Source organism: Rattus norvegicus, chromosome 2 (assembly GCF_021556685.1).
Source record: "Rattus norvegicus strain SHRSP/BbbUtx chromosome 2, alternate assembly SHRSP_T2T, whole genome shotgun sequence".
In the NCBI taxonomy this organism is placed as follows: Eukaryota; Metazoa; Chordata; class Mammalia; order Rodentia; family Muridae; genus Rattus; species Rattus norvegicus.
The window spans coordinates 73,983,441-74,055,529 of record NC_141535.1 but is presented as its reverse complement, the minus strand read 5'-3'; the positions used below and the strand labels follow the sequence as shown (position 1 = coordinate 74,055,529).

The following is a 72,089-nucleotide window of genomic DNA, read 5'->3' as shown; positions in this document are numbered from 1 at the left end:
TCTATATGAATGAGTTTTTATGAGGCCACTTAGTTAATTAGCACTCTTTATTTGTGGACATATCATTGTGACAAATTTGTGGCTCTTATAGGAAATTTAGCCTTAAAGAAATAAAAGCCTTTCCAGTACAAAAAGTACATATCAAAAATTATTCTCATGACCTCAAATTTGTATGAAGAAAAAAAATGAAACTTAATTTTACATTTCTTTAAGTAAGTCCACTTTTTTGAACTTCTTCAGGAGTATTTCACTGAATAAATGAAATTCAATCCACATGCAGGACATAAATGGCTGACACTTGAGTCAAAAAATTCATTGGATTGAGATGCTGTCCTGTGCACATCCTGAATTTCAAGAGTTATTAATCTTTCCCCAGAAAATTTAGTAGCCCCTCAACATTAATGACAAGGAAAGACATGTCCTTATAATGATAAATTATCACTTTGTTCACATAGTCACATGAGATGAGAGTCACCAATATAAAAGGATTCAGAGACAAAAAAGCCTTAAGCAATATTGCTCTGTGAAAAGTTGGGTTGAAACAAGCTGAGCTATATAGCCTATGCCTGGAGTGAAACATAAAATGGAAAATGGGGGATAAAAACACACAGTCCGAAAAACGAAAGCAAACCAAAAACTCAGGGAAAATGTATTAACAAAGAATTATTTCAAAGAAACTAAATAAAGAGCTCCAAATTTTAGAATCAATTCATATATTCCATCCGTCCATCCTCTCTGGGCAGTGGCCACACAGCATCTTCAGGGAACAGCAGAGGTGTGCTTCACTGTTAAGACTATTGTGTTAAGGCTTATGAAGACCCCTTGGATTTTACCATGGCAAGGTCCATGGAAACCCCATCCAATTTATCACTGACCTGATAGCCTTCATACTTATTACCTAGATGTGTATGCTATAAGCTTTCTTTGCTTTTGCTATGTTCTTTGTAATCAGCAATGTTTAGTTTTACTTTTTAGTACTGGCAAGGTTGTGATTATGCAACCCGAAAGTCCTGGGAATGACTCAATGTTTTTCTCAAGTTTCAATGTTTTTCTTTCAAATGGTAAAGCCTTCATCCCTTACCCCTTGTCTCTATTGATTCTCCTGAGGTGACCATTAATCCTGGGTCATTTTGGACGTGTCATACTCTCCCTAGAGAAATAGTTACAGTCACAGTGAGTTAAGTCTGTGTCAGTTGTGAATAGCAGTGTGTCCTGCTTGCATAACTGTTCTAGGAAGGATATGTCTGATCAACAGAGACTTAATAGGGACCCTATCTGAGCAACAAAAACCTGAAAATAAAAAAGATATGTCTGATGAACAGAGATCTAAAAATGGTCCTTGGAAAATTGGTATTAGAGATTGATAGGTACATACCAGGAAAGTTGCCTGATACAATGAGAATATCTCTGTCTGGAATTTTTTTAAAAAGGACTATGACAGATAGTTGCTGTTTCATTACTGGACTTGTACCCCAAATTATTAATCTGTCTCTCAAGCTTGCATAACTTTTTCACATCATTTGCTACCAACTATGTATGAACGCATGTCTACACAACATTCCTGACTAAACAAAAGGGGGTGACTATTCTGTCAGGAGTAGGAAAGGAGGAAGAGAAAATATCAGGGATTTTTGTTATATTGGGTCTTTAATATGCTGATGTTAGAATTGCATTTAATGTAATAACCAATGGTGTCCTGCTCAGATGAATAGGATTGTGATTGTTAAAATATGGATGGCTAGAGCTATTCTGGACCACTTTCTTGAAAGCCAATAGGTGGTCACTGCCCTCACTTTCACTACCACCACACATTTCTTCTCAGGTTCCAGAACCCTCCAACCATGGTTGCTGGCACTATATCTCAGTTCTCCAGAGAATAGTGGTAGCAATATTTTAGAATAAAGAGAGGAATAAGTATGGCCAAAAGATTATAAAAAGGAAACACATTAAGGTATAAGTATTAAAATTCAAAACAGAACTAAGATCACAAATAGCAAACAACAACAAAAACAAAAATTGGTTGACATTTAAAGCACACCTTTAAATATTAGTGATCTCAAGGCCTCAATCGAAAGACATAGGCTAGTTCAATGAAATTGAAAGTAAATTAATTCAGGTAACTTCATTGTAATCAAGGGAACAATTAACCAAGAAAATACTACCATCCTAAAACATGTACAAGGAAACCCTATAGCATGGAATTTCACTAAAATCCTACTATTGTACTTAGGGGATCACATTAACTCCGAATCAGTAATTTTGGTTGATTCAATACTCAGTTTTTTTCCAATTGGCATGTTTGCTAGAAAAAAATAAACGTAGCATCATCAAAATAAGATATCACCATACATAAAATGGATGTAACGGATATCTAGAACAATTTCACTTATACAACCTGTTTCAAGGAAGCACTTGCTATTCACAGTACTGTTTGCCTACACTCTTAGGTCATTTTCTTTGATAGTTGGCTCCAAACACACCATTATTTTATTTAATTTAAAGTATAAATATTTTTATGTTTATACCTTACATTCAGAGTTCAAAAATATGTTGAAATATATCTAAAATAGAGAAGGCCTTTTCCTGTGCTCAGCTTAGCCTTTTCCTAGTCATGGGAATCATAACTAAGCCACAAAAGAGGCTCTCAAGTGCCCTCCTAAAATATTAGATAGTGTTCCTCATTACAAGTATTCGTTCTCTCCAAACTTCTCTGTTGTTTTAGTGTTTCCTACTTTTCCTCTGTGTAATAGACCCTTTCAAACACTTTCTTTTTTTCCCCTTTCTTATATTGGATATTTTATGTATTTACATTTCAAATGGTATCCCCTTTCCCCCCTCTCCTATCTCCCTCCCCCTGCTTCTATGAAGATGCTCCCATTTCCACCCACTCACTTCCTACCTCAACACACTGGCATTCCCCAACACTGGGGATACAGCCTTCACAGGACAAAGAGTTTCTCCTCCTATTAACGCCCGACAAGGCCATCCTCTGCTACATATCCAGCTGGAGCCATGAGTCCCTCCACGTGTACTTGTTGGTTGTTGGTTTAGTCCCTGGGAGCTCTGGGGGTCTAGTTGATTGATATTGTTTGTCTTCCTATGAGGATGCAAACCCCTTTAGCTCCTTCAGTCCTTTCTCAAACATTTTTTTTCTTTAATTGCAGCTGAATCTCAAAGGAAACAAATTATTTCCCCATGTCTTCAGGTCTATGCTTAAACAGACTTGGTTTTATTATTAAGACTTAACAGGAATCCTGTTTAGCAATCCTATACATGGACTGGCTATCTGAAGCTTTACGCTCTTTTTTTGTTTTGTTCATGATGTGTATATGAGCTCTGTCTCTCTCTTAGTAGGGAATCTCTTTATCAATGAGATAGAATGATATCACTGTTGATAACCTTCAGACTTCTTGGAAAACTCAAATAGACCTTATATGTAATACTTTAAAAAAATAAAACAAACCTTTAAATGAATGTGTATTTCCTATATTGAAACATGATAAAAATAATGATGAAAAACACATATGCATCTACATACAATGCAGACTGACAGTCAGCATATCGAAGCCAATTAAAACATGCATTTATATTTTCAACAGGAAAATACAATTCTCACCTCAAAGGGTAACTTTATGTGGAGCCAAACATAAGTGACTGTGGCCCAAGAACACAGATTTGCATAACTCCATATATTGGGGTCATTGAAATTATGTGCTACTAAAATAAAGTCATAAATAAACATAGCACTCAGATACATAGCGAAAAACTCGGGTAGAAAGGCTGCACCAAGATATACTAGTATATTATATGAGTTTCAGATAGGATTTGATGACAGTCTTAGCCTATTGCTTTCAAAAGAAAATACTGTATTAATAATTCCTAATTTAGTTACATGGATGCTAGGTCACACACTGAGGTGGTTTGAGAATGGCTGTCGTGAGGTCAGCCATCACCCAAGATACATTTTAATTGGTTAGGACATGTAGCATACAACCTCTTCAGAATCATTCAACTTCAACTTCTAGTCAGCTCTCAGACTTGTACAAGGTTCAATGAAAGATGAATTTTTACACAAACTTTTACACATTTTTTCACATACACAGTCGTATACATACATGTATACATATTTACATATCTATATATGCATATATACTTACATAAATGTAAATATAGGTCTATATACATATGTAATTTTATAACTATTGAAGCTGTGAAAAATTATCTATTTAATTCCATGCATCCTATCAAATCACTGAGGACTAATGCTGTTCTTCAATAACAACAACAAAAAAAGAAACACCACATAAACATGGGAGCTGAAAAACACTCTATTCAATGATAACTTGGTCAAGGAAGAAATAAAGAGATTAATAGTTTTTAGAATTTCATGAAAATGAAGGCACAACATATCAAAAATTATGGGACACAATGAAAGCAGTGCTAAGAGGAAATTCATAGCTCTGAGTGCCTCCAAAAGAAACTGGAGAGAGCATACACTAGTAGTTTGACTGTGCACCTGACAGCGCTAGAAGAAAATGAAGCAAATAGATGCAAGAGAAGTAGCTGCTGTCAGGAAATAATCAAACTCAGGGCTAAAATCAACCAAGTAGAAACAAAAAGAACTGTACAAAGAGTCAACATAACCAGGAACTGGTTCTTTGAGAAAATCAACATGATAGATAAACCCTTAGCTAGACTAACCAGAGGGCACAGAGACAGTATCAGAAATGAAATGGGAGACACAACAACAGAAGCTGAGCAAATTGAAGAAATTATGAGATCCTAACATGAAAGCCTATACGCAACAAAACTGGAAAATTTGGATGAAATGGAAAATTTCTACACAGATACTAGGTACCAAGTTTAAATCAGTATCAGATAAACCATATAAACAGTCCCATAACCCCTAAAGATATAGAAGCACACATTTGAAAAAACATGCTGTTCAAAACGTAAAGTGTAAGTATAAGTATTTCCTTAGAATCATTCAGTATTACAAATTCAATGAAACATGTTTTTTTTTTTTTTATTAACTTGAGTATTTCTTATATACATTTCAAGTGTTATTCCCTTTCCCGGTTTCCAGGCAAACATCCCCCTCCCCCCTCCCCTTCCTTATGGGTGTTCCCCTCCCAACCCTCCCCCCATTGCCGCCCTCCCGCCATAGTCTAGTTCACTGGGGGTTCAGTCTTAGCAGGACCCAGGGCTTCCCCTTCCACTGGTGCTCTTACTAGGATATTCATTGCTACCTATGAGGTCAGAGTCCAGGGTCAGTCCATGTATAGTCTTTAGGTAGTGGCTTAGTCCCTGGAAGCTCTGGTTGCTTGGCATTGTTGTACATATGGGGTCTCGAGATACATGTTTTGAGCATACTTAATTACCACATTTCCTTATGTTACTTTCTAATATGTATGGTATTTTTCTCTGTGTAACAATCAGTTCATCATCAATATGTTATATGACATTGTTTTCTCTTTGAGTTTTGAGATTGCAAGAAAGCAATTCTGAATAAGTGGGCTGCCAATGCTAGATCGATCTCCTTTACTTCTAATGGAAAGTTCAGATGTCAATGAATTGATAATAGCTTTGCAGTGGGAAATAGCTTCCTCTCTTCATTCTTTCAATTTGTATAACACTTCTGAAAAACAGGAGTCATGATTCATAGTTTTCATAAACTTTTTGTAGCAGAAATATATGTTAGTTTGAAGACTCAAAGATATCTTTCATTTACCCAATCTTTTCCCTATCTAGTGTCATTATCAGAGGGTTTTTTAAACTGAAAATGTTTTAAGTGCTCTGTGACTATAAAAATAAGTGTTGATAAATTAATAATCATGTACATTTATTTATTGTTAAAGCTCCTATTCTTTATGGAAAAACACAGAGTATTTGGAAAATTTATAATATGAATATATATACATATATATATATATATGATGGAATTTCAGAAATTTGAAAAGGCACATTACTAAATTTAAAAATACACCTTTAGGTTCAACATGAAACATCAAAGTTCAAAACTTTTAATAAGATATGTTTTTCGGTTATGAAAGTGAGAACAATATTCATAGGAATAACATGGCCCATCACAAATTGATTATCAATCAGCAGAAAATTTCTCAGACTCTGTGTATAAGAATGTTAAAAAAATGTGAAAAGTTAATATAATGGCTGTTTGTAATTTTAAGCTCACATCAAATAATTTTCAATATTTGGTTATATTTAATTCTACTCCTCTAATATTTAGACATACCCCTCTAATATTTATGGCATACCTCTGTAGGTAAATATTTTGCCACAATTATTTCAACATAAGAAAATAGCCTTCCACATAAATCATTAATTTTGTATATCATTTTCAAACAAATAGAAATTCCACTATGTCACTTCATAAAACCTTCAAGTGAGGTTAAATATCCCAATACTCATACACTTGTATTCTATTGCATTTAGTCAATTGTAAGATGCATCTGAAAGTATCATACATGGTGCAGGGTTGTGCCACATAAATATATGTCTCTGAGACAACAATTCCAGAGGTGACCATTTTCAAGTACAATTAAAATTTACCAAGTTTGATCTAGACAGAAAAGAAAAGAGTATGAGAAAAATCTTGATATTATTTTAAAATGGAAGAATCATAGGCAGATCATTATTAGATTGGATTCTCAATAAAAACTGATGAACTTGAGAGGATTGGAAGTGTATTGCATGGACATTTTGAACTTAAAGAAACCAGTGATAGCTGGGAGTGATTTCACACACCTTTACTTCTAACACTCAGGAGGCTAAGGCAGGTGGGACTTCTCCATTGTAGGCAAATTCATCACAACTCCATCTTGCAAATTCTTATATCATGTTTAGCTGTTGTACCACTTTTGATTACCTTATTTTAGAATGTTCTGTCAAATTAAGCCAAGAATTTATCGTAATTAAACTTATAATTACCTAAGGATATCATTATATATTATACATTTAATTCATGGTATTGACTATAATTTCCACTAAGAAACTTTCAATGTATATTTTAAATGCATTAATGAATGTAATATTATTATGACACAATAGCATCATTGTGGCAGTGAAAAAGGAAAAATACTTAAATTATGAAAAATAAAAGTGAATTAAGATCCTAATGATGACGTTTTATTACAGCATTCTTAGAATCAAAGTTTTAATTTATTTTAAAAATCAACATTTATTTAATACAATTTAAGATCACCTTGTAGAGTGTTTATAACATCATGCTAAATAAAACATCTATGGAATTCTTAGCTTCCTTAAAAAAACCCTATCATTAGTTTTTTGAGCTTCTAAACCTATATGTTTTAAATGACATCTGTTAGTTATTTTAAGATAACAGTTTACATGTCTAGAAATGCTTGTGAAGTCAGTTTCTACATATTTTAAATCCCATGTATGTTATGAGATATGTTTATTAAATGTGTAAGAGATATTTTGTTGTTACTGTTGTACTTGCCATTGTTTTGTTTTTTTTAACAGAAGAACCAATATGAAAAATAAAGATTGATATCAGTTCTCTGGAAAAAGACATTTTATAACAATGTATATTAGTTTATTTAAATTTATATATTTCATGCTCTTGCTCTGATAGGCTTTTTCAGAGACTATATTCAGGACAGAATTTTCTGATCTTTATTTCAGTACTGGCTCATTAATTTTCTTTGAATCTTTATCTTTATAAAAATACACCCATGGACAATATACATGTGTTGTGCTTTGGCCAAGTATTACCTCTGATGGTGTTTTTCTTATCCGTACCATATAAAGTAAAATTCTGCTGAATAGCTACCATGTATTGCACACTGCTGTGTATCTGCTGCATCCAGGATATGTGGTCCCTTTTATCTCCTTAGTCTTCAGCCATATGGCCTCCTTCCTCCCTTCACAGATCACTTGTTTATATCCAACAGCCCCACACATATACTTCAATTTGTTTTGGTCTCTGTATCCTTCTAGGAGAAGCTATTGTGCTATATGTGAGTTTGCTTGATTGGTGGTAGATCTCATGTGTATTTAGTTCTATTGTTCATCTCCTTCTGTTGCATAACTTGTTATGTACCATTTTAATATATATTTGAATACAAATCTTTTGTATGTTCTGTAGTTGGCCAACATCTTCTGAATTACATCTTGCTTTGTCATGTTTGTTCACACTGAAGTTTTACATTTCAACATTTTGCTTACATTTTCTGATTTATATCCAGTTGAAGCTTTACTTAGACCAAAGTTTTAAATGTCAGTTCTTCGCTTTATATCCAACTAAAAAAATCACACAAATTAAAGTCAGAAAAGCATATAACCCCTCCTAAAATGTTCATAGCTTTGTGCTATATTGAAGTTCTTTTAATAATTTTATTGTTTACATGAGCTAGATGTGGGATAAACATTTTTAATTTACTGAGTTCAAGCTGTTGTCACAATATTTCCATAATGTAAGTTTCATTTTTCAGTTAAAATTTCTTCATAAATCAATTTTTTGGGAAGTGTTGCAATAAATCAAAACAAGCTCATGGTTTAAACAACAAAAAATGGACACCATCTAATTTTAGAGCCTGGAGTCTGAAATCAGGGTGTTCTTGAGGCTGACTATTTTAAAGCACAAAGGGAATCTGATCTATCCCTCATTGATTCGCACTTCTGAAAGCAACATATTCCTGCAGATCCTGTTCTTTTAGTATCAACTGTGTACATTACTGACAATAATCAGAAAAATAAAAATAACCTAAATGTCCATGAACTGATAAATGGATATGAAAATATGGTGCACAATGGAATATCATTCATATCTAAAAATGGGATTTGCAGGGAAATAGATGGGATTGAAAATAATCAGTCTTAGTGAAGTAACCCAGGTCCAGAAAGACAAATCCCACAAGTTCTTTCTCAGTTATGAATCATGAATATAAATGTTGGATACATGACTTTGGATTCCAATCAAATCAAGGATATGAGGAAGAGTAAAAGATCATAGATTATGGAAAGTAAATATTAGGGACATGATTGCAAGGTAGAGAATGCAATAAAAGGAACAATGATTAAATATCTGTTTAAAAAGTTATACAGAGCCCAGACCCGGTGAGAGAGAGACCCAACCGCCTGGTCAGGTGGGCACTCCTGAGGCTGCAGAGCGGAAGAGACCACCAACACTGCTCACCCCTGCCCACATCCCTGGCCCAAGAGGAAACTGTATAAGGCCTCTGGGCTCCCGTGGGGGAGGGCCCAGGAGCTGCAGGACCCCTGCTAGAGACACCACGGGACCCTGAAGGAAACAGACCGGATAAACAGTTCTCTGCACCCAAATCCCGTGGGACAGAGAGCTAAACCTTCAGAGAGGCAGACAAGCCTGGGACACCAGAAGAGACTGCTCCCTGCACACACATCTCGGACGCCAGAGGAAAAAGCCAAAGACCATCTGGAACCCTGGTGCACTGAAGCTCCCGGAAGGGGCGGCACAGGTCTTCCTGGTTGCTGCCTCTGCAGAGAGCCCCTGGGCAGCACCCCACGAGCGAACCTGAGCCTCGGGACCACAGGTAAGACCAACTTTTCTGCTGCAAGAAAGCTGCCTGGTGAACTCAAGACACAGGCCCACAGGAACAGCTGAAGACCTGTAGAGAGGAAAAACTACACGCCCGAAAGCAGAACACTCTGTCCCCATAACTGACTGAAAGAGAGGAAAACAGGTCTACAGCACTCCTGACACACAGGCTTATAGGACAGTCTAGCCACTGTCAGAAATAGCAGAACAAAGTAACACTAGAGATAATCTGATGGCGAGAGGCAAGCGCAGGAACCCAAGCAACAGAAACCAAGACTACATGCCATCATCGGAGCCCAATTCTCCCACCAAAACAAACATGGAATATCCAAACACACCAGAAAAGCAAGATCTAGTTTCAAAATCATATTTGATCATGATGCTGGAGGACTTCAAGAAAGACATGAACACACTTAGGGAAGCACAGGAAAACATTAGTAAACAAGTAAAAGCCTACAGAGAGGAATCGCAAAAATCCATGAAAGAATTCCAGGAAAACACAATCAAACAGTTGAAGGAATTAAAAATGGAAATAGAAGCAATCAAGAAAGAACACTTGGAAATAACCCTGGATATAGAAAACCAAAAGAAGAGACAAGGAGCTGTAGATACAAGCTTCACCAACAGAATACAATAGATGGAAGAGAGAATCTCAGGAGCAGAAGATTCCATAGAAATCATTGACTCAACTGTCAAAGATAATGTAAAGCGGAAAAAGCTACTGGTCCAAAACATACAGGAAATCCAGGAATCAATGAGAAGATCAAACCTAAGGATAATAGGTATAGAAGAGAGTGAAGACTCCCAGCTCAAAGGACCAGTAAATATCTTCAACAAAATCATAGTAGAAAACTTCCCTAACCTAAAAAAAGAGATACCCATAGACATACAAGAAGCCTACAGAACTCCAAATAGATTGGACCAGAAAAGAAACACCTCCCGTCACATAATAGTCAAAACACCAAACGCACAAAATAAAGAAAGAATATTAAAAGCAGTAAGGGAAAAAGGTCAAGTAACATATAAAGGCAGACCTATCAGAATCACACCAGATTTCTCGCCAGAAAATATGAAGGCCAGAAGATCCTGGACTGATGTCATACAGACCCTAAGAGAACACAAATGCCAGCCCAGGTTACTGTATCCAGCAAAACTCTCAATTAACATTGATGGAGAAACCAAGATATTCCATGACAAAACCAAATTTACACAATATCTTTCTACAAATCCAGCACTACAAAGGATAATAAATGGTAAAGCCCAACATAAGGAGGCAAGCTATACCCTAGAAGAAGCAAGAAACTAATCGTCTTGGCAACAAAACAAAGAGAATGAAAGCACACAAACATAACCTCATATCCAAATATGAATATAACGGGAAGCAATAATCACTATTCCTTAATATCTCTCAATATCAATGGCCTCAACTCCCCAATAAAAAGACATAGATTAACAAACTGGATACGCAACTAGGACCCTGTATTCTGCTGCCTACAGGAAACATACCTCAGAGACAAAGACAGACACTACCTCAGAGTGAAAGGCTGGAAAACAACTTTCCAAGCAAATGGTCAGAAGAAGCAAGCTGGAGTAGCCATTCTAATATCAAATAAAATCAATTTCCAACTAAAAGTCATCAAAAAAGATAAGGAAGGACACTTCATATTCATCAAAGGAAAAATCCACCAAGATGAACTCTCAATCCTAAATATCTATGCCCCAAATACAAGGGCACCTACATACGTAAAAGAAACCTTACTAAAGCTCAAAACACACATTGCACCTCACACAATAATAGTGGGAGATTTCAACACCCCACTCTCATCAATGGACAGATCATGGAAACAGAAATTAAACAGTGATGTCGACAGACTAAGAGAAGTCATGAGCCAAATGGACTTAACGGATATTTATAGAACATTCTATCCTAAAGCAAAAGGATATACCTTCTTCTCAGCTCCTCATGGTACTTTCTCCAAAAGTGACCATATAATTGGTCAAAAAACGGGCCTCAACAGGTACAGAAAGATAGAAATAATCCCATGCGTGCTATCGGACCACCACGGCCTAAAACTGGTCTTCAATAACAATAAGGGAAGAATGCCCACATATACGTGGAAATTGAACAATGCTCTACTCAATGATAACCTGATCAAGGAAGAAATAAAGAAAGAAATTAAAAACTTTTTAGAATTTAATGAAAATGAAGGTAGAACATTCCCAAACTTATGGGACACAATGAAAGCTGTGCTAAGAGGAAAACTCATAGCGCTGAGTGCCTGCAGAAAGAAACAGGAAAGAGCATATGTCAGCAGCTTGACAGCACACCTAAAAGCTCTAGAACAAAAAGAAGCAAATACACCCAGGAGGAGTAGAAGGCAGGAAATAATCAAACTCAGAGCTGAAATCAACCAAGTAGAAACAAAAAGGACCATAGAAAGAATCAACAGAACCAAAAGTTGGTTCTTTGAGCAAATCAACAAGATAGATAAACCTTTAGCCAGACTAACGAGAGGACATAGAGAGTGCGTCCAAATTAACAAAATCAGAAATGAAAAGGGAGACATAACTACAGATTCAGAGGAAATTCAAAAAATCATCAGATCTTACTATAAAAACCTATATTCAACAAAACTTGAAAATCTTCAGGAAATGGACAATTTCCTAGACAGATACCAGGTATCGAAGTTAAATCAGGAACAGATAAACCAGTTAAACAACCCAATAACTCCTAAGGAAATAGAAGCAGTCATTAAAGGTATCCCAACCAAAAAGAGCCCAGGTCCAGACGGGTTTAGTGTAGAATTCTATCAAACCTTCATAGAAGACCTCATACCAATATTATCCAAACTATTCCACAAAATTGAAACAGATGGAGCCCTACCGAATTCCTTCTACGAAGCCACAATTACTCTTATAACTAAACCACACAAAGACACAACAAAGAAAGAGAACTTCAGACCAATTTCCCTTATGAATATCGACGCAAAAATACTCAATAAAATTCTGGCAAACCGAATTCAAGAGCACATCAAAACAATCATCCACCAGGATCAAGTAGGCTTCATCCCAGGCATGCAGGGAAGGTTTAATATACGGAAAACCATCAACGTGATACATTATATAAACAAACTGAAAGAACAGAACCACATGATTATTTCATTAGATGCTGAGAAAGCATTTGACAAAATTCAACACCCCTTCATGATAAAAGTCCTGGAAAGAATAGGAATTCAAGGCCCATACCTAAACATAGTAAAAACCATATACAGCAAACCAGTTGCTAACATTAAACTAAATGGAGAGAAACTTGAAGCAATCCCACTAAAATCAGGGACTAGACAAGGCTGCCCACTCTCTCCCTACTTATTCAATATAGTTTTTGAAGTTCTAGCCAGAGCAATCAGACAACAAAAGGAGATCAAGGGGATACAGATCAGAAAAGAAGAGGTCAAAATATCACTATTTGCAGATGACATGATAGTATATTTAAGTGATCCCAAAAGTTCCATCAGAGAACTACTAAAGCTGATAAACAACTTCAGTCAAGTGGCTGGGTATAAAATTAACTGAAATAAATCATGTGCCTTCCTCTATACAAAAGAGAAACAAGCCGAGAAAGAAATTAGGGAAACGACACCCTTCATAATAGACCCAAATAATATAAAGTACCTCGGTGTGACTTTAACCAAGCAAGTAAAAGATCTGTACAATAAGAACTTCAAGACACTGAGGAAAGAAATTGAAGAAGACCTCAGAAGATGGAAAGATCTCCCATGCTCATGGATTGGCAGGATTAATATAGTAAAAATGGCCATTTTACCAAAAGCAATCTACAGACTCAATGCAATCCCCATCAAAATACCAATCCAATTCTTCAAAGAGTTAGACAGAACAATTTGCAAATTCATCTGGAATAACAAAAAACCCAGGATAGCTAAAGCTATCCTCAACAATAAAAGGACTTCAGGGGGAATCACTATCCCTGAACTCAAGCAGTATTACAGAGCAATAGTGATAAAAACTGCATGGTATTGGTACAGAGACAGACAGATAGACCAATGGAATAGAATTGAAGACCCAGAAATGAACCCACACACCTATGGTCACTTGATCTTTGACAAAGGAGCCAAAACCATCCAATGGAAAAAAGATAGCATTTTCAGCAAATGGTGCTGGTTCAACTGGAGGGCAACATGTAGAAGAATGCAGATCGATCTATGCTTATCACCCTGTACAAAGCTTAAGTCCAAGTGGATCAAGGACCTCCACATCAAACCAGACACACTCAAACTAATAGAAGAAAAACTAGGAAAGCATCTGGAACACATGGGCACTGGAAAAAATTTCCTAAACAAAACACCAATGGCTTATGCTCTAAGATCAAGAGTCGACAAATGGGATCTCATAAAACTACAAAGCTTCTGTAAGGCAAAGGACACTGTGGTTAGGACCAAACGGCAACCAACAGATTGGGAAAAGATCTTTACCAATCCTACAACAGATAGAGGCCTTATATCCAAAATATACAAAGAACTCAAGAAGTTAGACCGCAGGGAATCAAATAACCCTATTAAAAATGGGGTTCAGAGCTAAACAAAGAATTCACAGCTGAGGAATGCCGAATGGCTGAGAAACACCTAAAGACATGTTCAATATATTTAGTCATAAGGGAAATGCAAATCAAAACAACCCTGAGATTTCACCTCACACCAGTGAGAATGGCTAAGATAAAAAACGCAGGTGACAGCAGATGCTGGCGAGGATGTGGAGAAAGAGGAACACTCCTCCATTGTTGGTGGGATTGCAGACTGGTAAAACCATTCTGGAAATCAGTCTGGAGGTTCCTCAGAAAATTGGACATTGAACTGCCTGAGGATCCAGCTATACCTCTCTTGGGCATATACCCAAAAGATGCCTCAACATATAAAAGAGACACGTGCTCCACTATGTTCATCAGAGCCTTATTTATAATAGCCAGAAACTGGAAAGAACCCAGATGCCCTTCAACAGAGGAATGGATACAGAAAATGTGGTACATCTACACAATGGAATATTACTCAGCTATCAAAAACAACGAGTTTATGAAATTCGTAGGCAAATGGTTGGAACTGGAAAATATCATCCTGAGTGAGCTAACCCAATTACAGAAAGACATACATGGTATGCACTCATTGATAAGTGGCTATTAGCCCAAATGCTTGAATTACCCTAGATCCCTAGAACAAACGAAACTCAAGACGGATGATCAAAATGTGAATGCTTCACTCCTTCTTTAAATGAGGAAAAAGAATACCCTTGGCAGGGAAGGGAGAGGCAAAGATTAAAACAGAGACTGAAGGAACACCCATTCAGAGCCTGCTCCACATTTGGCCCATACATATACAGCCACCCAATTAGACAAGATGGATGAAGCAAAGAAGTGCAGACCGACAGGAGCCGGATGTAGATCGCTCCTGAGAGACACAGCCAGAATACAGCAAATACAGCATCGAATGCCAGCAGCAAACCACTGAACTGAGAATAGGTCCCCCGCTGAAGGAATCAGAGAAAGAACTGGAAGAGCTTGAAGGGTCTCGAGACCCCAAAAGTACAACAATGTCAAGCAACCAGAGCTTCCAGGGACTAAGCCACTACCTAAAGAGTATACATGGACTGACCCTTGACTCTGACCTCATAGGTAGCAATGAATATCCTAGTAAGAGCACCAGTGGAAGGGGAAGCCCTGGGTCCTGCTAAGACTGAACCCCCAGTGAACTAGACTATGGCGGGAGGGCGGCAATGGGGGGAGGGTTGGGAGGGGAACACCCATAAGGAAGGGGAGGGGGGAGGGGGATGTTTGCCTGGAAACCGGGAAAGGGAATAACACTTGAAATGTATATAAGAAATACTCAAGTTAATAAAAAAAACAAAAAACAAAAAAATAAAGATATTTGGAAATGCAAAAAAAAAAAAAAAAAAAACCAAAAAAAAGAGTGTATGATCTGGTGGAGATTGGAGAATACAAAGAAAGTTGCCAGCTAAATCAAGAAGAAAGAAGTTCATCTAAACTCACTGACTTGGAGGCAGCTTGTAAAATGCTGGCAGAGATCTGCATCATGCTCTGAGCACATATGTTTTTTGATTTAGTGTTTTTCAAGGATTCTTGTCTGTGTGAATTGATAGGATTTTCTCCTTTTACTTTGCTCTTTATCTTCTGTTTGTTGCCTGTTTGTTTTGTCTAATTCTGATGTGACAGTTTTTCTTCTTTCTTGTTATATTTCATGTATTTCATTATTATTCTTTAGAAGTCTGTTTTATTAAGTGATGTAAAAATGGAGTAGATCTGGATAGAAGAGGAGTTGGAAAGGAACTAGAAACAGTGGAGAGGTAAAATAGTAATCAAAGTACATTAAATAAAATATGTCTATTTTCAATAATAGGAAAAAGAAAACTTTCCCAAGAAATATAGACATTTATTGTATTATATCTTAAGCATATAAAGTAGGTTGAATTTTAAAGAAGACAGGTTTGTATTATTCTAAACATATGAATGCGGAGAAATGAGAAGTCTTCCTCTAGGCTTTTGAGTTAGAGGAGTTACTGCAGAAAAAAATTATTCCATTCCTCAAAAGTTTTCATAAGAAGCAGATACGTTTGGGAATATTTAATTTTCTGTCTCAAAAGGAAAATGAACAGAACTTCACAAATGGTTTTAGGCAAAAATAATTTTGCTGCATATTAAAGACTGGTTCCAAAATAAAAAGTGGAACATCCTTTGAAACTAGAGAGATATAGTTAAGGGATCAAATTAAGAGATGTAAATTCATATAAGACTGAGATAGAAAAACAGAATTTTCATATTCCAGAAATGATGTGGCCCATTTGTTTGTGCCTTCACACCCTCATGTACTAGAATACATCAACAACAGGGCTGAATTAAACATTTATCGTAATGAAGGTCCCTAAAAGTAAAAAAAAAAGTCATCAAAATATGCAAAAGTAAACAAAATATGAGGATATCTCAGACAGAAAAATGCTGTTCAGGCTATGAGAAATAACATATTGTGAAAGCAAAGCAAATCACAGAAATCTGCACTGTTATTGATTGGAGAATGATCAATGGTGGAAATTATTGTTTTAAATTAAAAGATCAGTGAAATGCTTTACATACAATGGAGCATAATAATGTCTCACCAGTGGCTTCACATTTTATGAAACCTGAATTGTGTACTACAAGGTGCTATAAGACTTAGCTTGAAGAATGCAAAATACTAAGTTTGAACATAAATCTCTGTAAAATACTGTTTCGTATACAGAAAAGTTCACATCTCAGTTTAAATTTAAATAATACCAATTTTACAACTGTAAGAGAGCTATTATCCAATATATACAAGGAACTGAAGAAGTTAGACTCCAGAGAACCAAATAACCCTATTAAAAATGGGTAATAGAGCTAAAAGAATTCTCAGCTAAGGAATAATGAATGGCTGAGAAGCACCTAAAGAAATGTTCAACATCCTTCATAATCAGGGAAATGTAAATCAAAACAACCCAGAGATTATATCTTATACCATTGAGAATGGCTAAGATCAAAAACTCAGGTGACATCAGATGCTGGCAAGGATGTGGAGAATGAGGAACATTCATCCATTGTTGGTAGGATTACAAGCTGGTACAACCACTCTGGAAATCAGTGTGGAGGTTCTTCAAAAAAATTGGACATTCCACTACCTGAGGACCCAGCTACACTACTCCTGGGCATATACACAATAAAAGTGTTCCAGCATAAAACAAAGACACATGTTTCACCATGTTCAAAGAAGACTTATCTATAATAGACCGAAGCAGGAAAGAACCCAGATGCCCTTCAAGGGAGGAATGGATACAGAAAATGTAGTAAGTACATCTACACAATGGAGTACTACTCAGCTATCAAAAACACTGACTTCATGAAATTCATAGGTACATGGATGGAACTTTAAAGTGTTATCCTGCGTGAGGTAACCCAATCACAGTAAAACACACATGGCCTGCACTCACTGATAAGTGGATATTAGCCCAAAAGCTTATATTATCCAAGATACAATCCACAGACAACATGAATCTCAAGAAGTAGGATGACCAAATGCAGATACTTCCCTCCTTCTGTAAAAAAGAACAAAAATATTCATAGGAGGGGATACGGTGACAAAGTTTGGAGCAGAGACTGAAGGAATGCCATTCAGAGCCTGCCGCATCTGAGAACGCGGCATATACATATATATATATATATATATATATATATGTGGATATATATATATATGTGGATATATATATATATATATATATATATATATATATATACACTAGACAATATTGATGAAGCCAAGAAGTGCATGCTGACAGGAGCCTGACATAGCTGTCTCCTGAAAGGCTTAGTCAGAATTTGACAAATACAGAGGTGAGTGCTAGCAGCAAACTTTTGAACTGAGAATGGGGTCCCCATTAGAGGAGTTAGAGAAAGGTTTGAAGTAGATGAAGGGGGTTGAAACCCCATAAAAACAACAATAACAACCAACTAAAGTTCCCAGGGATTAAACCACTACCCAAAGACTATACATGGACAGACCCACGGCTCCAGCTGCATATGTAGCAGAGGATGGCCTTGTTGGGCACCAATGGAAGGAGAAACCCTTGTTTCTGCCAAGAATGGACTACCCAGTGTAGGGAAATGTCAGGGGGGAGCAAGAAATGTGGGTAGTTGGGGAAAGGGAACACTCTCAAAGAAGAATGGGAATGGGGGGATGAATAAGATAGGGGGGTTATCCTGGACAGGAAACCAGGAAAGGAGATAAAATTTGAAATGTTAATAAATTATTTCCAATAAAAAAATTCACCATCAGTTCAGTAACTTTGCAGATGCTCTACAGTCCATCACATGCTAAAAAAATAAAAAGAAAAAATAAAGAAGAGAAGTATGTTTAATATTCTGAATAGTATAAAATTAATCTGAATATTTTATTGTGCATAACAAATAGATATTTTAAAATAACTACTAAAGTATTTAAGACCATCTTTTGATGCTTAAAGAGTGCAAATTGTTCCAGCACCATGATTATCTTTACTGTATTGATTTCCTCATTTGTCAAAGATGTACGGAACATACCATTTATATATCCACACATATATAACAACAATTAACAGAAAAGAGGCCACATATTTGTAAAAGAACAAGGCATATGGCTTCCTAGGAGGGTTCAGAGGAAGAAAAGGAAAACAGGAAAAGATGTAATTACACTATGATTTTAATATTTACAATTTTTAATATTTTTAATATTATTTAAAAATGACACATTGACTATGAACATATGAGTCTTTACAAGTATACAGACACACACATACATACATACATACATACATATATATATATATATATATATACATTTTATGCTGCCTGTTCTGTTCTTTGATCTGTCTACTCTATTTCTAACACTACTTCTGTGTTGTTTATTTATAGAAAGCAGTATTTAATAACTTTCCAGTAAAAGTAACCAATTTCAGGTGATTTCACTGCTCAGTACTGTAAAAGGTTATGTCACTAATTATAGTAGTCACCATTCCTCATGAAATAAAGATTTTCTACAAAAATTTTTCATAGACATGGATACAAAAACTTTCAACATTTTAGGAAACTAAACCCACAAATTTGCACAAAAGAATATACACAGAAAATAACTGGCTTTTTTTCCTAGCACTGTGAAGCTCATTTAAATTAAACTTCATGGAATGTATCATGTCAGCAGGCTAACAATAAAATCATAGTCATGTCAACAGTAAGAGAAAGATATTTGATAAGGACAAACATATCATAATAAATATTGTCAAGCATTTATTATGTCTAGGATTAGAGTGGAATGTTCACAATTTCATGAAGAATATCTTGAGCCTAATGTATATTAACATCATCGTAATGGAAACAGAGAGGCAGAAAATGTAAGGTGATCCCCTTTATAATGAAAGGTAATGATGTGTCTCTAGCAATTTACTTTCAACATTAAACTGAAAAGCATAGTGAACCCACTGAGGAAGGAAAAGAAAAAGTGAAGATAAAGAAAAAGTGCTTTAGAAGAAATCTTCCATCAAATCTCATGTTTTTTTATAAAGAAAACTTCAAAAGAACAAAGGCTTTCTTTAAATATACAACACGTAAGTAGTGTTAGAAATAGAGTGGCCAGATCAAAGAATAGAACAAAGAACATAAAATGTAGATATGTGTGTGTGTGTATGTGTATACTTGTAAAGACTCATATGTTCGTAGTCAATGCATCATTTTAAAATAAGATTAAAATTATTAAATATTAAAAATCATAGTGTAATTACATCTTTTCCTTTTTCCCTTTTCTCGCTCTAAACCCTCCTAGGAAGCCGTATGTCTTGTTCTTTTACAAATATATGGCTTCTTTTTCTTTTAATTATTGTTATATATTCATAGGTATGTATAAATGATATGTTCAATACATCTTTGACAAATGAGGAAATCAATACAGTAAAGACAATCATGGTGCTGGAACAATTTGCACTCTTTAAGCATCAAAATATTATCTTAAATACTTTAGTGGTTATTTAAAAAATATCTATTTATTATGAAAAGAAGCATCCAATTGAAATATGAATCATGTAGCTATTTGTGGACTTTTTATTTGCTTTCATAATCCTAAACACTGCCAAAACATATATCAGAAAAAAATTATCATTGCCTATAATTAGGTGCTTAATATACTGGCTCATAAAATGTTTGTGGGCATCTAGGGCGTCAGTGAGTCAATTATATTTCTAATCTCTGTAACTGCTCCTGAAAGACTGCTGCTCAAAAAATCACTACTCTTGATTAATAGAAAAACATAATTATAACTAGAAAAGGCTATATGTTGCTCTTTTATTTCTTACCATGTGCACATTTTCCAATTTGCAGATAGTTTATTCTGCTGGGTATTTGGGACATGTGGACCACAGTTTTATAGCTGCTCCGACAGAGCAATCTTCCTAGTATCTATATATTACCCATAGCCAGGCAAGAAAGAGAGCAATTTACAGCTGGCACCACTCCTCAGCCCTCCTTCCTTCCTGCCCTGTATTCCAATGACATGATGAATCTACATGGGATGTATGGCACCAAGAGTTTCTGTTCCCTGTAGAAAGCTTTCTGAGATAAAATTATTTTATTTTTATGTCCAATTCTGTGCTTTATATAAATAGAAATCTGTCAAAGGAAACTTCACAGAGATTACATGACTCTGCACCATATTGTCTCCATCCACCCCCCAAGCTGATGGCATTTGGCTGATATTGCACCATTCAATTCTCATTTGTATTGAAATGCTCTACTGCCGACTTTGTAACAGCAAATGAGGCTTGCAAAAACCTCCATCCAGAGAGCCATGTTCTTCTGTAAATGTGATAATTGCCCCCATTTGCCTACTGATTCATTTGGCCTTCATATGGATAATTAAGAACCACAGACCTGTGGTAATGAACTAACCACATGGTATTCTGAACATTTGCAACATTCTGTTTAAAACATACCAATTAAACACATTGTGCTAAGGTTTGTTTAAATCAAAAGGTGCTCATTTTTACTCATACTTGAAAGTGTATATTACGTCCTTTATTGTTCATGCTGAAGTATTATAATTGGTCACAGTATGGCATAGAATTAATAATGCCAGTGTCTCATATTTCAGAATAATGTACTTGGAATTTTCTTCTTCTTGTTTATGTACCAAATGCAGAATTTCACATAAGCATATTTATTTTGATGTATTGCAAACGAACTTATACTTTGAAAGTGATGTTTGTTTTAGATGACTGCCTGAGGAAAAAGGAAAGAAATATTTGTTCACAACAGAAAAAATGATCAAACATTTCAACTGTGCAGGCACCGTTACTCTTCAAAAGAGATTCTAGTTGATTAGCTAGCTAAATTGATTTTGAAAAAGTTTCGCTTTTCATTTACTTTAGAATAATTCATTATAAGCAAAATTGAATTATATTGATGTTTTAAATTTGCATGAGAAACCTTTTCAGACTTCAGCCTTTGAATATCCATGGATTAATTCATTGAATTCATTCTAAAAGTTGGAATCTTCGTCATAAGAAGGTAAACGAGTTGCAGGGTAGAGAATGTTGTTGATAAGCACTCTTCTAATTCTTGATATTTCACTAAATAAAACCACTCCTTATCTCTGTGTACTTTTCTGGTATAGAGGGAAGCACAGTGCCCAGGGATGCTAATTCCCCCAAAGAGGTCTACTGTGACATGGTGGGGAATTATTATTTCAAATGAAAATTCTGGTCCTTGTGGTTATTAAAGGTTACTAAAATCTATACAACAGAAAACTTTGAATTCAAGGCTTCTAGGAAATAGTACTTGAGCCTATTTAAGGGAGAGTACAGAAATGAATGAGAAACTTAAATCATTTGGATTTATGGATTCTTTCTGATGAAGACTGTACTATAGAGCTGTTACAATTTTATTAAAATGTTGTGTTAGCAAAAAGTAAATAAGAAATGTGATTATTAATTATTATATTGTTATTATGCTGAATAAAAGACCTGTATTTGATATTCTCCATATGTATTATTCAGTAAGATAATCAAGCAGTTTATGTAGGGTATTTCAGGGTTAGTATTCTGATCCTAGGAGAATACACTTTCAAAAATATAATATAGACAACCACTGGTCTATTGAAAATCATTTATATAAAGGCTCCTCTCATGTTTCTGCTGGGAAAAGAGACAGGCATATATGTTATTTGCATAAATGTGCATATGTATTCACATCATATGCTATATCCCTATACAGGCATGTATATGAAAATACATGCATATAATTTACATATGTATGTGTATAACCACTTTCATATGTAGAGTGGATTTGTATGTATATAAACACACAAGTACATGTATATGTAATGGCATATAGAGGTATATATGTATCTACATATATACACACAAGAGTCCCTGTGAGTCAGTCTATACAAAGCATAACACTAAATGACTGTAGTTCTTTCTTTTCTCTTCTTGACAACCAGATTCCAGACAAATTGTAATGAGAAGCCTATCCCTATATATCCTAGAAGAGGCTATCTAGGTCTGGCCATTCTTAGGAATTGAAGAGATGATGAGATTTGTGGTCCACACCCTCTAGTTGTGTGCTTTTGGTAACTATCAGTGTATGTGTTGATTCCATGAAGCATCCCTGGTTTTACCTTTCAGTTAACTTAGAACATGAATGAAATGTTGAATGTTGTACTGGTAACAGCATATTGAGTTCATGGTGAGAACTGAAAAAAAATACAAAAACAAACACAAAAATCATTCCACTGAATTAGTGTTCTGTGGTATAAATACCTTTTGTTTTTCTGAGGCATATAAAGGTGAGAAAGTGTATCTCCATGTTTTTTTCTCCATCCTTCACTAATGTTCATATCAGGGCCTAATACATAAATTTCGCTTGAGTCTGTTCTTTGCCCGATCATCAACTGCATTCCATAAATTCCTGTTCCTTCTACGTATAGAATGCTAAGATTTACATATTCCTTGCTTTATTGTTACAACCATGGCAAATGACTACGTCTTTTATAACACACAAAATTATATGTCTTGGATTCAGATTCATAATATGTTTTGCTAGTAGTCATTATACCAATGAGTAGTTGTATAATTTGCTAAAATCAAACTACTTTGAATACTCCCAGAATCTTAATTCTAATCTGTATTTGTGCCAAATGTACTTAGTATTGACAGTCACCATTATTATCTTGGGAGAAATGATATATCCTATGATAACACATGATAAGTATCATGTGAGCCATCAGAACTTGTGAATTTGCCAGAGTTCACGTTATCTTAGACAAATGCTTACCTAGAATTATTTTCAGACTTGTGTCCTTTTAGCACATTGCTTACTGTAATCATTTTTAATAATCTTCTCAACACTCATACAAATCATGCTTGAAATATTTGAAATTAGTAAAGGAAGTGTTACATAGAGGGCACAGGAATTCTCAAACATCAGAAATATGCTAAATATGCTAATATGTTTCCAGGGAAAATAAGAAAGCCAAACTTTCGGGAAAATGTGTATCTAATCTATCATTATCAATATCTATTTTTATCTATACTCTATCATCCATCTATCTATGTATCTATCCTATATTATCTATCCCCCATTTCCCACTTCCTCCTCCCTCCCTCCCGTGCATGCTATGCCTTGTTCTCTCAAAAAAAAAAAAAGAAAGAAAGAAAAAGAAAAAGAAAAAAAGAAAAAAAGATGCTATCAGATGCGCAACATAGAGTAATACATATATGAAGATTTGGGATATTTTCCTAATTTTTAGGCAAAATTGATTAAGATCTTGAAGTGAATTAGAATTGCCTTATTAACTACCTCTTATAGCACCATGTGACAGTATACCAATGCCCATTATGATTCTTTAATGATGTAACTTATAGTCAGTGATGATCAGACTCCTGTAAGAGTAGCATGTGGTTTAAAATTTGATTACTAACATTTCACTAGTAATGCAGGAGTTATTAGTAACAGAACTCAAAGATGTAGCATTTTTGGCTCACATTTTTATTTAATTTTCTACTTTTAATGGAAAATGCCATGTAATGCTTCCTTCACTGACACTGGTATTTCTTCTGGAAGAAATCTTCCTGGCTGGCTGAATCTTACTCCTTTATATAATATATGAGATCATGTTATCTTTCCCCCCATTTCTATTGCCATCATGCAAAGTTTTAATGTGCTCTGCAGTTGTACTTTGCTATTGGACTAATAGGTTTAGATGCTTTTGGCCACCATCTTTGAATATCATTGCTATTTCCACACCTGATTTTAAGATAAATCTTAAACTATTAAAATAAAAAATTTTAAACTTCTCTACGAATATTTTTTAATAATTTCAGATTCATTGGAAGAGATCATACCTGCATAGTCAAGAACATGCCTCACATATATCTACATGCTTACCTATCCATATTCAGAAAAATAATAATTTAATTCATAATTTAATTAATATAATTGCACATTTATTTTCTACTCAAGGTATGCAATTAAGCACTTTTGTTGTCACATGTCTACATTTCTTTATCCTTCAAATACAAACGATTTTGATCAGTAGAACATAGTTTAAGAAATGCTAAAATTTTACCTCAAATTTCAAAAAGCATTATTCGTGCACTGAAAACAGAAAAGTGGCTCACGATGAAGATTATACAGCCCAAAGGTCCTGAGAATGGGTGACAGGATTTTCCTGAGACTTGAGCTCCGCGTTTACTCATCAGGACCCTCTTAAGATCACATGTAAAAGGAAAGAACAAAGAAAGAAAGAAAACCCATTCCCTTAATGTCTTAATATTTGAAAGGTAAATACATAAAAGATCCAATAATAAATAAATGAATATAAAAATGGAAAGGAAAAAAATGAATTGTGTATACAGAAACACCTAGTGTTTTGTACAGTTCTTCTAAATTTTTGGCTGAAATATTAAACAAATAAACTAAAAAAAAGACATATTCTAACTCACAAGTCTTGTGATTTTTGTTTTTATATTTCTATGTCAAATCTGGAAATTTTAAAAATAATTTTTATAATTACTTCTTCCACTAGAATACATTTTTCCAATACTGCATTTCTTCTTTTTTTTCTGGGGTTTGGTAGGAATGATACTTTATTTTAAATGAAATTATTTGTAGTAAACAGACAATGACAGTAACATCTTCAGATATTCCCAAATTTTCATTTCTTCTGGCTAGCTTGGGTTACTTTTGGAGAAGGTAGAGAGAAACCGCAATACTGTATTACTAATCTTATTCCAAGTTTCAACTACTCTAAAAACAATCTGTATTTCTGTTTAGACATGGAGATATTTCACAAAAAAATTTACAGTTGAGCTTTATTAAGAATTCCATTAATAACAGTTTAAGAAATCATGCAAAAGTTCTGGGCCGATGTTGGCTTACCCTCATAACCAGGTGAAGCAGAAGGACCACTCACCAGTTAGAAGCCAGCCTGATTTACATATTGATTTCCAGGACCATGAAGTCAGACCTTGTCTTAGTAAACAGGGAGAGAGGGAATCTCATAATAAGTGAGTGGCTATAAACTAAATGAAAAAAAAATGGAAGAAAAAGAATAGAGATTGAGAAATGGTTTAGCATTTAAAAGTACTTGGTTGCACTTCCAGACAGCTTTAGTTTAAGTCCTAGCACCTACATGGTGATTAAAAACTATCTATAATTCAAGTACCAGGGGTTCCAATTTCATTTTGGGGTCTTTTTGGGTATGTTTGCATGTGGATAGAAGAGCGTTTCTAATGTTGTTATTTTTCATCATATTGCCTGTTTTGGCAAATAACATTTTTAGATGTCAGGGAGGTGCAAATTTATAATCACCATTGTAATTTCCAACAATACAATATTTAGAAAATTTGATTATATTCTTTTTTTAGGTAAATGATGTCTAAATGTACATGATAAATAAAACACTTATTTATTTTAATGGAAATTAACAATACAGACAGTATCTTTTAGCTAACTTTATATATATATATATATATATATATATATATATATATATATATAGAGAGAGAGAGAGAGAGAGAGAGATGAGAGATGAGAGATGGTGAGCCGGAGAGAGGGCTCAGCAGTTAAAAGCACTGACTACTGTTTCAGAAGTCCTGAGTTCAATTTCTAGCAACCACATGGTGGCTTACAAACATCTGAAATGGGATCCAATGCCATCTTCTGATGAGTCTGAAGAAACGGTATATTTCAGTATATGTACTCATATACATGAATAAATAAATCTTTAAAAAGGAAAAGTGAAAACACATGGCTGAACAATCTCTATCATGGATCAAGAGGTCATCAGGATTCTAGGGGCCACAGGACTGCAATGATAAATTCTGTTTGTGACTTTAATTATTGTACAGCTAATTATCCTAATTGTAGAAAATAGGGAAAAAATTGGCTTTCACTGTTTGAGGGTAATTTCCTTCTTTCTAAGGCAGGAAGGGAAGACAAGGATGAGGGGAAGGAAAAGTTGGAAAAGTTAGTTAGCCTATACAGATTTCGGGAGGAACCTTCAACTCTACTGAAATCTAGATGTTTGGTTTATTAATTTTTTAGAGAATATGCAAAAACATTAAACCAAAAAGCACTAAATGTCAAGACCAAGGCTGAAAACTGAGTTGTGCTGACTGCTTGAAATAGTAAGAAAATTATCTAATGTATAAGAATGCCCCTGTTAGCTGGGTAACGTGGCCGAGCAGTCTAAGGCGCTGAATTAAGAATGCCCCTGTCATTATAAGCAATGGCAAACCACTTACAGTGTTAGAATTGCTTAACAGAAAACAGAAGTAAGATAGCAAGGCTATGTGCTGGCATGTGGCAAGGCACCAGGTTAGCATTACTGTTTCAGAATCCTGAATCATTCCATCTTCCTACAGTCTTTAACAGTATTTTGGGACTAAAACATTTATTATTTGATATTTTTATTTACTTTTCAATTGTTATTCCCTTTCCCTGTTTCCCATCCTTAAGTCCCCTATACCATCACCCTCTCCTTCTTCTATAAGGGTGTTCCCCCTGCCCAACCACCGCCCTTTCTGCCCCCCATTCCCTTACACTGGGGGGGGTCCAGCCTTGGCAGTCCAGGGACTTCTCCTTCCATTGGTGCCCAAGAGGCTATCTTCTGCTACATATGTAGTTGGAGCCATGGGTCTGTCCATGTATAGTCTTTGGGTAGTGGTTTAATCCCTGGGAACTCTGGTTGGTTGGTATTGTTGTTCTTATAGGGTTGCAAGCCCCTTTAGCTTCTTCAACCCTTTATCTAATTCCTCCTACAGGGATCCCATTCTCAGTTTATTGGTTTGCTGCTAGCATTTGGCTCTGTAATTGTCACACCCTGGCTGAGCATCTCAGGTTTCTGTCAATATATACTTTTTGGCACCATCAATTTTATCTAGGTTTGGTGGTTGTCTATATATGAGCTGGATTCCCAGGTGGGGCAGGATCTGAATGACAGTTCCTTAAGTCTCTGCTCTAAACTTTGCCTCCATATCCCTTTATGGATATTTTTGTTTCCCATTTTACGAAGGAGTGAAGCATCTAAATTTTGGTCATCCTTCTTGAACTTCATGTTGTCTGTAGATTGCATCTTGGGTAATTTGAGATTTTGGGTTAATATCCATTTATCAATGAGTGCATACCATGTGTGTTTTTCTGTGATTGGGTTACCTCAGGATGATAATTTCTAGTTCAATCCATTTGCCTTTGAATTTCAGGAGGTCATTGTTTTGGATAGCTGAGTAGTTCTCCATTGTGTAGATGTGACACATTTTCTCAATCCATCCCTCTGTTGAAGGAAATCTGGCTTCTTTCCAGCTTCTGGCTATTATAAATTAGGCTGCTATGAACATAGGGGAGCATGTGTCCTTGTTATATGTTGGGTATATGCCTAGGAGAGGTATACCTGGATCCTCAGGTAGTGGAATATCCAATTTTCTGAGGAAGCTCCAGACTGATTTCCAGAGTTATTGTACCAGTTTGCAATCCCACCAACAGTAGAGGAGTGCATCTGCTGTTACCTGAGTTTTTTTGTTTTTTTTTTTTTGTTTTTTTTTTTTGTTTGTTTGTTTTATTAATCTTAGCCATTCTAACTAGTGCGAGGTGGAGTCAGAATCTCAGGTTTGTTTTGATTTGCAGTTCCCTGATGACTAAGGATGCTGAACTTTTTTTTGAAGGTATAAAGTTTTTAATCCACATACATGGGATTGTTCATCCATGCAGAGAGAGGCAACCCCAAACCCAAAAAGCACACAACTTTTTTTTTTTTGTTGTTGTTGTTGTTACAGAAGGCAGACTTCAGCAACAGGGTTAGCTGGCCTTTTCTCATTGGTGGTACACAGGACAAAGGATCTGGTCAGGTATTGGCTGGCCTGCTCAAGGGGCTGTTCTTGGCTCAATTAGTCACTTCCTCATCCAGCCCTACACCTGGCCTTGGTGATTCTCTGGGAAAGAGCTAAGTTGGCATGTCCCTTAGGAGGGGGAGAGGAACTGGGTGGTCGGACAGGGTCAGGATGACATCTTGCAGTTGTTCTTGGAATTTACCACAGGGAGGGTTAGGGGATTGCTTAATTAGCTTAGTCAGAATCTTGAGCACCAAAACTTATCATATCACTGGCCATCTTGATGTTAGATGTGTCTCTCAGAAAGGTCACAAGTTTGTCATAGGCATCCTGACCACCAGATGTATTTCTCAAAACCTTGTTTTTACAACTTTGTTTCTTACATCTATGAAACTTTATTTCTTCATTCTGCCCTTTTTCTTTTGTCATAGTTTTAATCTCAAAATTATAACTTAATCTCATCACTACTGATGAGCTCATATTGCTGTTTTTTGGTTCTTTTTTTTTTTTTTCCGAACTGGGGACCGAACCCAGGGCCTTGCGCTTCCTAGGTAAGCGCTCTACCACTGAGCTAAATCCCCAGCCCCCATATTGCTGTTTTAACATCATTATCAGTACCATACCAATAAGCAATAAACCAGAGTTGTGAACCAAGGGGAAGAATTGAACAGGTTTCAAACCAACTTTTTTCTTGAGCTCTCTCTCTCTCTTAAAAAAAAAAAAAAAAAAAAAAAACTTTGTTCTAATCCTTCTCTAATCTTAGCCAAATTGTCTTTAACTCTTCCTGAGTGATCTATATAAAACCAACACAGGCCTCCTTCTTTAAGGAATAAAAAACAGTAAATCCAATCCTCTCTTATTCTGAAGGACTATATCTTAGAGGGAGGTCAGGGATTCTTGGAGGTCAGTTAAAGTCTTTCCTATCTTTTCTATATCTAAGTCAATGGCAGCCCTCAATTCTCTATAAGCCTTGTGTTGCAGGGCAATGGCAGATGTCCCTGCAGCTGCCCCTGCAGCACCTAAACTCAGCCTTAAGATAATTGCCAGAGTAATTCCCAACTCTCTTTTGTGTCTTACTAAGTCTCTAGCAACAGGATCCTAATAGTTGAGTACTTCCTCATAGGGATGGCATAACAACCTAGGCACTATATGAACTAACACACAAAAGTCATGATTGCCTTTTAGAACTTCTAAACTTATACAGTTTGTGACCCAGGAGGCATTCGCCCAGGAAGTGTTAGGAGTACTAACGTATGCAGTGGCTTCAAAGTAAGGGGATGTTACATCATTTGCAATAGAAATCAAGCCTACCCCCACACCTATGTTTGAGGGGCCTATCTCGATGGAGCCTAGGGCAAACATAAAATTCTTGTTTCCAAAGAACACTCCTTAAGTGAGCATTACAGCAAGCCCCCAGTCACTTCTCTGGTGTATCCACTTATCTGACTTGCAGGTTCAGGGAGCTTTGTAAAGATCCTAGTGTCCTTCGAGGTCCCAGCCCGCCCAATCCCAACAGCTAGTAGTTGGCTGGTGAGAGCTGACACTTGACGACTGTCAGGGTGGTCAGCAGCACCAGGTACGGTCCTTTCCAGTAAGGCTCAGGAGTCTGGGCCTGGTGTTGTCATACGTAGACCGAGTCTCTGACCTGGAACTGATGAGCTGTCTTAGGAGTCTCTGGGGCATAGGCTGCTGCCAGCTGTGACCAGACTTCTTTCTGTATCATCTGTAAGCCTTTTAGCCTGGCATACAAATCATTATTACTATGATGTGTTCATTCAATAACATCATCTAATACAATCAAAGGAGCTAGTACCCCATATAAGATCTCAAAGGGGCTAAGGCTGAATTTGGATGAGTATTTCTTGCTCCGAAGAGAGCAAGAGGGAAGGAGTGCCACCCAGTCTGCGCCAGTCTCCATGGTCAATTTGGTCAGGGTCTCTTTTAGAGTTCTATTTATTCTCTCTACCTGTTCTGAGTTTTGAGGTTTGCAGAGGCAATGTAATTTCCAATTGATCTCTAAATACTTGAGCACACCCTGGCTTACCTTGGCAAAGAAAGCGGGGCCATTGTCTGACCTGATTATGTTGGGAACTCTGAAGCAGGGTTGGGGGGGAGATTTCTTCCAGTATCTTCTTGATAACTACCGAGGCTGTCTCTTGCTTGGTGGGGAAAGCATCTACCCATTCCTGAAAAGGTATCTCCAAATACTAGGAGATACTTGCAACCATATTTTCTTGGCTTTATCTTAGTGAAGTCCACTTCCTGTTAGGCCCTGGGCTGGTCCCCATGGAACCTCCTGCCAGAGTCAACTTTCCTGAAAACATTTATCTTTTGTCATGGTACACATCAGTGAACTCTCTGCTCCACGAGATACTTGAGGCCTTTCTTTTCTCTTATCATTTTTTTCCATTGTATAATTCTGTCTTCTTTGGAAAAAATCAAGTATACACTGGTGTATGAATTTGTTTGGCTTTTGGATTCGACTACATTTTTATGCCAAAACCATGTGATTTTTTTATTACTATTGCTATATAGTGAAGCTTGAAATCATAATACCTCCCGAAGTTATCTTATGACACAGAATTGTTTAAACTATCTCAGATTGTTTTCTAAGGAAGTTTAGTATTCCACTTTTAAGGTCTTGAATGCATTGTGTTGGTATTTTAATGGGAGTTGCATTGTATCTGTAGATTGTTTTTTGTAAAATGGCTATTTTTACTATGTTGATCCTGCTGAACCATGATCATGGTAGATCATTCAAACTTCTGATAAATTCTATTTTATTTTCTTCAAAGACATGACATTCTTCTCATACAGGTCTCTTACTTGATTGTCTAGAGTTACACTAAGATATTTAATATTATTTCTGAATATTGAAAAGAGTATTCTTTCCCTAATATCTTTCTCAGCCTATTTATTGCTTGCAATATGAGGGCCACTGACTACTATTTGAGTTAATTTTGTGTCCAACCACTTTGCTAAAGGTGTTTATCAGTTGTACTAGTTATTAGGGAATATTTTTATGTACTTTATTTTCTGTGCTTATTTATTTATTATTACAAACAATCTATAATTTATTTTTAGATTTGGATAAAACATGGAGAGATAAGTGGATAGATAGTGACAGAGACAGACACAGAGATAGACACAGACACAAAGAAAATAAATGAGAAAGAAGAAGGAAAGGGACCAGGACAAAGTAGTAAAAGAATGAAGATGCAAAGAAAGAAATTTAATTTCTTGTGTTCTTTTAAATTAAAAAATGACAAAGATAAATGGATAACAATATTTGTGGTAGTATGTATCTTATGTTTACTTTAACTGTACTTTTAAAGGTAGAATTTTATAGAAATATTATTTTGTAAAATTTAGTACAAAGATGGCCATCAGTTTTGAATATATATAAAACTACTAATACAACATGTACTTATGAAGAGTTCCATACACTGGTGGAAAAGAGTAGAGATTTCCTAAGAGGAAGTCTAATCATAGTATTCAGCAACACTGATTTCTAGGATGGAATTATTTTTTTCTGCCCTAAACAGATGCTGTGATAAATTCCCCAATCCCTTTGAGAGAGTGGCTAAGCAATACTAATCTTTGTCTAAAAAGTTAGCTGAAATAGCTCTCAATGCCTGGTAATTTTTGTTTGTTTCTTGTTTGTTGTTTTTTTTTCTTTTATTGGTGATTGTGTCATCTCAGTAATATTAACTGAGGCTGTCTTTCAAAAATGTATATATTGAAGTAAGAGCTTTCTGAAGTTCAGTAGGTAAACATAGCTGGAGATGAATTTTTAACAATAAGTGAAACTTTTTGTGGTCCAAATGCCACATGGCATCTGTCTGATTAGGATAAAAATAGAAGAGTGACACAGGAAAGCAGGTGCACAGAAATGGCATGGCAGAAGCATCAAGAAGCCAGCATCCTTACTGTCCCGGCAAATATCCCAGAAGACCCCAATAACATTGGCTTCTCTATGTTCAATATCCAACTCCAATAGCTTGTTAAAGATGTTACTCAGTTGATAAAACTGCTCAGTGTGCAGCGATTTGTTTTGAATTTCCCAGAAAATCAAAGCACTAGTTCATGAATCAAGAGTTGCTTGGGAGAATGCTTTTCATCTTGAGCCCCCTCCAAAATACAACCCAGGATCAAGAATGTTTGATGAATTGTGTTTGTCTGTTTTCAAACCTAATGGAATCATTTTCATGTCAATATTGTCAACTTTGTCCTGCAACTTCAGAACCACAAATATCTGTGGCCCAATTTTCCACTGAGATACAAATGGAACCTGACACATTCTGTTTCAGCAGGGCATCCAGTTAATTGGCTGTACATTTCTGTTTGAGGGCTTTGAGTTTTAGTTCTATAAAATGAATGTCCAGGTAGATGACATTCATGAGTGATGCAGCCCAGGTGTAAGACAAAAGGAAAGCCTGCCATCATGGCAAACCAGAGCAGCCTTTATGTCCACTGTGAATAAGCTAGCCAAGCAGATGGTCAGTGATGTGTTGGATGGAAAGAGTCACAGGGAGTGACTGGATATGTATTAGATGTATGAATGATAGTGATCAATTTTAACAATTATTGGCAGACTAAATTATGTTTTATTCTCCGTGACCTCTAATTATTACTACTAATAAAAGAGTTGTAGTTTAGTTATGGTAAAGTTTAAGAAGGAAAACATTGTAGAATACTTTCCCCCTTGCTGGTGGGAATTCTCCACATGTGAAAACAGAGATTTCAGTGTATCTTGTGCATGAAGTTCCTGTCTTTGTCTGCATAGATTTGAACTACACATCTTTCTTTGCTCAGGGTGTTTATTATCCCACAGAAGGGCTTTTGTCTCTTTTATAAGCAAGACAGACATTTCTTTAATAGCAAGTCTCAGGTCAACCATGGTCTGTTCTTAGAGCCCTTGCTGAAGTGAAAGTCACTCCCACTGCCATCTGTACCTTGTGTATAGGGGTGAAAAGATGGAAATTCACTGACAGGGACAGTTTCATCTCTGCTGACCATCTGCCACAGGCGCTGTACATAATGCATGTAACAGCCAGTCTTCAGAGCAATGGTTGAATTAACCAACAGGGACTTACTGAACTGTTTGTCCCACTTTTAGACCAACATGTTCTGTTGCTAAATGGAAACACGATGTTAGAACACTGTTTGCTTTACTGAGGTAATGCTTTTCCACTAGGTCAAAATAGGTGCACACTGAGAGAAATAATCTCAAAAAGTTACTGAGAACATGAAGCAGAAACATTTCAGAATGACTTGTCTTTGCCTCCCCATTATCTCAGCAAAGGATAAAGTTAAAAATAAGAAAACAGGATATTGCTCTAGTTTTAATCTTAATAAACATTAATGGGTGATAAAGTCACTTCAAGTAAAGGATGAAAATGACAGAATGATTACTAATCTTATAAAAATAATCATATTCCTAAATATTATTTATGTTCTATCACATTTTGCTTTTTTTTCCTGGGGAATTTTGCAGCTGTGAGTGACTACCAATCAAATTACTTTTTTATTTATACTGTTTTCACAGAACAAAGACAGACTAATGATTACTTAAGAAGTACAGATAATATAATTTTGTCTTTTGACATGTGTTTGATATTCATTACACGTATGGAGTAACAAGTTCAGTCACATTTAGAAAGCACAAATAGAGAAGATTTAACTTTTATTATTAGCTCCATAACTCCAATTCAAGAAATCTAAAGAATGTCTCCTTCAATGCAAATATATTTATTATATGACAGGCTGCTCCTAGGCTGGCAGTATTTGCCCTTTTTAAAGCACTCCAGACAAACAGAAAGATCTGAACCATTATTTTTATAAAATCTCAAATACTAATACCCAATCCCTTTTACAATGTTGTTTCATCATCTACACTACAAAGTAGTGTCGAGTTCTATCCCTCCAGATGTTGGACTTTGTACAACCTCTCTCTTTAAACTACAGTTTCAGTGAACTCTAAGCATATTGTTACAAGTTGCCTAAATCTGTACATAACTTTCCTGGGCAGTTGGAGTTAGTTAATTGTCTTTGTTTACCCTTACCAATTACTCTATTTGAGTTTGCTTATTCACAGATACCGCAAGAAGGTTTCTGGAGTCATGGCCTCACTTAGAAAGGCCTAGCTTTTTCTAATCCGAGTTTAGCACAATCTCCAGGACATAAGAAAGTCTTCCAAATAGTGGCTAGATACAGTTATTTCTCTAAAAGCAGGAGAGATAGTAAGTTTGAACACAATTTTCTGGGGAAAAGACATAAAATTAACCACAATGCAGAAAGTCCCCAAGAATCCAACATGTAGACACCAAAACCTAAAAGTGAAAGAGAGACTGACAGCAGTCACGCATTCTGCTCAGCCTTGTTGGAACTCTAGTGAGCAACTGTGCTGGCTTCATGACTTTCTCCATTTCCAGTAGCTATGGTTTAGCCAGCTGAGATTGAAATTTTCCATAATTATATTTTTAAAAGTATTGAACATGGACCCTGGTGTTCAGGGTCACTAAACATGATCGTTTAGTCAGTGATTTTTATCTGATCTATTACCAACCTCTATGACATTAGTCAGCAGTTAACTAATGTGAAACTTGTATTTTGTTTAATTGTATTTCATTTTCCTCATCTCCAAGGACACCAAGGACATTGGCTAGTAATGACAGGACTGCCTCAGAAAGAGAAGATGGGTGATAAGAAATGCTCACATCCAGATTCAGATGAGACAAGACAAACTACCTTGAGTGACACAGCATTAGATCTTTCTTTCTAGAAGAATGTGACATTCTAACTAAAGACTTTGAAAGAAACTGCATGTGTTTTGTTGCAGCTGCAGATAATTTAGTTTATGTCCTGAGATCCTTATACTCAGGGCTGGATAATAGAATGGGAATAATTTAGGTATATTGTGAAGCATCTGGGTTTTAAGTAGTTATGATTATGCAAACATCCTTTATGCCTACCATAATTATCAAATATTTGTTTCATTTGAAGGTAAATGAATTTTCCATTTTAATTTGTTTTTGTTTTACATTTTTTTTTTTACATTTTAATCTAAAATAGCATCTTCTCTAATGGAAAAACATCCTGACTCCAGTTTCCTCTCCCTTCATTCCCTTCAGGTATCTTTTCCCTCATCTCTTCCCCTGTTCAGAAAAGAATGGGCCTCCAAGGACAGCAACCAAGCATCACAAAACAATATACAATAAGGCAAGATAAGAGCTCTCATAGTAAGGCTGGACAATGCAACTCAATAGGAAGAAAGATCTTCTAAGGGGAGCAAAAGAGTCAGAGTCATAGTTTCTCCCACTGTTGTGGATCCCACAAGAACACGAACTAATAGCCATAACATTTGCAGCCCCATGATGGCTCTGTGATTGCCACTTCTTTCTGCACAAGCCCATAGCATCCCTGCTCAGTTGATTCAGTGAGCCATGTTCTCCTGGTGTCTTCTAAACTCTCTCACTCCTACAATCTTTCATCCAAATTTTCCATGGGAGTCTACGAGCTCTCAGAGACAGGACCCCATGAAGACCTCCGAGTTAGACCTACTCTCTACAAAATGTCTGGCTGTGGGTCTTTGCACCAGCTCCCATCTGCTGCTAGATGGCGCCTCCTGATATGTGTATAGTATGAATCATTTATATTCTCTCTCTCTGTCTCTCTCTCTCTCTGTCTGTCTCTCTCTCTCTCTCTCTTACACACACACACACACACACACACACACACACACACACACACACACACACACAAACACACTGTTTTTTCTTAATGTTCGTTCTACCTTAAGTCTCTGAGCTACCCAGTCTCCAGTTTCTAGACACGGACTCCCTCTGATGGCACGAGCCTCAAGTTAAACCATCCATTGGTTGACTTCAAATTCTGCTCCTGTACTGCACTTGCAAATCTCCCAGGCTGGGCAGACTATAGAAAGAGGTAATTGTGGCTGCATTGGTGTCCAGACTTTAGAGTAACTTCTTGAACCAAAGTGACTAGAACATAAGGATGAAGGCTCCATGCAAGGATGAGCTCAATTTCTTTATCGTCAATGAGGTGTGTGGCTGTTGTCCTCTGTAACAGGGGCCCTGCTATCAGTTTTCAGAAAGGAATAATCTGCCCCAGCATCAGCCCAGGTTGTTTCCGGATTTCCACAGGATCTCCCAGGCCAATAACTCAACTAAATGTAACCTAGACGCAGCACTTGAAGCCTTGCCTGGGTGGAAAATATAGCCAGTTCAGACTCCATATCATGCATCAGGAAACATTCTCAGCAGGGTCACCCTAATAGATCCCAGGAATGTTTTACTGCACTAGACATCCAGTGTTCTTGTCAAATGCCTCCCACTTCCAAGTATATTGGTCTTCAGGCTCCCACTCCATCTTTTCTCCCTCCCATTCTTCCCACATATTTTCCTACATTCCCCTAGTCTCCCCACAAAATCTATTTGGATTTCTCTTTCCATGGAGATTCATCTGTCCTGTCCCGCCCACTATAGAGTCCTCCTCTTTGCCTAACTTCTTTGCGTCTATGGATTGTAGCTTGATAATCCTTTATTTAATAGCTAATAACCAATTATAAGCAAGTATATTTGTCTTCTGTATCTGAGTTCACTCATGCTGAATGACATTTTGCAGTTCCATTCTTTTGCCTGCAAATTTCACGATGTCATTTTTTTTTAACAGATGAGTGATGCTCGGTTGTCTGTGTCACATTTTCTTCATTCATTCTTCAGTTGAGGGAAATCTATGTTGTTTCCTGCTTACGCCTAGTACGGATAAAGCTGCTGTGAACACAGTTAAGGAAGTGTCCTATGGTACGACGGAGTGGCTTTGGGTATAATCCCAGGGGTGGTTTTGAGATACATCATTTCCCAATTTTCTGAGCAACAGGCATATTGATTTCCATCGTGGTTGTACAAGTTTGCAGTCCCACCAGAAACGGAGACGTGTACCAATTGTTTCACATCCTCATCAGCATGATATCCCGCTTGAGGGATCTCATTAATTAGAAAGAAGATTGGGAATCCAAATTATATCCAATCTTAAGATTGTTTTCATTTCATTTGTGTGTATATGTGTGCTTGAATATATGTATGTGTACAGCATATGCGTATGCACAGATGTGCTTCTGGATATACATACAAGCATTCACCAAGAAAACAGAGTAACAGGCCGAGAATCATACTCTGTAATTCTATCTTATTCTCTAGAGACAGTACAGTATCTCATTGGACCTAAAAGTAGGCTGGTAGTAATTAGGCCCCGGTGACCCTATCATCCGCTGCCATATCAGGGGATTCATGTAAACACACACACACATTTTTAACATTGCTTCTGAAAGACTGACTTCATTTCCTTCTCCTTAGGTAGCTATATCTTCACCCCTCAAATTCCATCTAGAATTAAGCTAATTGATGATGATGATGATGATGATGATGATGATGATGATGATGATGATAATGCTATTCTCCACTACTAAATTCACTACTGAATTCTTTTCTTGCACTAAAAATCATTTAATTGTCCTTAAATATATTTGTTTTGGCTAGGTTATAATTCTCTATTGTTCAAATACTAATCTTCATTTTCCTTTGAATAGACATCCTTAATGGAATAAAGTGTACCAGCTTATAGCATTAAACAAAGAAGATTATCCTATATTGACCAGATAGCTCTACTTTTGTCAGCCAATTCTCAAAAATAAAACACTGGAAATACCTCTAAGTAAGGATAAATGTATCTTGTAGACAACTGATACCCATTTTAAAACATTCCTGAATGCCTATTCTGTGTACTTTAAGCTTGTATGCCAGCCTACCAATTGTGTCCTTGAAGAGGGCAAAATGCAATTAATAGTGTTCCCTTTTGAAGTCTTTCAGTATAAATGCAAATGCTGAATTTATTTTTATTTAATTTTCTATTAAGTTTCTATTATTTATTAACTAATATAAAATTTACATCTGGAAACACATATGTGCTGATTTCTAATTTAGGAGGTTAGAAATGCAAAATACAAAATACTGACCCAGATGCATGTCTTGACAAGACAGTTTTCTTGGATGCTTTAGGGGAATGTGCTCTCTTGCTATTTTCAGTGTCGAGATACTATTTTCTCTATGAATTTTCTCATTGACCTGACAATATACTTGACAAGAACCAATTTAGGGAAGGGAAAGGTTTATTATTGTTTAGAGAACCAGGTTATATTTTCTACCATAGAGATGTAGACATGGGAGGAGAGAGAGGCTGTTTGGTCTGATGGCATCTGCAGTGAGCAAGCAGAGGATGAGTCAGAAATGGGGTCAGGATATAAAACTTCAACACTCGGCCACAGTGATCTACTTCCCCCAGCATGGGTGTACTTTATAAACGCTATATAGCTGTCACAAATAGCATGTCAAGCTGGGGACCAAGTGTTCAAAAACATAAGCATATAGGAATATTTCACTATATTCCTCAGTTAGTGGCTCCTTCTGCCATTGTTGTAGCAATTAGTACATATTCTATTACATTGTCTATGTCATTGAAGTACTCTTTTTTACTTCTAAGCAGGGAACTCTAAAGATGTCTAATATTACAGGTATTTTAAGATCCTATAATTAGGACAATTGAGATTTGGACTAGAGCCATTTGAAATAGATGAAAACTTTTTCTTTAAAGGAAAAAAATATAAACTTAAAGCTCTGAGTAATTTTCATGTTTAATATTCCCCCAGTCACCAAAGTTCAGTTATATATCAGTAAAATGGGCTTTTTATTGGAAGTATCTAGATGCTGAACTATTAGTAATACAGTAAATATTTTTTATAGTTTTCTTTATATTGCTGTGATCAAACCCCTCTGACTAAAAGCAGCTTAGGGGAAAGGGGGCTGGCATGACTTTTATTTCCAAATCACCATAGGCCACTGAAGTAAGTAAAAGTAAGAACTTGAATCAGAAATCTGTAGTGCAGAAAGCAGGTTGTTGTCTGTCTTACATTTGTTCCCTCACTACTCCATGTTTAGCAAATGTTCTTATGTAATTTAAGACCATCCAGCTAGAGATGGTATTGCACACAGTCAGTTTGTCCCTTCTATGTCAGTTAATAATAATAAAAACAACACCCCTGAAATATGGCCATGGAGACATTAGGTCTGGGTAATTCTTCATCTGAGACTTTACAATCAGATGATTGTAGGCTCTACTGAGATGACGAACTCATTAGTGTAACAATGAAAAACTATTCAGAGAGATTTGATTTTGTTTTTTGACTAATCTTAAAATTCCAATATTTTAGAAGTATTATTACTGCTTATTTCAAAGAGGGGTTTAAAACTTGTCAGACAAAATACCTCAAAGCATTAAGTTTCCAGCTTAAATTAACAAAATTGATAAAACTTTTATTATTAAGTTAATGAACATCAAATTTTAATCAGAGTTTTAACTTTAGCTTTAACTTCCAGCAATTCAAATGTGTAATTGTGCTTACATAATAGATAAGGAAATTCTTCAAAGCATTAAAGTGATAAATGAAGCTTAAAATTTGTAAATCATGCATTTTTTTCATTTTTGAATAGATGTGTTTTAAATATTTGGAGTTTCAAGTAAAGATAATGTGGTTTTGTTCTCTTATATGTGAAAGCAGTAATATATTTTCTTTTACACTCTTAAAATGGTAAACATGTACAAATATTTTTCAATTTGAAATTTATTACATTGATCATGTCCTCAATGATACCTAACAATATTGCATTAAGTAAAAATTTAACCTCACGTAGGAATAAGTTTATTATCCCACACTTGAAAGGGAAATTTGCTATAAGATTAACACTGTAAATATCATTCTGGGAAAACCTCTTCATCTTTGCCACAGTTATCCAGAAAAGATGATGGCTAGAATTTTGTTTTATGAAATTAAGTACTCCATATGAGCACCTCATTCTTTGGACATTTTATAAAGACTACTTAGTAATATATATTGAATTACACACACACATACACACACACACATACACATATGATGATGTAAACATTTGTTGTAAATTTGAATAGGCTATTTATAGTATATTGATGAAAATCTATACTAATAAAACAATTCACCCATCACAAGGTTTCAATAGTTATCTGAAAGCAAAATAAAATGAAAAAGGTATTATACATGATTTTATGATCTTATTTTTATTGTTACTGAAACTAAAATTAAGAAACGATTGGTGAATAAAATCTGAATAAGTGAAACAAACTGCAACCGAAGGTTTATTTTGGTTCATTGAAGATTGCACTTTAAGTATCAGAATAGCCTATTAGACACATCATTCTTAGCATTCATTAAATGGATATCATTAAAGTTATAAACTCATTCATTATAATTAATCTCTAATGGTAATATGAGATATAATTAAATTTCACAGTACTTTAAAATTATTTCAACTCAATATCTGATTTATCTAACATTTACAGCTCAAATGAGAGCTGAAGCCTGACAGGATTTTAATGATTTATCAAAGGAGCATTATTCAATAGCAGTGAAAATAATTTGTTTGTAGGAGGAATGAGTCAGAAAACCGTGACCTGCAGTTCACAAGGGTCGACCATGTGCTGCTAACCCTAACCCCTAAAGCTTGCCTGACTCCTTGCAAAGAATGATGACGGAGAACATGCCCAGAACAATAACCATGGGCCAATGGTGCCTGGCTGGAAGGTATAAAGGCTTGCCCAGTTCCTGAAATAAATGAACTGGGTTTTCACTTGCCTAAACCTGAAGTCTGTGTCCTTGATTCTGAGGCTTCTTACCTCTGCCTCCAAAGGTCTTGGTCATGGATGCAAGCAAGAGTATCTGATCCTAAAATTACAATCTTGTCATTGTAAACGACTCCTTCAAATATATCCCTGGAATTTTTGTGCTTACTTTTTAAGATTTATTTAATTTGCTTTAAATCATATTTGTCTACATACTTGGATCCTCTGCACTGAGTTTCCCTGTGCTTGTAAGGTACCTGACATGGGTGCTGGGATTTAGACTTAGGTCTTCTGGAAGAACAGTAATCTTAGTCACTGAGACCTCTTCAAAGCTCCATTTCTTTTTTGTTTCCTTTTTTATTTATTGATTATGTTAACATTCAAACTTACCGCTTTTTAAAATAATGTATGATGCCAAGTTATTTCTATGCCTGAAGATTCAATTTGAACTGAATAAAATAAGTGAACATGGTCGCATACCTCTCCATTGCTCTTTATTGATGTAAATAGGAGGTGATGATATAAGTAATTATGTCTGAATTATTGCACATAGATTTTCTGGTCTTAGAAGATAACTAGTTTTAAATTTTCATCTCTTGTGAATCTTTATCTGAATTTTGAATTTAATACTGGTTGTATTTTTTAGGATTCTGAAAGTATAGTTGAATTTCCCAACGGTTTAGATTATTGCCCATCTTTAAAAGTATAATTCACATTAGCTATGGATTTATAGTTATTCTGGAATATTTCATGACACTTGATATTAACAATTATTTTAGTTGAATTGGGAGATTCAGTTTTCATAAACCAGGCAGTTATAAAATCAACATAACAGAGAACAAAGAATCAAACAATTCACTCTTTACATGCAGTTCGTATTGCAATGGACATTTTGTAAGTAAATCATTATTCTAAACAAACTGTATGTCCATTTCCTGCTTGTGTCCTTATTACTGCTAAGTAGAAGAGCATTGGTTTGGTGGGGTTTTATACACTACAGGAAATATTAATCTGATGTGAGAACACCAAAATCATTTCCTCCTACTTCAATTCAAAGTAGCCACACTAATTCACAGCTTCCTTATTTCATTGAACATAATGATAATATGGAACTATAGAGTTAATATATATATATATATATATATATATATATGTTATTTAAGAGAATATTTTGCTGTACATATTCAATGTACTTAGTATTATGACTTTTTCAAAAAGAGTCAATGCAAAATCACAAGTTGTACCTAATAGTGGCAATGAAATAGTTTATTCTTGAGTCATATATGAATAATCATGGAATAAAAACACTATTTGAGTTCAACAAAAATCTGTCAACCTAGAAACAGTTTTATGAATTTTTTATATTAATGAGGAAAATAAATTCATAAGTCGAATTTTTAAATACTTTGGTGAGAACATCTAGTACACAATTAGAGCAAAGTTGAGAAATATTACCTATAGACCTCAGATAATTTATATCTTTTAATTCATTAAATGTTAGTTTTATTAAGTTAATACATTCCCAATTTTTTCTTCATCTTTATTAAACTGGGTATTTCTTATTTACATTTCAACTGTTATTCCCTTTCCTGGTTTCCAAGCAAACATCCCCCAACCCCTACCACTCCCCTTGTACATGGATGTTCTCCTCCCCATCCTCCCCCCATTAATGCCCTCCCCCAAACAATCCCCATCAATGGCAGGACCAAGGGCTTCCCCTTCCATTGGTGCCCATACTAGTCTATTCATTGCTACCTATGTGGTTGGAGCACAGGGTCAGTCCATGTATAGTCTTTGGGTAGTGGCTTAGTCCCTGGAAGCTCTGGTTGGTTGGCATTGTTGTTCATATGGGGTCTCAAGTCCCTTCAAGCCCTTTCAGTCCTTACTCTGATTACTTCAATGGGGGTCCTGTTCTCATTTCCGTGGTTTGCTTATGGCATTCACCTATGTATTTGGAATATTCTGACTGTGTCTCTCAGGAGAGATCTACACCCGGTTCCTGTCAGTATACACTTCTTTGTTATATCCATCTTATCTAGTTTGGTGGCTGTATATGTATGGGCCACATGTGAGGGAGGCTCTGAATGGGTGTTACTTCAGTCTCTGTTCTAAACTTTGCCTCCCTATCCCCGCCCATGGATATTTTTGTTCCCCTTTTAAAGAAGGAGTGAAGCATTGCATTTTGGTCATCATTCTTGAGTTTCATGTGTTCTGTGCATCAAGGGTATTTCCAGCATTTGGGTTAATATGCACTTATCAATGAGTGCATACCATGTGTGTTTTTCTATGATTGGGTTACCTCACTCCTCACTCAGGATATTTTCCAGTTCTATTCGTTTGCCTATGAATTTCATAATGTAATTGTTTTTGATAGCTGAGTAATATTCCACTGTGTAGATGTACCATGTTTTCTGTATCCATTCCTCTGTTGAAGGGCACCTGGGTTCTTTCTAGCTTCTGGCTATTATTAATACGGATACTATCAACATAGTAGAGCATGTGTCTTTGTTATATGTTGGGGCATCTTTTGGGTATATACCCTAGAGAGGTATATCTGGGTCCTCAGGAAGTTCAATATCCAATCTTCTGATGAATGTCCAGATTGATTTTGAGAATGGTTTCAACAGTCTACAATCCCACTAACAATGGAGGAGTGTTCCTCTTTCTCCACATCCTCGCCAGCATCTGCTGTTGCCAGAAGTTTTGATCTTAGCCATTCTGACTGGTGTGAGGTGAAATTTCAGGGTTTTTTGATTTGCATTTCCCTTATGACTAAAGATGTTGAACATTTCCTTAGCTGTTTCTCAGCCATTCGGGATTCCTCACCTGTGAATTCTTTAACTCTGAACCCCATAATTTAAAAATGTCTCCCCGCAGTCTAACTTCTTGAGTTCTTTGTATATTTTGGATATAAGTTAGAGGATTGGTAAAGATCTTTCCCCAATCTGTTGGTTGCTGTTTTGTCCTAACAGTGTCCTTTGCCTTACAGAACTTTGCAGTTTTATAGATCCGATTTGTTGATTCTTGAGCTTAGAGCATAAGCCATTGGTGATTTGTTCAGGAAATTTTCTCCAGTGCCCATGTGTTCAAGATTCTTCCCCACTTTTTCTTCTATTAGTTTGAGTGTATCTGGTTTGATATAGAGGTCCTTGGTCCACTTCGACTTAAGCTTTTACAGGATGATAAGAATGGATTGATCTGCATTCTTCTACATGCTAACCGCTATTTGAACCAGCACCATTTGCTGAAAATGCTATCTTATTACCATTGGATGGCTTTGGCCGCTTTGTCAAAAATAAAGTGACCATAGGTGTGTGGGTTCATTTCTGGGTCTTCAATTCTATTCCACTGGTCTATCTCTCTGTCTGTCTCTGTACCAATACCATGCAGTTTTTATCACTATTGCTCTGTAATACTGCTTGAGTTCAGGGAAAGTTATTCCCCTGGAAGTACTTTTATTGTTGAGGATAGTTTTAGTTATCCTGGTTTTTCTTTTTCTTATTACAGATGAATTTGCAAATTGTTCTATCTAACTCTCTGAAGAATTGGATTGGTATTTTGATGGGGATTGGATTGAATCTGTAGATTGCTTTTGGTAAAATGGCCATTGTTACTATATTAATCCTGCCAATCCATTAGCATGGGACATCTTTCCATCTTCTGAGATCTTCAATTTCTTTCTTTAGAGGATTGAAGTTCTTACTACACAGATTTTTCATTTGCTTGATTAAACTCACACCAAGGTATTTTATATTATTTGGGACTGTTGTGTAGTGCATCTTTTCCCTAATTTCTTTTTCAGCTTGTTTCTCTTTTGTGTAGAGGAAGGTTTCTGATTTATTAGAATTAATTTTGTACCCATCCACTTTGCTGAAGGTGTGTATCAGGTTTAGTAGTTCTCTGTTGGAACTTTTTGGATCACTTAAATATACTATCTTATCATCTGCAAATAGTTATATTTTGATTTCTTCCTTTCCAATCTGTATCCCTTTGATCTTCTTTTGTTGTCTGATTGTTCTGGCTAGGACTTCGAGAACAACATTGAGTAAGTAGGGAGAGAGTGGGCAGCCTTGTCTAGTCCCTGATTTTAGTGATATTGATTCAAGTTTCTGTCTATTTAGTTTAATATTAGATACTGGTTTGCTGTATATGACTTTTACTATGTTTAAGTTTGGGCCTTGAATTCCTGTTTTTTCTAGGACTTTTATCATGAAGGGGTATTGAATTTTATCAAATGCTTTCACAGCATCTAACGAAATGATCATGTGGTTTTAATCTTTCAGTTTGTTTATATAGTGGATTACTTTGATGGTTTTCCATATATTAAACCATCCTTGCATACCTGGGATGAAGCCTACTTGATCATGGTGGATGATTGTTTTGATGTGCTCTTGGATTCAGTTTTCAAGAATTTTATTGAGCATTTTGCATCGATATTCATAAAGGAAATCCATCTGCAGTTCCAGTTCTTTGTTGGGTCTTTGTGTAGTTTAGGTATAAGAGTAATTGTGACTTCATAGAAGAAATTTGGTAGCGCTCCATTTGTTTCAATTTTGTGCAATATTTTGGACAGTATTGGTATGGTCTTCTATGAAGGTCTGATAGAATTCTGTGTTGAACCTATCTGGACCTGGGCTCTTTTTGTTGGGGAGACTTTTAATGACTGCTTCTATTTCTTTAGGAATTAAGAGGTTTTTTAAATTGTTTATCTGTTCCTGATTTAACTTCGGTACCTCGTATTTGTCTAGGAAATTGTTCTTTTCCTCCAGATTTTCAAGATTTATTGAATATAGGCTTTTGTAGTAGGGTCAGATGATTTTTTGAATTTCCTGCGATTCTGTTATGTCTCCTTTTCATTTCTGATTTTGTTAATTTGGATACACACTCTGTGTCCTCTGGTTAGTCTGGATAAGGGTTTATCTATCTTGTTGATTTTTTCGAAGAACCAGTTTTTTTTCTGTTAATTCTTTGTATAGCCCTTTTTGTTTCTACTTGGTTGATTTCAGCTCTGAGTTTGATTTTTGCCTGCCTTCCACTCCTCCTGGATGCATTTGCTACTTTTTGTTCTATAGCTTTTATGTATGCTGTCAAGCTTCTGATATATGCTCTCTCCTGTTTCTTTCTGCAGGCACTCAGAGCTATGAGATTTCATCTTATCACAGCTTTCATTGTGTCCCATATATTTGGGTATGTTATACCTTCATTTTCATTATATTCTAAGAAGTCTTTAATTTCTTTGTTTCTTCCTTGACCAGGTTATCATTGAGTAGAGCATTGTTCAACTTCCATGTATATGTGGGCGTTCTTTTCATATTGCTATTGAAGACCAGCTTAACTCGTGGTGGTCTAATAGGATTCTTGGTATTATTTCTATCTTTCTGTATCTGTTGAGGCCTATTTTATGGCTGATTATATGGTCAGTTTTGGAGAAAGTACAAAGGGGTGGTGAGAAGAAGATAATAACCTTGTTTTAGGAGAGAATGTTCTATAAATATCTGTTAAATCATTTTATTCATGACTTCTCTTAGCCTGTCTATGTCTGTGTTTAATTTCTGTTTCCATGATCTGTCCATTGATGACCGTGGGTTGTTGAAATCTCCTTCTATTATTGTGTTAGGTGCAATGTGTGCTTTGAGCTTTAGTAAGGTTTCTTTTGTGTCTGTAGTTGCCCTTGTATTTGGAAGATAGATATTTAGGATTAAGAGTTCACCTTGGTGGATTTTTCCATTGATGAATATGAAGTGTACTTCCTTCTCTTTTTTGATAACTTTTGGTTGAAAATCAATTTTACTTGATATTAAAATGGCTACTCCAGCTTGCTTCTTCATATCATTTGCTTAGAAAGTTGTTTTCTAGCCTTTTACTCTGAGCTAGTGTCTGTCTTTGTCCCTGAGGTGTGTTTCCTGTAGGCAGCAAATGCTAGTTCCTCATTGCATATCCAGTTTCTGTCTTTTTCTTGGGGAATTGAGTCCATTGTTATTGAGAGATATTAAGGAATAGTGATTGTTGCTTCCTGTTACATTTGTATTTGGATGTGAGATTACGTTTGTTTGCTTGTATTCTCTTAGTTTTGTTACAAAATGGTTAGTTTCTTCCTTTTTCTAGGGTGTAGCTTGCCTCCTTGTATTGGGATTTACCATTTATTATCCTTTGTAGGACTGAATTTGTAGAAAGATATTGTGTAAATTTGGTTTTGTCATGGAATATCTTGGTTTCCCTATCTATGTTAATTGAGAGTTTAGCCTGATACAGTAACCTGGGCTGGCATTTGTGCTCTCTTATGACATATGTCTAGGATCTTCTGGCTTTCATAGTCTCTGGTGAGTAGTCTGGTGTAATTCTGATAGTTCTGCCTTTATATTTCACTTGACCTTTTCCCCTTACTGCATTTAACATTTTTTTCTTTGTTTTGTGCATTTGGTGTTTTGACTACTATGTTTTGGGATGAGTTTCTTTTTCTGGTCCAATCTATTTGGAGTTCTGTAAGCGTCTTGTATGTTTATGGGCATCTCCTTCTTCAAGTTAGGGAAGTTTTCTTCTATGATTTTCTTGAAGATACTTACTGGTCCTTTGAGTTGGGACTCTTCACTCTCTTCTATACCTATTTTCCTTAGGTTTGTTCTTCTCATTGTGTCCTGAATTTCCTGTATGTTTTGGGCCAGTTGCTTTTTCGGTATTACATTATCTTTGACAGCTGTGTCCATGATTTCTATGGAATCTTCTGCTTCTGAGTTTCTCTCTTCCATCTCTTGTATTCTGTTGGTGAAGCTCGTATTTACAGCTCCTTGTCTCTTCTTTTGGTTTTCTATATCCAGGGTTGTTTCCATGTGTTCTTTCTTGATTGCTTCTATTTCCATTTTTAGTTCCTTCACCTGTTTTATTGTGTTTTTCTGTACTTCTTTCAGAGGTTTTTGTGTTTCTTCTCTATAGGCTTCTACTTGTTTATTCGTGTTTTCCTGCATTTCTCTAAGGGAGTTCTTTATAATTTTCTTGAAGTCCTCCATCAGCATGATCAAATGTGATTTTAAATCTAGATCTTGCTTTTCTGGTATGTTTGGATATTCAGTGTTTGCTTTGGTGGGAAAATTGGGTTCTGATGATGCCATGTATTCTTGGTTTCTGTTGCTTGGGTTCCTGTACTTGCCACTCACCTTCAGGTTGTCTCTGGTGTTACCTTGTTCTGCTATTTCTGACAGTGACTAGATCGTCCTATAGGCCTGGGTGTCAGGAGTGCTGTAGACTTGTTTTCCTGTTTGTTTGTTTGTTTTTTTTTTCAGCCAGTTATGGGAACAGAGAATTCTGCTTTCAGGCGTGTAGCCGTTCCTGTCTATTGGTCTTCAGCTGTTCTTGTAGGCGTGTGTCCTGAGTCCACTAGGCAGGTCACTTGGAGCAGAACAGTTGGTGTTACCTTTGATCTCAGGCCTGAAGTCACTTCTCGGGTTTGGGTTTTAAGTCTCTGTGAGGGCAACAACCAGAAGGGCCTTCCCCGCCTTCCCAGGCGTTTCTGCCCCTCTGAATGTCTACCTCTCCCTCCCAAGGGATTTGGGTGCAGGTCCCTTCAGATCTGAGGGCAGTCTGGACTGTAAAGCTCCTGCAGCTTGAGTGTCCCTATCTTCCTGTTCCTAGTGGCCCTATACAGTTTATTCTTGGGCCAGTGATGTGGGCAAGAGTGGACTGTTCTAGAGGTCTCTCCTGCCCTGCAGTCTCAGGAGTGCTCACCTGTCTGGGAGATGTGCTTTCTCTCCCATGGGGTTTGGAAGCAGGGAGTTGTGGGCTGGCATCAGTGAGATTCGGGCTCCAGCTAGAAAGCAGAAGTGTCCGGTCCCAGAGGAATTTTGTCCTTGTGTGTCCTTAGTCCACCAGGCAGGTCACTTGGAGCAGAAAAGTTGATCTTACCTCTGGTCTCGGGTCTGAAGTTGCTTCTCAGGGTTTCGTTTCAGCGCTCTGTGAGGGCAGCAACCAGAAGGGCCTGCCCCGCCTTCTCTCTGGTCCCTGTGCACACGGGGCCCAGATGGCTCTAGGGGTTTTCCTCTAGAGTCAGAAATGTGGGCAGAGAGTAGTCTCCTCTGGCTTCCCAGGAGTGTCTGCCCCTCTGAAGGTCTAGCTCTCCCTCCCATGTGACTTGGGTGCAGGGAGCTCTGTGACTGGGTCCTTCAGATCCAGGCACAGTCTCCTAATGTTTTTAATCAGTAGAAATGATGCTAGCTCCTTACCATAATGTTGCAAGATAGTGGTTATTTATTAGAAAAAAGATATCTCTAGATAACATTTAATTAGCGTCCAAATGTACATCTTTCTAACCTCTTCACAGTCATTGAAGATTTAGCTATTCAATCTATCTTGGCAGGCACATTTCTTCTAAAAAATTATTGCTCATAGAATATATTTAATTCTTTATTTTATTCAATAGTTTCTTAGTCCTCTATTTGTGCTCAGTAGATGACAAGCTTGGTCATACATTTGAATTTATAACTTTTGTCCTCTTTAAAAAGGTTTTCTGATGCTACAACTGGCCTTAGAATGTTTGCTGTATGAATAAAATGTATATTAAAGAAAGTCATATTTTTTTTCTTCGAAGAGTATAGCAACTTATTCACACTCTCAAGGAGATAGCAGGTCCCTATTTACAATATCATTCTAACTTTATTAAAAAATAAGAACTTTATAGCTTTATTAACATAGGTTAATTGAAAGCAAAGCTACACTTTTTATTCATGAAATTTAAGACAGCAATCATAACATTTATCTATGAAATATTAATGTGTAAAGAATGCTACATATAATTTTGTATTCTTAAATATTTAATAATTGAGAGAATGCCATATGTATACACAATGAATGTATCAGAGATAATGGAATGTTCTGACTTCAGATGCTCAATTCACAGTTTTATATGAATGTACTTATAAACTAACATAATGTAAAGCATGTGTATAAAACAATCTATGACCGCTGAGTGGAATATATGGAATAAGTTTAAAGTCTTTTGTTAGAATTTATTTATTAATACCTTTAAGTATTATTGATATGTGTTTGATTTCATTTCATATTTTCTCAGTCATACATTTCATCAAGTGTCTTATTTAAGTAAAAATTCCTATTACATACACAGACACACACACATGCACACATGCACACACGCACACACACACACACACACACACACCACATAGGGAGTTTCTGCAATAAAAACTATGACTTTGGATTATTTAATTTAGTTAATGTTTTTATAAAACATCAAACCAAGAATTAAAGGCATCAGGAAATAGAAATTTGAGACTCTGGTGCCTTATCTTCCTGGTTTTACAGCTGTGAATTTATGTCCTTTCATTAAAAAAAAAGAGATCTTCGCAAATTTTGTGATACTAACAATATTATTAGAATCATATAAGAATGATAACAAGAGGGATTATAAATAAAGAAGGAGCTTGCAACACTAACCAGAGACAAAAACAAATGGGAAAGCACAAGGTCTGAATCATGAGAAGGAATTACGCTATGGCTCCCTTGTTTGAATTGTTTTGGTACCTGCATATATAAGCTGAGAAAGAAATTAAAGTTTATAAATTTAGACTAAAGAAATTGTCAGAGCCTAGATAGATAAGCATACTAGTTAATGAAATGATTACTGCTTTACAAAAGCATATACAGAGTTGATATAGATTATTTAAGTTTGGGGTCTCTATAATACAGAATAGATTGGAATAACCTAAGATACTAAGCCATGATTCTAGCTAACAGAAAGAAATAATCCCTACCTACAGGAATCTTTTTACTACTTGTATGTGACTTTAATATATCAAATTTTACTATGCCCATGGAATCCACAAACTGGACAGGATGTCCCACACTTGTAAACATTTGATTTGTGAGTGTGGCAGGAAGATTATTTCATGTTTGTGGTCAATCTGAAGATTCTGTGTCCAAAACCAGCATACATTTTGTGTGTATTTGTGTGTGTGTGTGTGTGTGTGTGTGTGTGTGTGCGTGCACGCATGCAGTTGTGCTCACATGTAGTTGTGTGTGCATCTGTATTTGTATGTGTGCATGTCCTGAGTCACTAAAAGGAAAAGGAGTTTATTAAAGCCTGCATTTCCAGGTGACAGTACATTATTCTAAGGAGGTCAATGAAACAGACTTCAGAGAGGGAGGAGAGAAAGAGAGAGAGAGAGAGAGAGAGAGAGAGAGAGAGAGAGAGAGAGAGAGGCAGAGACACTGAGGAGATAGAAAGACAGAGAGTGACAGAAAGAGAGAGACAGAGACAAGACACTGAGAAGACAGAGAGACAGAGAGTGCTAGAGAGAATTAAAGAATGAGAGACAGGTTCAGAGAGACAGAGAGACAGAAAGACAGGGACAGAGAATTTAGTGTGTACATGTTTGTTCTCATTTCCCTTTCTCTATTCTTACACAGTTCACAAAAAGCACTACCTCCCTCAGTGATGAGTTGTTCCCATATCAAATAATATAATCCAGATAACTGTGGTCATAACAACAATTCAATCTGATTTATATAAAACCATATTGAGACTCTCTTGCTGTATGAATCCATAACAAAAAAAGATTGATACATAATATTAATCATCTCACATTTTTTCCCATGGAATCGCCACATGAGTGGTTTGTACTTCCACACATGGTGTTCTTGGGAAACTGGGATTTTGAGCTACTCAAGACATGAAAAAAACACGGTAGGCAATTACCTGATTTGCAAGTTCTGAATTAATACATCACTGCTATGTCGCTTGTTGAGACCAACAATGTAAAAGAATATTTGTTAGATTTAGAAATTTTCAAATTGTCAGCACATACAATAAATGTGCCTCGATACATTTACAAACTCAAAATATTTAAAAATTGACAACAATCTGAAGATGGCTCTTGAAAGCTATGTAAATTCAAAGTTTACTCTCTCTCTCTGTCTCTCTCTCTCTCTCTGTCCCTCTCTGTCTCTCTCTGTCTCTCTTTGTCTTTCTGCCTCTCTCTCTTATATATATATACATATATATATATATATGTATATATATATTCTAACTCTACTGCAATAATATGCTGAATTGTTAAAATGTATCAAATTTAAGGTACAAAACTTGTTGGAAGCAAAAAAAACATAATCCTGTTGAGAATATTTTCTATTTTTTAGCGTAAGTGTTTTTTTAAAGTAAGTGTGTGTGTGTGTGTGTGTGTGTGTGTGTGTGTGTGTGTGTACAGTAATATGCAGGTCCTTGCATCAATGTTTGTGCACATAGGCAGAAAAGAACTAAATATTTTATGAAAAGTGGAGACAGAGTTTGGCAAGCACCAACATTCTCTGTTCCGCTTCTTATTGCGGTTACAGGCCCAAATAGCAATGACCAATTTTTGTGTAAGTTCTCAATTTATTGCAGTGTGCATGTTTTTTCAGCAACTGTTCTTATACATTGCAATTTATTCTCAGCTCTGATTTTTTTTTTGAGAAGTCAGTTTGCCGTAGCAACCATAACCCAAGCAAACTTGCTGCATGAAGCATTGTGTAAAGTGTTAAAGTAATCTTCACAATGTTAACGTCTTAAAAAGCAAAAGGTAATAGGAAACATGTTAACTGACAGCAATTAGTCTTAAAATATTTTGCTGTGTGCATGAAGAAATCTATTTATCTTCCTGGAACTTTGTACATGTGATAATTTATAATTTATAATTAATCAAAGATAGCTTCAACATTCTCATCCAGAGTTTAAATGGCTCAGCTGTTAAGAGCACTGACTGCTCTTTCAGAGGTCCTGAGTTCAATTCCCAGCAACCACATGGTGACTCACAACCATCTGTAATGGGATCTGATGCCCTCTTCTGGTGTGTCTGAAAACAGCTGCAGTGTACTCATATAAACAAAATAAATAAATCTTTAAAAAAAATCAATGTATTTGTTCAGCTTTTAATTGACCGTGAACAGACATCTACAAAACACTGATTATTTAACACCGAGATTAATACTCAAATATTGGGCCACTGATACAAAACACACTGTTCATTTGCACTGTCTGTAGCTTGAAGCCTTCCTGATTCCCAAGGAGTTGAAGTGCTAACAGAGAAAAGAAGGGTATTGAAACTTCCAAAAGCTATTCTTACAATGAGTTTATTAAAGTGCATGAATTTTAGGAGCGTTAATTAGTAAAAGTGTTGACACTGGAAAACGGTGATAGTAAGTGCCAAGCCGTACGTTCAATCCCTAGCACTACAAACAAACAAACTTCCATGGCATGTTAAAGATGATACAGGAAACTTATATTCGTGTGATATTAATTGAATGTATTAAGCCAGGCCAGTACAGCAATTGTCTTGACCTTGCACTTGAATCTAGTGCCTGCCTACATGACCTATAAAATTTCAACAAAATTGAAAAAAAGTGCTTTAAAATGTATCCACTAAGATTTCAAAAAAGAGAATATATTGGTTACTATTTCATGTGAACTTCTGCCAGACTAGATTTACCTAGGAAGAATGTTAATGAGGAATTTTCTAGACTTATTTCCCCTGTGTGGTTGTCTGTAAGAGATAATCTAGATCATATTAATCATCATGGAAAGATCTACCCTAAGAGTGGGTGGGATCATCCCCTGGAACTCTGTCCTGAAATTCATGAATAGAAAAGACGAGCTAAGCAGTAGGCATTACATACTCATTCCACTTCTCTTGGCTTTGACTGTCATTAGGTGTTTCAAGTTCCTGATATATTGGCTTGTCTACTATGATGGACTATAACCTGGAGATATATGCTAAAATAAATCTTTCTTTCCTTACTTGCTTTTTGTGGGGATATTTTATTACAGACACATGACTGAAACTAGGAAGGAGCCCTATAATTTAGAAGATAATTATTGTCAAGAAGACGGTCCACCAAGTAAAAGTTCTTGCTTCACAAATCTGACAGAGATTGATCCAGATATCTGTCAGGTAAAGATAAAAGAAAATACCTCTTATACAAAGTTTCTCTCAAACTTCTATCTTTATAGTATGTCATATATACCCGCCATAACAATAAATAAGAGAAAGACATAAAAGTACAATAAACATAGTCACAAACACATGTTCCATAGAATTCACATAAAATAAATTAATCTCTTTAATTGATACTCCAAAATAATATATTCAGTAGTACTCAGGAGTGATCTAACAATTAAGATGCAAAAAATTCACAAAATAGATAATTTTTCTTAAGATTATGTGTTATGAGAATTAAGAGTAGGTGCATATGAGAATAAATGCACTCCAAGACTAGAGATCACCTTGGAACTACTGTTACAAGTAAGTATGAGATTTTAAACAAGTCTTAGAAAATAAACTCAGACCCTCGAGACCAGCAACAAGTGCTCTAACTCATTGTAACACCTTGGTTGTCCTTGATTCATGCATTTTAAAAACTACAGTTGTCATAATATGAGAGATTGTCCTCCATATCAACTTGTTTTGAAAAATTATCAAATGTTCAAAATTATTTCATTTTAATTTGCATTCCTATCTATTTATGGTCTATTATATCTTTACATGCTATTAATATTTCATATCTTAAACTTTTTATATTTTCAATTGTACAGCAAACAACCAGGTATTGTGAACAAAATAAAAGAGTTAGAATATTCTAGTCTTGCACATTCTAGATTAAAACATTAAGTTACCATTTTTCCTATATTAAAAATGACAGTTACTCTGTTCATACAGCTGATATAAATAGGAAGGATTTCTGAAAACTTTTACTGTGTTCGAATATCCACTGGCCATAAGAGAGCTATTGAAATCAGTACTGTAAACTGCTCTTTTCATTTTCCATTTGCTTTAAAATACAATTATATTCCCAGGAGGAGGAAACATAAAAGTTACTACATATTCTAGATAAGTTTTACATGTTTTCAGTGAAATTAGACAAAATAGCATTCCAGAATAAAGTCACAGCCACTTAATATCTTAAGAAAAGGATTGAGAAATGAAGAAAGCACTCAGAAATTTGTCAGGAGGTGTTCAGCAGTAAAGACACTTTTACTCATACTGCATGCACCTCACTGGATGTTTTGAGTCATCAGACAGGTTTCAGAATAGCTCAGTGAATGATTATATATTAGATTTCAGTGTGTTATCTAGAAAGCATGTGCTAGAAACTTAGTTCCCAAAGCACCAGTGTTAAAAGGGCAGACCTTTAGATTGTGCTTAGGTCATGAGTTCTTCATTGTTATGAATTAATCATGATGTTATCCAGGTTTTATTATTATGGAAAGCACTCCCTTGCAAAGAAAAGAGTTTATTGTTTTCTTTTTCTGTAGAAGGGCTTCAGAAAGTTACCAGAGAACCAGGAAACACTTTCTATGTATGGTCTTTTAATCTTGGATTTCCTGGAGACTTCTATTAACTATGAGATGAATTCATTTCTATTTATTATAAATTATACTATTTTTATTCTCTTATAGTAACACAAAATATCCTAATGATGTCTTATTTACATTTCTACTTCTGGGATAATATGCCGTGATCAAGGAAAATTACAAAAGAAAGCATTTACTTGGAATCTCATGGTGCCAAGGGTTAGACTCAATAATCATGGTAAAGAGTGTAACAGAAGACAGGTGGGAAAGTGAGAGTAGAATCCAATTTATATTCTGTATCATAGCACAAGAAAGAGTATCAACTCTTGAACTTTTGGTATCAATTTTTGAATTCTCAAAGCCCATCCCCAGTGACACACCTCCAACAACAATAACAACAACAAAAAACTGCCTTAGCCTTCACAAACAGTTCCATCAGCTAGAGATCAGGCAAATATGCAACATACAAGATAGTATTGCAACTATTTAAGTATTGGAAAAAGCTGGTAACACCAATGTTAAGACAAGAATTTTCTTTACCTCCTAATCTCTTATGCAAAAGAAAAGGCAACGTTTGTCTAATATGCAAATGTAACACACCTTTGTATAATATATTTTGCACATAAATGGTTCCTCTTCACTGCCCCTACTTCTGACCCTCCAAAATTAGAAGATTTTTGATTTACATAACCAGAGATCGAGTGATCATTCAGATAACCCTCACAGGCCCTCCCCTCTTCCTCAGGAGGTTACAATCTCTGGTTTCTTACTCTTTGTTTGCATCACCATAAGCCTTTATATCATTCAAGCTATCAATCATTTAATTTTTTATAGCAGGATTCCACTATGCTGTTTTTGTTTGTCTGCCTTTCTGTCCATCTGTCCATCTCTGTCTGTTTCTCTCTGTTTATGTCTCTGTCTCTGTTATCATCATCTCACCATTCTTTGATAAGAAGTCCTGCATCTCTTGAAGTTCTGGAGGGAACAGGAAAATATTTACTTAACTCTATTCTCTAAATAAAATCTCTGTGTTTACTAGATCATTAGGTCTACACTTAATATCAAAACTCCCTCTAAAACTACATTATATAATTATCTGCAAAGCTCATATGATTTTGCTTCCTAATGAAAATTAGCCTCTCATCTCCAAGATAGAAATCCCTGACCACATTTCTGGAAAGAAGAGGAAATAACACTTCTTATTCTCTGGTAAATATCACCTCTCAATTTCAACAGCTGGAGAAAACAGCCATGGTTATTGACTTAATCAATTATTCTGCCATATTCTCTCTAGTGTGTACTTCTTGTTAAAAATGCTGTTAATCTCTCTGTCCCTTAAGAACGGGAAGAGGAGAACATTTACATGACCACTGATCTGTGTCCCCCCTGTGAAGTCTGGAAGAACTGTAACTGTACATGAGTATTTTCACGAAGCTTCCTTTGTGCTAACAATCTGACCATCACCTTTCTTCAGTTTGTTTACAGCTTCCTTTGAATTATTTAAACATCAGAGAACAACTTTTTCGTCATTTATATTTATTATTAGCTTTTCCAGAAGCTGGGGTCATACCCATGCCTGCAAAATAATAATAGTAATATATTCTTAGTAAATTCTCAATGATGTTCTCTTTTTTCTTTTTTTTTTTTTTTTCGGAGCTGGGGACCGAACCCAGGGCCTTGCGCTTGCTAGGCAAGCGCTCTACCACTGAGCTAAATCCCCAACCCCAGATGTTCTCTATTAGAGTAATGGCAGAAAATAACATACAATCCATATAACTCACCACTGCCTCCTAAAAATGAAAATCTTCCCCTAGGGTCTGTCTTACACAATGATCCTTCCTTATTCTCTACCCTACATAGTAATTCTTATACCAAGTGATATATTTACTTATGGGGAGATGGTGAGATTGTGCCACCATACCAAGATATGCCAATATGTCTGTTATTCATAAAAAAATACGATTTCAACATTGTAAATTTGATATTAGAAAACTAATGAAGATGATCTTCTAAGACATTTACTGTCAAGAGATTATTTTAAAACTTCAAATCATTTAAAGTCTTTAACTGGCAATGGTATATTTCTTCTGAATATTTTTGTGAATCATTTTATTCTGACCTAATGATCCCTCCACACACTGACTATGAAGATAACTTAAAACTAATCCATACTATCATCACGTTTCATCTGATCTTAATAAGGAAGAATTTCTTGTATCACTGTGTATGTTGCCAAACAAACAAAAATGTGCATCTCAGGGAAAATACTGAAGAAATTGTAAGAAAAGAAAGATACATTACTGCTTGTCTAAGTTAGGGTTTGACTGCTGGGAACAGATGCCATGACCCAGGCAACTTTTATAAGGACAACATTTAATTAGAATTGACTTATATATTTTGAAGTTTAATCCATCATCAAGGGAAGAATATGACAACATTCAGGCAGGCCTGGTACAGAAGGACCTGATCATTCTACATCTTTTTTCTGAAGGCTGCTAGCAAAATACTGGCTTCCAAGCAGCTAGAATGAGGATCTTAAAGCCCATACCCTCAATGGCATACCTACTGCAAAAAGGCCACACGTATTCCAACAGGGCAACATTTTCTAGTAGTGCCAATTCCTGGACCAAGCATATACAAACCATCATACAGCTTTATGGCCAATGTATATACATGTCACATGCATGCTCTCAAAAGAAATGATCACATTTCCTTATACATTTCACTTGGCATAATTTGTTCTTAATGTTAAACTCACATGTTATGTAGAGGTTCTATTGCTTTTATTTCTTTCCTGTTGAGTTAGCATTTTGTTACATTTTAGAAATGAGAAATCTTTTATTAACATTTATTCACAAAAACATAAATTTGCCAATTTGTAGCTAACATAATCTTTCACAGTAGTAATGAAATGTAAGTGTTGTCTTTTGTGAGATTTATATACTATTAAAGATATAATGATGCCAAACCACCAAAGAGAAGCTTACACACACACACACACACACACACTCACACTCACACACACAAACACACAATAGAAACAAGAAAAAAGCATTAAAAAAGCATGTGAAAACTGTAGTGTCTTAGTATATAAATACAGTTTATCCCACACTATACCCCTCTGTCCATACATCTACAGTTGTACAATTGCAAATGTTCATTGTCATGAGTTGATTTCTGTATTCTGTGACACCATCAATATTGGATCTACACTGGGTCTCCTCTGGGTTATTCTGTTGTTGCTCTAAGTCATCAAGATCCTGTAGATGGTCATCAGCAGGATTGGCTTTCATAAATCCCTCCTGTTTGCAAACGATATTCATTTTAGAGTAGGCTAATTCAGAGCCTTAGATGTGGACTTCGAATAACTAAGCTGGCTCGTTCTCCATTATCCTCACCAACAGGGCAAGCTCTCCAACAATGCTACAGTAGCTAGACTATCAATGTTGCCACCAGAAGGAGGCAGGTCAGCTTTCTTGCTCTCATGTCCTCAGAGCCAGATCATCTTCACTCACACCTCCAGAGACTGCTTCACTGGGCTGCCTGTCAAGACCAAGGGTCCACTCGCCCAAGTGTGGCAGCCTGAAAGTGGTTGGGCCAACTCTCCTGCCCTTACGCCCTCTAGGCTGGCTCATCAAAACCTTCACTATCAGGACCAGCTCTTCTGTGTTACCTAGTGAGATGCATGGCCTGAACTTTTGAGTTCTATAGGCAATGAAGAGGTAAAAGCTAGTTCTCATGTCCCCATGCCTTCAGAGCAAGATCTTCAAACATCCAATGGTGGTTAGGGATAAGCACATCAGCCCCATATCCATACCACCTCACAGCAGAATAATGGTAGGGCTATCTCTTTCACTCCCTTGCCCACTGCTGCCTCACCTGTGCCCAGTCCACCAGGGCCAATTATACTCTGTAACCTAGGCAAGAGCTGAGGCTACTCTCCTGAATAATGTAACCTACAGTAAGTGAGAGGCGGTTCCAGCTCAACTAGGGTCAGCTCTCCTGACTTCCTCTGGTGATGAGGAGTGAAGGTGAAGAGAGCATCTCCTCCCTATTCTATCCCCTCCCAGGCCATCTCATGGCAAAGGAGTGGAAGAGGCAGCTCTCCCTCACTTATACCCTTGGGCTTGGCTTACCTGTGACTAGTACCCAGGACCAGGTCAACTGTGCTGCTCAGGTGAGGCCCAGAGCACCCTAGCTGCAGCTAGCAAGGGTCAGGTCCTGCTCTCCAATACTCATGACCTATGGAAACTTTTCCAAAAGTTTAGTTGATTCAGGAAAAAGGGAGGGGAGACGATCATGCCATCACACAGAGAATGAATGTTAGGCTCACTCTCTCACAATAGGTGCAGAGCCTGATCCCTGAGTGCTGAGTGACATCACAAATGAGAGGTGGGGCCAGCTTTCCAGAGTGATTCAGCCAGTCATGAGTGGAGCCATCCCTCACATCCCCTGGACATCCAAACGGTCCCTATGGCCCTGTGTAGCAACTTGTGCTGGGACCTCACACAGCCCCAGGTAGAGGGACTGCTCACTCAAAACTAACTCCTGTTCTCCTCCTTTGCCTCTTCCATTCCATTTCTCTTCATAATGCTCAAGCTGCTCCACTTCTCTTTCTCTCACATCTGTCCATCACAACTCACACATTGTGGTGGCAGCTCTTGTCACAGGCTGACCATGTGGCCGATAGGGCCCTGGGTGACATCCTCTATTAAGCACTTGTCTACCGCCTGCCTTTGCTGTGGGGGCCAAAGGGCAGGTCTGTCTGCCTTTCTCCTCCAGCTCTGTGCTGCGTTGTGTGGTAGGGTTCTGAATGGCTCTGGCCTGCCCTTTCCATGGAACAGAAGGCAGGTCTGTAGCTGTCTTTACCTGACTGCAGGAATACAGGTTCCTGTCTCTTTCCCTCTTTCCTTGTTGTCTGCCTGTGTTTGTTTAGTATTTATGTGTCCTGTGCATTTTATAGCTTTGGCCACCAAGACCGGCATCACGCTACAATGAACAAAGGTCTGCCATGTGATTTGCCCTTGACTGATACAGAAATAACACCAATGACAAGGTGTCTCTGCCCATTGCCAGAGTTACAGAATTCTTAATATATGTAATCATCTCACTATTTTTATAATGGTAGATTTGTTCTCTGTTATGAGTAGCAGTAAATGGATATGATTAGCAATACACATGAAATATTGAAATTTCAAAAGCTATGATTCAGTCAACACTCTGAAATGTTCATTCCAAACCCACAGCACTGACTTCTCTCATCCCTTTCTTCCAGCACTGAACTTTCTCCAAACAAATCCCTCTCCTGTACTGTATCTTATGCAAGATTGGGACCTTTTTAAAATAACAGTTTTCAAAGCATTTACTCAAAAATACATCTCCTGATAATATTTTCTGACTCTACTGAGTTTACTGACTCTTCTTTCCATGGATGAACCCCCCTTACTGCAGGGAAACAACAAGGACTAACCCATTCTTATTGCCAGACATTCATTTTCCTAGAGCTACACGCATAGAGCTCTTGCTCACAAACAAGAGAAAGGAAGTGAAAGGGTTTGGTTATAAAAATGTCAACCAGTTCTCTGAACTCCTTCGGAGAATTATAACAGAATTGCAGAGTGATTTACTTTAAGATTAATTTATACTCAGGTCCTCTGACATCTCAATTAAATATTCCTTCAAGTCTTTGAAAGGAATAAATCTAAACTCGTAAAACATGCACAGTCATTTGTGGACAGTTTTGAGAGTCATTACTGTCACTCAGGTTTGAGAAATGTAGATTAATGCTAAAATGTTCAAAACATATATTTCTCTTCGTCAAGGAAAACTACTGGCTACTATCTTTTGTAAAAGTAAAGATTTGTGGAGGAAAGGCATTAATTCAAATAGAGTTAACTCCACTTTGAAAGTTGGAAGTTCGTTAAGTTGAGAGCCACTTTCTGGGTAAAATACCATTCAGGTTGTCTAGGACTTTTAGGGTTAGAAGGCTTTGGATCATGAAAATTAACAACTAAAACATGACTGGTAACAGTTGACTTAGTGAGGATATATTTATGACGTATCAGTATGTCTTATTTAAGCAAACTAAAGGAATAGAAAGCATGAAACTAATCAGATGTTTCTTCAATATAGTGGTGCTGGGAATTTAAGAACCAATCTTAAATGTTTTACCTTAGGCATTTTTTTGCATTCTTGGGGGCTTAACTGGGCAAAAAGTAATCTTGCAACAAAATCTGTCAAATAAGACCATGACATCACAATGTATATAAAATAAGACACTCCTAGTCTCTTTATAACTTTCTTTAAATTATTCTTAAAATGCCAAATGTAAATATATAAAATGTCTAAGAAAAAAAGTCCTGTCAATATTAAAAAAATAAATTAGAAGACATTAAAATCTAATAGATGTTAGGATTGAGCCAGGTTTAAGTCATTGTTACAACCTTAACTGTAATTTTATCTCTTCAGATATATCAATTTGAAAGTAAAGAATCTTTATCTGAATTTAAATTAAATAATAAAAATGTTTTCTGTTTATTGTTCCTCTTAATATTGCTCTTCTTGTATTAAAGCAGATGAGTGGGATACCTCAGAAACTTTTCCATATCTCTCCATAAAATGCAGAAAATAGAGTGGAGAATCATCCTGTCTGGTTTAAGAGTATCAAACAACATTAGGAAATAAAGGTCATGGATAAGTATCTAATTTTCTTTGTTTTGTCTGGAGAGGAAGATGGGAGGAAGATAGAGCTTAGAACACCATCTCCTCTAGCATCCTGTTTGTAGAAGCAAAATAATGAACAATAACCTTTGTAACGAAAATGAAAAATCTAAGCCACCGGACTGTATTAGAGATGTATTCATATCTACTGCTGACCTTAAAAGAGGAACTTAATGACCTCTATTTGTGTGAGATTTACTGCAGTAGGATAGTAATGAAGATAGAATATTTGCAAGTCAACAGGAGAAATCTTAGAGAAGTCAGTGTAGAGTTTTTTTGGTAATTAATCCTATGTCTTACTCCTACATGCATGTGCATATACTACTTGAATTTGATTTTAAGGAGATCCCAAAGTATCAAAAATAAATGCTGAATAATTCTCCGTGTGTGTGTGTGTGTGTGTGTGTGAGAGAGAGAGAGAGAGAGAGAGAGAGACAGAGAGAGAGAAAGAGAGAGAGAGAGAGGGAGAGAGAGAGGGAGAGAGAGAGTATGTCTGTGTATGTGTGGTTTCTGACATGTATTTATGTTTTTCACTAACTATCATGTTCAGTTTCCACTTTGTTTGCTCATATTCCAAGCTGATTTCAATGCATGTAATAATGCATGAACACTTGCACAGATGTGAAGAAAGCCTTTATTCAGTGTCACGCATGCCATGGTTAATCTCAGTATTTCACCAGTGCTGGGATTTTTTTGTATTGTTTTGTTTTGTTTTATTTTATTTTATTTAAGACCCATGTACTTGTGTGCAAAACATGTGTGTGTGTATGTGTCTTTCTGTGTTTGTTTGTTCTATGTGTATGTGTTGTATGCAGAAATGAATCATATCGGTGTATACTCTCTTTTTGTTTGTATGTCTGTGTCTGTATTTGTGTGCCTGTATGTTTGTGCATGTTAAGTCTGAATCTTACTCTGGTTCCAACTGAGGAAATTGACAGATAAAATTGCTGAAATGTTTTGCATCTGGTGCAATCAAGTTTCTATTTAAATTTAAAAATTCAAAGTGCTTATGAAAAAGTTTAAGTGTATTATTTATAATAGACTGCTAAGAAATAGATACTTAGACCTGAATAGTATAAAAATATTTTAATATGTAGAAGTTAAAATTAATAACTCTCTTCATGATCCCATCCTCTGACCTAGTTGCAAAAAAAAATGGTATTCTTACCAGTTATCTGAAAAGTTACTCTGCGTGGATTACAAATAACATAAACAAGGATAAACTAACAAATCCCAGAACTTTCATCTCATCACTTTCAACATTTCAGAGAGATGTTGCAAATAACCCTGTGTAAACTGGTAAGAAAGGAGTTCAAGTTCTAGCATTTCACATGTAAGGCTAGGCACTCTGGAGACAGTCGACCCTTGTCCTTCTGGGTACTTAATATGGCTTGACGCTGATATCTTTATGAGGGTGTTGTATGACTCGTTTCTAAGAATTACCATATTCCACGTGAATTGACTCATTTGATACAAGAAGAAGAGAAAGTCCAGCAGGAGGTAATCAAAGGTTATATATCCTGCATGATAGAAGTTTGGAGATTCTTGAAGGTGCTTACCAACACTTTAAAAAAAATCAAGAGTGGCTGATGTTAGACTCTACAGCCAAACATCAAAAAATAGCAGAAAGCTCCTCTCTAGAGCTGCCTGCAGGTAAAGGAGGGAGCTCCAGGGTTGCCTTAGTTAGAGGCTTCCTCCCGGAAAGAGTGGGCTCTCCTGTGATGGAGCTGCTTTTGAGTGATCCCTCCTCCTTGTCAGTAATCCATCATCCATATTCTCATTAGTGATCTCAGTAAAAATGCTCATTAGTTTTCAAAATTGGACCTTAGTCTACATTTGACTTCAAATGGTCTTGGATTCCCTTCCTGGGATGAGTAGACATTTTGTTATACTTTAGCAGGAAATGTCTGTCACAAAAAGTAATGTTGATCTAAAGGTTGTTACCTTTTAGGAAGTGATAGTTTATCATGCCTTCAGAAACTGCCACATTCGAGAGTCTGCTTTCTGCACACAAGTGGACAAATTCATGTGTGGGGCTTAACTGGACACAAGTTATGCACTAGCTTATCTCGGCCTCTTGCACTTCATCTATCACAGTTATACATTATGCAATTTTGCCTCAAGGACACCAGAAAGGTTGGCACATTTAGGCATAACAACAGAACTTATTAATCATCTTTAGCCTCAGAAGGATAAAAGGTCCTTCTTGAAGTTTGTGTGTGTTCTTAGACCCAGAACAGAGTTTTCCAACAGCTGTAAGGGTCACTTGTCTCACTGTTCGTGGAAGCCCATGAGATCAGCTCTGCATGCTACAGCCCTGACATAGGTTCACACAACTATGTCAGAATTCATTCTAAATTGGACAGGATACTTGAATAGTACTAGAAGACTCCTTCAGCAGTTTAAATAATCAGTAAATAACCTTCATTTATGGAGGATAAAGGCAAAACATATTTTCCTTTAACAACATTCATTTAGGGCTTTAGTACAGTGTGAGCAGATTTTCATGAAACATTCAAAACTGGCCTTTTCGTTGTTTCTTCTTTTCCTGCTAGGCACTAATGTTCTCTATTTTCAGTTGTCATTTGTAGAAACCGGGAGAGAACAGCAGGGATATCAGGGTACCCTGATTTACAAGTCCTATGGAAATGTTCATAAACAATGAACCCAGGAAGAAACACACACACACACACACACACACACACACACACACACACACACACACCTAAGTAAGAGCTGACAAACCATACTTCAGCTTTCCAAGTGTCAGCTTTGTATAAAATAGATCTACAAAGACCAAAAACCCTGTATAAAACATGAGTATAAAACATGTTTTATCTCCTTAGTTCCATATGTGTTATCCCTTCCTAATTTATGCCATGGAATTTAGCATTTTTGGTTTATCAGCTTGCAGAATGAGAGACGATAGTAGTATTTACAAATACATTCACAACAATAACAGAATTTTATCTTCAAATAAGATAATTTTTATGTGAAACACATATGTGTTTGTGTGTGTGTGTGTGTGTGTGTGAGAGAGAGAGAGAGAGAGAAAGAGAGAGAGAGAGAGAGAGAGAGAGAAAGAGAGGGGGGGTTCATAAACTTCTGAAACTATTAAAGCTCATCCTCAGTGACAGAGGAGGTTCCAAGTCCATACCTCATAAACCTTTGCATTCTTTCACAAGCTACACTCTGTAGTGACTAGGCATATAAATAAATATATGAGCTTTGGGGGCCTAGTCTTACTCAAACCATGACAGATGCTGTACCCATAAATCTCAGCAATATTATTTACTAAAACAGAACTACAGACAATTTGCCAATGTAACTGGGGGAAAATTCACAAAGTCCCATCACACATGAGGACATAAAGACAATCAATGGCTGTAGAGAGAGGAAAATCTCTTTCCACAGAGTTGAGCCCCCTAATCATTTGTCTGATCCTATGTGGTAAGCACAAATAAGTATGTTGAAGTCATTTTGTAAGGAACTAGTGGAACAGGGGAGAGGGGGAGGAGAGATGAAAGTATAGGAATTATTTAAATACAAAACTCATGTATGAATAGATATTATATTAAAAATAGTCCTGAAAAAATGTCTCTTAAAATAATTCAAAATCCTTTTCTTAAGTTTACTGGTCGTATTTGAAAATGAAATCTTGCTGTTTGCCTTCCTTCCAGTATTGTTTATAACCAATGTAAATAAAAAAGCAATGTTCTTCCATGAATAATCACTTCATAGGATTATATTTAAATTTGAGAATTTCAATGTTATTTTAGAAAAATTAGTTTGTGTGTTACAAATTTTGCCTGTAAGTTATTTCATTTAAACCTACGATTAATTGCTTTGAAAAGAAATTCATAACACTTAATCTTACATATGTCACATTTTATTTTTCATGCTTTGGCAGTCATAAATAGAAACTTATTTCTGTTTGATTCCTTCCATTAAAAGTCAAATATATTAGCACTCAAGTGCTTTACAGTCTTCTAGGAAACGTAAGACTTGTTAAGTATATTAATATCTAGCAAACAGAATCTAAATAATGTTTACTTTGTAAATAAATATGAAGTCCTTTAACATTTTCTGTGTTTACCTTGTAGTATATTGTGAAAAGAACCAAGTAGATTCCATAGAGATTCATCAGACACACACCCAATGGTATTCAGATGTGCCATGAACCAATGTAAAAATCAAGGACACAAAAGCCAAAGTAAGTTAAAGGAAAAAAAAAAAGAAAAGAAAATTTTCAACTTTCAACAGAAAATTGTTTGGATTGTGATTTGACTATTTGGCAGAGGTAAAGTCTGCTGGTTATCTGTTATTGTTGTCCTCATTTCCATATAAAAAGATATGCATGCCCTTTAAGATTTCCAGTCTGTTCCAGGGAGAGAAATCTTTTAAAGACAACAGCATAAGAAACCAATTTGTCTTAAAATCAATATGTTTTTAGAATCAGAGATTATACCCAAGTATTATATTGCTTGCTTAGATATTATTGCAAGGCTTAGAGTCATTGAGGATGGACCATTTCCTCATAATTAGTAACTCACAGGGAAAAAATTCAGCAGGCTCCATTTACCGGCCAAAATAAAGGGATCTGAAGTTATCTCTCACACCAGAAATAGACATGGCATTTCTAACTGTGAAAAACATCACAGATACATGGCTATCTAAACATTCTAAGACCATGCTCCATCTACAGGCTTCCTGATAAATTAATAATAATAATAACAACAACAATAAATAATGATGATGATAATGAGAAGGAAGAGGAGAAGGAGGAGGAGAAGGAGAAGGAGGAGGAGAAGGAGAAGGAGGAAGAGGAGAGAAGAAGAAGAAGAAGAAGAAGAAGAAGAAGAAGAAGAAGAAGAAGAAGAAGAAGAAGAAGAAGAAGAGGAGGAGGAGGAGGAGGAGGAGGAGGAGGAGGAGGAGGAGGAGGAGGAGGAGGAGGAAGAGGAAGAGGAAGAGGAAGAGGAAGAGGAAGAAGAAGAAGAAGAAGAAGAAGAAGAAGAAGAAGAAGAAGAAGAAGAAGAAGAAGAAGAAGAAGAAGAAGAAGAAGAAGACATCATACAGTTTTTTATTAGGGAATTTCCTAAAGGCTTACAAGCAGAGGTCCAGTCAATCTAATAATTCGTGTTGACCAATGGAAGGTTGACAAATCCAGTAGCTTCTCAATTCATAAGGCTGAATTATTTGCCAGGCGTTCAGTATATACAGAAATATGAAAAAAGGTAGACTCTGATATCAGAGAAAGAATGAAGTTGGTGAGAATGTGAGCAAGAATACAACAAAATTTGCTTGTTCTGTATCATTTATATTGCCGGACCCCACAAATGATATCACGTTAAGAGGTCAATGTATGATGGTCATGGAACCATTTATCTTTCCTTTAAGTTTGTGGGAAATAAGCATCCCGTTGTTTATTTTTGGTACTCCCCAGCTTCAAATGGTTTGGGAAAGAGCTCTCAGAGTTAGTGGATAAATGGGACTCTGTTCCTAATTCTCCACAATTAAGAGGTTGAATAGTTGGGCTGTGATAGCTGCTGTAACACTGCCTGTCTCTTTATGGGCAGAAGAATAAAATTTGCATAGGACATTGTCTTAAAAATTCAATAAAAATGGATCAAGGAAATGTAGATGGGAAATGGCCTTGCTGAAAGTTGAGGTTTCCTTCAAGTACCATCAAGAGTAAGAGTTAAGTTGCAGAGAATTTTCATCTCCATAAAAAAAATAAGAGAAATATTTCATCCTTACTGTTGTAAATATCTGTGTGTTATTAGAAAGAAAGAAACAACAAAGTGATATAAATATATGGAATACTAGTTGGAAAGTAATAAATGCTGATATTTTATTCCAGAATAAGTAGCTAATTCATGAACAATCTCATGAGGAATTACATAGTTTAAATAGTTTTATTGGTTGTTTTATAAATGAATAAAAACAGTTTATGTGATAGTGCTTTGCTTAGAATATTTATCAATACATTTTAAACCTATTTTTTTTTAAAATGCATTATTAGAAATTCTTATTTTAGTAGAAACATAATTGGAAACTGCACACACACACACACACACACACACACACACGCACAAACATACACACAGACACAGACACATACACACACACCATATATATGTTACTATAAGATAGTTTAATACATGCAAATAATGTTGTTTTAAATGTCTTTAGACATTGAGAATGTAGTACAATGTATTTTGATCATACACACTGTCATTCTCTACTTTTTTCACTTTTATTATATTTTAACTCTCCACCCATACTTCATTTCTATAGTTTCCACGCATCCTTCCCAGCTTGTTTTGTTTCTTTCCTCAATGATTTCAGTTTGTAAACCTGACTTAAGAGTGGGGTTTATCTTATAGTGTTGTATACTAAAAAGAGAGATCACCACTAAATATTATTGCCTTACTCTCCCAGCCTCTAGCAAATATTAATAGCCAATCAATGAGTGATGGAATTTTATGTCCTAACTCCATGCTGGAATTTTGTCTTGCCCAATCTTACAAAAGTTCTGTGGATATTGTCATAACCTGTGAGGTTATATGTGTTACTTCTATGTTGTAGGCAGAGAGCATTGTTTCTTTGAAATTATTTACCACTTACTGTTTTTCTAATACTTCCACGTTCATTTTGAAAAAGGTGCCTGACCTTTGGGAGCACTATGCTATGGAGATGTCATTTGAGAGTAAATAAACCTCATTCTCTTAATTCTCTGCCTATTGACCTGGTGAGACTCTTTGTGTTTATTTCAATCAGTACCGAGAAGTTTTCATGATGACATTTTCTATGGGAACAGCGTTCAGCAACTAGGAGGACGCTTATTGCTGTCTTCCGTTAGCAGAATAATATCATTAGGTTCTTCCCTAGTTCTTTGGGTTCTTGGCCCCATCAACAATGGTAGGTATGCATTTCATAGCTTGAATTAGGTCAAACCAGAAAACTCTTGGTCATTCACATAACTTTTAAGCCACCATTGCAGCAGTGAGTATATCTTGTCTGGACATTTGTTATTATATATTACCAGGATCACAACTGGGTGAGAATGATACACACATGTTATTCTTTTGTACAATGCATAGCACCTTTTAATACTACAGAAAGCTAATCCATGGAAATGAGGATTATAGGTGAGTAATGGCTTGATTTCTCCATGTGACTCATATAGATAGTGTTTTCAGCAAGATGGGTCTCACCATCAAGTTCTGGAAGTTAATCAAGTGTATTATCAACAGCTTGTTATGCTCTGGTCTATGTGACCCAATTGGCCAGAAACTAAACATTTGACAAACCCATTCTTGATACAGTGTTTCTTATATGCTAGGATATGATGTGTAGTTTAGGACTTGTCTTCCCTCTTGTACAATAAGTATTAAAAATATAGAATTTTAATATATATTGAATTAATATAATATATTAAACAAATGTATACATACACATAAACACACATATATATCTTCCATTTTAAAATGACTGAGCATTATTTAAAAACTGTAGAATATTTTCTAGAAAAAGTAATATTAAATAAGCATGTAAACAAATTTTAATAATGACTTTATTAAAAAAAATTCCAGGTCCATAAAATCTGGATTATAAGCCAAATAATCTGGAGATTCCCATTATTTTAATTATCACCAGACATAAAATCAAGTCTTCTTAATTCTTTCTAAAACACTGAACTAAGTTTTATTTCTATTTTATTATATATCAAATATATATATATTCTTTTTGTGTAAAGTCCTATGAAAGAAAATTAAATGATATTAGCCTAATGTGTGCTGTAAGAATTGCTAGGAAAACTAGAATATGTACCAAAAGGCTTATTTTTACATTTTTAAATTTTAATGTCTTATATAGTTACCAAATTTGTGCAAGAAAAAAGGATTTGTGCAAAGAAAAAGTGAGAAAAACTTACTTCTTCAAAGGACTACACAAAAAGACAGTATATAATTTCTCCTCTTCCTCTTCATACAGCCATCATTGCTGAATTTCTCTACTCACTGCTTTTAATCAGTGTCATGATCTGGTTTATCAAAAAGTCAAATAATATTAGACTTCTTTTAACTTCTTTGACCTTTCCATGTGGTTTTGCAGCCATCAGCATTGAGCCTCTTTGTTTCTGAAGAATCTACATATTTAATAGCAAGGGATTTTCCTGTCGAAATATTTGCTCAGTCATCCACATCATTAAAACAGTTATTAGTTGAGGACAAAGTGAGCCACAGTACTCCCTGATCACCTTGAAGCAGCCTGCTGACTTGGAGGTTGTATCTGACATAATTCATCAAGGATTACTGATGTGGAATTAGTTTCCACAACGGAAATCTTTAGCACACATTTAGCAATAACCCAATTTAATGTTTAATAGGAAACTCCTTTTCAAGCCAGTGCCCAAGAACAGCAGTTTTATACCCAGTAAGAAAACAATGAAGTGCATTTTGAACACTGTGAAAAATCTGAAGGCAGAGAAAGATGAGAATATTGGGGGTGGGGGATAATTTATTCTTATGCCCATCCATTCATTAAAACCCTGAAATCATACAGATATTTAGATTTGTCTAAGTAGGCTACAGCATTTGACTCAAGCTCTGGCATGGAGTAGGTCTATTGCTAATGTTAATGCTTTTCTTTACCTTTTTCCTGTTGTTTAACTCATATGCAAATTTCATAAAACATGTATAGTTTTGTTTTATTCTTCGCTAATGTTAGTCTATTCGTGTTACTTTTATTTTACTCACCAATAGATTAAACAAGTATATTGCTATCTCTATATCTGCCTTGCCATTTGCCAGGCATGGATTGTAGGAAAATTAAAATAATATGCAAGGATTTCCATTAAACCATCATACGGCTTTGAAAGCCTAGATTTTCATACCAAGGAATTCAAATTTCTGCAGAGTTTCTTTTGGTTTTTCAGTAGAGTTGTAATTATAGGCTGGGGTATGAAGCTTAAGCAAGTTAAATATTAGAGCTAAGAATTGGAAGTCTGCCTCAGGGAATGCCTCACTTGAACCTTGGCCAGCCCATCACAATATTACCCTTTATTTTACCCTTAGTCAAAAAAAAAATAGAGCACTCTAAGATGGTGGAAGGAATTCTAACATCTCTGCTCTGCTGCGTAGAATTGGAGCTACATGTGCAGGTTGCCTTTCTATGATCTAGCTCTTAGGAGGCTCCGAACTGCGATGTCGGACTCTATGTTAAGTGTCATTTTCACTAGTGAAATTATGTTTCACCCAGAAGAAAGGAGGTCAAGAAGACTCAGAGCCCTTTTTATATTGAGGTTAAGTTCTCTTCAGTTCATGTTCTTTGTGTTAAATATTACTCCTAGTTGGTTGTTTTTGTTTTTTTTTTTTTATAACTTAATATGTGGAATGACTATGAGAAGTTGATCTCCCTTTCTGAATGCCATTATTTGAAACTCTGAATGGGCAAACTTAGCAAATTTTATTATTAATGTTTCCTTTGTTATATGAGTGTTAGCTGAAACCGTCATCATGGTAAGGATAATTATCACACTTTTTTCTGAGTATTCTTTATTTTTACACATAATTTTGGGGGCTGGGATAATAGGAGAGACCTGTCTGGTTTACTGAATTGAGTTCCAGGACAGACAGGATTACACAGTGAAAACGAAATAAATAAATGGATAAATAAAAACAAAAATAAAGATGATTTTGAAATATTGGAAAGGAAAAGGGTGCCCAAATAGTCAGAGAAAAGGTGACAATTGGTCTCTTTTGAACATGAGAAGCATAGCGATGACAATCATGATCACTATGGTTGCTAGCA

At 36.0% G+C, this 72,089-nt stretch overlaps 1 long non-coding RNA gene across 2 annotated transcripts; it reads right to left on the bottom strand.

Annotated features, from left to right (window-relative positions):
* Positions 1-21,167: 21,167 nt before the first annotated feature.
* Positions 21,168-59,878, bottom strand: LOC102554147 (uncharacterized). 2 transcript variants are annotated; one of them, XR_015671188.1, is made up of 4 exons: positions 59,693-59,878; positions 24,739-24,877; positions 22,789-22,863; positions 21,168-21,389 (listed from the first exon to the last, which is right to left on the bottom strand). It is a non-coding gene; the product is annotated as an uncharacterized LOC102554147 (long non-coding RNA). The 2 variants fall into 2 exon arrangements; XR_015671189.1 differs by lacking the exon at positions 24,739-24,877.
* Between the last annotated feature and the right edge of the window lie 12,211 nt (positions 59,879-72,089).